Genomic DNA, 52,122 nt, shown 5'->3' with positions numbered 1-52,122 from the left:
CAAGTATCCTAGAGAAAGGGAACTGTAGCGACATGTATGACCGACTGGTAGAAAGGGACGTCCGTACTGGACGCAACAAGAAAGAAATGGGAGGATGACCTGGGGATTGAGATAGGGTGGGGACTCTGGAGCGAAGCACTGCATAGGGTCAACTCCACCTCCATGTGCGCAAGGCTCAGCCTGACGCAACTAAAAGTGGTACATAGAGCCCACTTAACAAGAAACCGTATGAGTAGGTTCTTCCCAGAGGTGGAGGACAGATGTGAACGGTGCCAGAGAGGCCCGGCCAACCACGCCCACATGTTCTGGTCTTGCCCCAGACTTGTGGAGTACTGGACAGCCTTCTTCGAGGCTATGTCCAAAGTGGTGGGGGTGAGGGTGGAGCCATGCCCGATAGTGGCGGTCTTCGGGGTTTCAGACCAGCCAGATCTATTCCTGGGGAGGAGGGCGGACGCCCTCGCCTTTGCCTCCCTGATCGCCCGCCGTAGAACCCTGTTTGGCTGGCGGTCAGCAGCACCACCCAGAGCTGCAGACTGGCTGTCCGACCTCTCGGAATCTCTCCAAATGGAGAAATCAAATTCGCCATCCGAGGGGCAGACGACGGCTTCACAGAACGTGGGAGCCATTCATGCAATTGTTCCGGGACCTGTTTGTGGCCAACGAACAAGAGGAAGAATAGTCGGGTGGCCAAGAATCAGGGGAAAATGGACGGGAATCGGGGGAAGGTAGCCGGGGGAGGGGGAGGGCTACGGGTTCGTTATGGGGGTTTGTTCTCATGGTTTTACGCTCATTTCTTTTTCTTGTTAATTTATTGTTTTTGTATTGGAGGGGAGGGGTTACTGTTTTTCTCCGTTGTGATAAAATTTGTTGTTGAAAACTTGAATAAAAATTATTCCCAAAAAAATATATATAATGAAATCTGCCATATAAACTTATTACACTGTAATTCTGCTGTCTTAACTGTGGTGCCTCAGATAAGCTTTCCCAACTTCTATCTTCTGTGTCATTCTTTCTTTTTTTATAAAAGATTTTATTGAGGTATTTATGATTTTGTAACAATAACAGAAGAAACAGTGTACATACAAATATAAACATGGTGCAAAGGCAGTCTTCCTCCCTCACAGGTCGCATCTTTCTTACACACTAACCTAAGCCCGCCCATACAAAGCCAGAGATCACCTTGTTTACCAGTTTAAAAAAGGCCCATGGAATAAAGATGGGGAGACACTGAAAAACAAACAGGAATCTCTGAGTGTCATTTCACTGTCTGTGCCCTCCCAGCCAGTGATAGCGGGAGCATGTCCCACCTTCGGAAGTCTTCCTTTGTTTGGTCCACCAATCGGGTCAGGTTTAGCTTATGTAGCCGTTCTCATGCCCGTGCAACCTGGAATCCTAGATACCGAAGGCTTCTACCTACCACTCCAACCGGCAACTCCCCCAGTCGCCTGTCCTGCCCCTTGCCTGGATCGCGAACGTCTCACTTTTCCCAATGTTCAATTTATAACCCGAAAACCGGCCAAATTCCCCCAGAGTCCTCATAATTTCTCCCATCCCCTCTAGTGGGCCAAACATACAGGAGCAGGTCATCTGCGTTATAGTAGGACTCTGTGTTCCACCCCTCCCCAAACCAGCCCCTAGAAGCTCTTCGCAATTGACAGCAGCTCTATGGCCAGCGCCATCAGCAGCGAGGAGAGGGGGCATCCCTGCCTCGTCCCCCAGTGCAGCATAAAATAGCCCGATGTCAACCTGTTCATTCCTACACTCGCCACAAGCGCCTGATACAGCAGCCTAACCCAGTCGATGAAGCCCCATCCAAACACAAACCGCCCAGCACCTCCCACAGATAGGTCCATTCCACCCGATCAAATGCCTTCTCGGCGTCCATTGCAACCTCTACGTCCCTACACTGGAGGCATCATGATCACATTCTTCTAATGTTGGCCGCCAACTGCCTGCCCTTAAAAAAACCCGTCTGGTCCTCCCCAATCACATCCGGAATGCAGTCTTCGATCCTCGAGGACAAGATTTTGGCCAACAGTTTGGCGTCAACATTTCATAAGGAAATCGGTCTGTAGGACCTGCATAGCTCCGGGTCCTTATCCCGCTTCAGGATCAATGAGATAGTGGCCTGTGACATCGTCGGGGGAAGCACCCCTCTCCCTTGCCTCATTAAAATGTCCTCAACAGCGATCCCAGTATCCCAGAGCCTTTTATAAAACTCCACTGGGTACCCACCCGGTCCCGGAGCTTTACTCGACTGCATGGTCTTCAGCCCTTCTGCTATTTCTTCAATCCCAATTGGAGCCCCCAGCCCTTCTACCAGTCCTTCCTCCACCTTGGGAACCTCAGCCCCCCTAAGAATTGCCTCATCCCTTCCGGCCCAGCTGGGGTTTCCGACTCATATAGCCTGCTGTAAAACTCCTTGACCGCCCTGTTAACCCCTGCTGAATCTCCGACCAGGTTACCATCTCTGTCCTTCACGTTCTCAATCTCCCTGGCTGCCTCCCCCTTTCTGAGCTGCTGCGCAAGCATTCTGCTGGCCTTCTCTCCATACTCATATATTGCCCCCCTCGCCTTCCTCAGCTTCTCCACCTCCTCCCCTGTAGTTAGCAAGCCAAACTCCCCCTGCCGCCTCCATCGTTCCCTTAACAACCCTGCCTCTGGGGTATCCGCATATATCCTGTCGACCTGAAGTATTTCCCCTATCAGTTGATCCATCTCTGCTCGATCTACCTTCTCCCTGTGGGCCCGTATCAAAATCAGCTCCCTTCTGACCACCGCCTTCAGCGCCTCCCAGACCATTGCTGCCGAGACTTCCCCCGTGTCATTAACTTCAAGATAGTTCTGGATGCATTTCCTCACCCGCCTGGACACCTCCTCATTCGCTAACAATCCGACATCCAATCTCCAATGCGGGCGCTGGCCGCATCCTCCTTATAAACTCTACATCATCCCAGTTTGGCGCGTAAACATTCACGAGTACCACCAGCAGCCCTTCCAGCCTCCTACTAACCATGATGTACCGGCCTCCCACATCCGCAACTATTCTTCCGGCCTCAAACGACACTCGCTTATTAATCAGGATCGCGACCCCTCTAGTTTTAAAGTCCAGCCCCGCATGAAATACCTGCCCGACCCATTCCTTCCTTAGTCAAGTCTGATCGATTACCCGAAGATGCATCTCCTGTAACATTGCCACATCTGCCTTCAATCCCTTCAGGGATCACGGTAGCATGATGGTTAGCATAAATGCTTCACAGCTCCAGGGTCCCAGGTTCGAATCCCGGCTGGGTCACTGTCTGTGTGGAGTCTGCACGTCCTCCCCGTGTGTGCGTGGGTTTCCTCCGGGTGCTCCGGTTTCCTCCCACAGTCCAAAGACGTGCGGGTTAGGTGGATAACAGCCCTCTTCAACAATCATAACATCTGCTCACCCCCATTGCGCTTCCGTGAGCCAGCCCGCCCAGCTAGCTTGGTAGCCCTGCCCATGGCACCAAACATTTTAACACCTATTGTTTCCCTCCCCTCCCCCGCTCAGACACACTATTCAAGAGAAAACATTCCCAGCCCTGTTAACCGAAAGAAACAAAAAAAGAAAAACCTCACATCAAAAATTCACAGCTCCATCCCCCACCAGTACAAATGCAAACTTAGAAAAAAAAATACGCGGCAGCTCCAGGTTCGATACAGAAGGCATTACAAATATAGTGCAAAAACAAAAATGTTTTAATGTGAACATTGCAGCAAAGTTCAAACACCTCAGTCTCCTGCCAGTTCTTTCCTTCTGGCGAAGTCCAATGCTTCCTCGGCGACTCAAAGTAGAAAAGTTGCTCCTCATAGGTGACCCAAAGATGGTCCGGATACAGCAGTCCAAACTTCACCTTCTTGGAAAGGGTCGACTTTACTTGGTTGAATCCCGCTCTTCTCTCGACTATGTCTGCGCTCAGGTCTCGGTAAATGCGCAGGATGCTGTTCTCCCACTTACAGCTCCGTGTCCGCCTGGCCCACCGAAAATACGCTCCTTGTCCAGGTACCTGCGCAATTTCACCACCATCGCCCTCGGGGGATCACCTACACGCGGCATCTTCGCTAGTGCTCTGTGCGCCTTATCCACCTCCAGGGTCAGGTGAACATCCCATCCCCCATGAGCTTCTCGAGCATACCCGCTATATATGCATCTGCATCCGCTCCTTCGGACCCCTCCGGGAGACCAACGATCCTCAAGTTCTGCCAGTGGGACCTATTCTCTAGATCCTCAACCTTCTCCTGGAGCCGTTTCTGCTGGTCTCTCAGCATCCCCATCTCCACCTCCATTGCTGTTTGGTGTTCCTCCTGCTCGGTCAGTGCCTTCTCCACTTTCTGGATCGCCCGATCTTGAGCATCCAATCTCTGTTCCAGCCGAGCAACCGATTCCCTAATTGGGTCCAAGCATTCCTGTTTCTGCTTGGCGAAGCCCTCTTGGATAAACTTCATCCATTGCTCCGTCGACTGCTGGGCCGTTGAACCAGGAATCGCTTTTTCCCGCTGCAGCTTCAGCCCAGGCCTTCACTGTTCGCCTAGTTCTTCCTTTGCGAGCACTCCTGGTCCGCCTATCCATGCACTGGTGTGGGACTCCTCCTTACGATCGCGTCCGCTATCAATTTTCCAAGTAAAATCCGAGAAAGAAAATTGGGGAAAAGGTCCAAAGGTCCGACCCAAGCGGGAGCCACCAAATGTGCGACCAACTGCTTCATGGCCACCACCGGAAGTTCTTCTGTGTCATTTTAAACCTCAGGTATTAGCTGCCCCATAAACTTGAAGATAAAGGTCAGCTGGGCTATGCTCCTGGTCTAATAATCGCCTTCTGACAACATGCATTAAAACTAACCTCTTGGTCACCAAGGGGCTTTGTGGTAAACAAAAAGCCACACCTTAGCATGAGTCAAATTTAGAGGACATTTAGAGAACACCGAAGAGGGAGAAAACTCACCATGCAATGTTTTGGCTTCCAAACACTATCACCTTTTTCAATAAAAATTGACCAAGTAGTGCGAGTGCCATCTGCAAAGCCAGCTTTGTTGCTATCAAGGCTGTGTGCAACTCATCCAGAAACCTAATTTTCTATTGAAAGGAGAACTGGTTTGTTCTCCAGATCAATAGAGTCAGGAAAGCGTACACGTAGATCTTGAGTGAGCCAGTTTGACTTTGTCATAGCCAAACAAGAGCCATCCACGTTTCACTGTCTAGATCCATGGATGAAGAGCAGCCATTTTGATGATGTGCACCAACAAATCTATTCATCCTCACATGCAGTAGACATCTCAGTGTGATCTACAATGAGCAGGAAAGGGATACCAAAGATACAGAACAAATGGCAAGAGAAAGAGAAGAGGTGATGATTGATACATGAAGGAAAAATTGAGGAGGAAGCCAACTATTTTTTTTGCAACTTCACGCAACATCAATCACTACTACCAGCGAAGCCAGAAAAAGGACTGGGAAGATTGTTAAACCCCATCTGTTGTTGGCAGCTTGTGTGTCCTACCATCTTAGCCTCGTCCTCCCCTCCTCAACCAGGTAACACAAATTCCAGAAATCCAGACCTCTCAAACCACCTTCATCCTTGATGGTAACAAACCAAATGCAGTCTTTCCAGATTCTCCTACCAAGTGTAGTATACCCACTCCTCACTAATTACTCTAGCTACCCAAATGTATATGCTTGAAGAGTTCTAATAAACCTATCCTTAAAGCATCTGACATGTGCCTAAACCACAGAATCCCTACTCCTGTTTCTCTCAAATTCTCCTGCTGACACAATCAAGCCCCACAACATGCCTGCAGATCAAGTAGTGCAGCAACTACCTTCCTCCTAGTGCCACAAACCCATTTTGTGCTCCAAATTCTCTAATAGGAATTGGTTCCATGCCCAATGACTCCACCAAAGCTAGAACCCCCCCTTACATTTATCCCATTAGCTCCCTGATAACTCCACCCGCCTAAATCTCAGTAGTCAATGCCACCGCGGCACGTTGTGCCACCTTGTTGTGTAAACTAGACTTCAAATTAAAGTGGGAGGATAAAGAAACTGAATACAAAGTCGGATAGGAACAAATGTGAGAACCACAGTGACGGATACAGAAAGTTACAGAAGAAATTAGGTAGTGACAGGAGAAAAGGATTCAAATACAAAGGCAGTAATTGATGTTCTGAGAAAAGCGCAGTGACAAAGGCAATGACAAAACTAGAGATATAGAAAGAGGCACGGTTGCTGGAAAAAGAGTGGCTTGCACTTATTTGGCACTTTTCATGATCATCAGATGTCTCAAAACATGTTACAGCCAATGAGGTACTTCTGAAGTGCTGTCACTGTTGCAATACGAGAAATATGACAACTAATTAGCACACAGCAAGTTCCCACACTTAGCATTGTGGTCATCTGTTTTGCATAGGATCTATGGCAAAGAAACAGGCCATTCGGACAAGCCGTTCATGCTGGTGCTTATGCTCCGCTGAGCCTCATTTAAATCTACCATCATGACCCTGTACTCCCTTCTCCCTCATCTGCCAGTTCAGCTTCCCCTCGAATATATCTGTACTATTCATTTCAACCACGCCCTGTGATAGTCGGTTTCACATTTTTACCACTCTTTGGATGAAGAGGTCTCTTCTGAGCCAGCGAGGCATGGTGGCACAGTGGTTAGCACTGCTGCTTTACAGTGCCAGGGATCCGGGTTCGATTCCGGCCTTGGGTGACTGCGTGGAGTTTGCACATTCTCCTCATGTCTATGTGGGTGTCCTCTGGGTGCTTTGGTTTCCTCCCACAGTTCAGAGATGTGCAAGTTATGTGAATTGGCCAGGCTAAATTGCCCCTTAGGGTCCAAAAGACTGATGGAGTTACAGGGATAGTGCAGCGCAGTGGGCCTAGGTAGGGTGTTCTTTTCGGACGGTCAATGCAGACTTGATGGATGAATGGCCGCCTTCTGCACTATAGGGATTCTATGATTCAATTAATTCCCTATTGGAGCTCTTCGTGACCATCATGGCCTCTCATTACACTCTTCCCCACAAGGGGAAACATTCTCACTGTATCTACACTATTAAAACAGCGACACTGTGGGTTCAATCACCGCATCGTTAAGGTCCTTCATGAAGGAGCCGCCTTCGCCAGCTCATTCCTTGCCGGAGGTGTGGTGATCCTCAGGTTAAATAACCATAGAACAATAGAATCCCTGCAGTGCAAGAGACCATTCAGCCCACAGAGTCTGTACTGGCCCTCTGAAAGAGTACCCAACCTCGGCCCACTCCCCCGCCCTATCCCCATAACCCCACCTAACCTGGACATCTCTGGACACTAAGGGACAATTGTAGCATGGCCAATCCATCTAACTTGCACATCTTTTTTTTTAAAATTTAGATTAGCCAATTATTTTTTCCAATTAAGGGGCAATTTAGCGTGGCCAATCCACCTACCCTGCACATTTTTGGGTTGTGGGGGCGAAACCCACGCAGACACGGGGAGAATGTGCAAACTCCACACGGACAGTGACCCAGAGCCGGGATCGAACCTGGGACCTCAGCGCCGTGAGGCGGTTGTGCTAACCACTAGGCCACCATGCTGCCCTAACTTGCACATCTTTATGATTGTGGGAGGAAAAGGTGGGTGGCACAGTAGCACAGTGGTTAGCACTGCTGCTTCACAGCTCCAATTCCGAACTCGGTGACTGTGTGGAGTTTGCACTTTCTCCCCGTGTCTGCGTGGGTTTCCTCCGGGTGCTCCGGTTTCCTCCCACAGTCCAAAGATGTTCATGTGAGATGGATTGGCCATGCTAAATTGCCCCTTAGTGACCAAAGGTCAATTGGCTCTACTGGGTTTCGGGGATAGATTGGAGTACGTGGGCTTAAGCAGGGTGCTCTTTCCAAGGGATGGTGCAGACTTGATGGGCCGAATGACCTCCCTCTGCGCTGTAAATTCTATGATCTATGAAACCGGAGCACCGGAGGAAACCCACGTAGACAGGGGAGAAAGTGCAAACTCCACACAGTCATTCAATTTTGAATTGAACCCGGATCCCTGGTGCTGTGAGGCAGCAGTGCTGACCACTGCGTCACCATGTCCCCACCTAACCACCAGTCAGTTCTGTTTCAAAAGGGAGATCAGCCTGTGGTCAAATTTTCACATTTCTACCCACTTCAGTGGATCCAATATCCCCATTTCCTGTGCTCAGTGAGCAACACTCTGGTAGATCTATAAGCATCTTAACTAAAGTATTAAATTTTTTCATGATGACTGTACAGAATTCTCCTCATGAGGATTTTATATCAACTAATGGATGGAAATAAAAATAAAATTCAAGCCTTGCATTTGGAAGATTTTTTCAGATGATCACTGTTACTGCCTGTGTCACAAGGTGAGTGTAATCATTCACAAAGAAACTAGGTTTCTCCAGTTACCACTACTTACTTTTCCAGTCTCAAGTGCTGCTGCAGAAGAACATCTTCATCTAGACATTAGTTTCACTTTCAAAGATCTCAAATGTAATTGTGTCAATTTGAGGCTTTACCGAGTCACTGGGAGAGGAGAACAGGAAGGTGGTGTGATTGAAAAGAAGGGACAGGGACAATGGTGGGGCTGAGAGTTACAGAAAGTGGAGGCGAACAGGCAATGAAGTAGCAATTTTAGGGAGAAAGGAAGGAGGTGGGGGGGGGAAATAAGAGATAAGTGGCAGCACAGAATGGGAAAGGAAATTGAGAAACAACAGAAAGGTTAGGTTACTGAGAGGGCAGCACGGTGGTTAGTACTGCTGCCGACAACGCTGAGGACCCAGGTTCGATCTCGGCCCCGGGTCACTGTCCGTGTGGGGTTTGCACATTCTCCCCATTTCTGCGTGGGTCTCATCCCTACAACTCAAAGATGTGCAGGTTAGGCGGATTGGCCATGCTAAATTGCCCCTTAATTGGAAGAGAATAATTGGGTACTCTTAAGTTTATGAAAAAAAAAGTTATTGAGGGGGAAGGTGGATGAAAGCAAGAAGTAACTGGAATAGGGAGGGGCGATTTAAGGTAAAGATAATCAGGAGGAAGTTGGAGGACACGAATTGTTATGCAACAAAATTAGGGAGAAGCTGCAGATGCTGCCACTGGTGGCTGCCTTCTATACCCCAGTATAGAACCACCCGACAGAAAGATGCAGGAGAAACAGCAACATAAAGATGACAGACAGGAGAAAAACCTGTGCAATATTTAAATTAAATAAAACAGACAAGTGAGATTGTGGTTGTTAGAGGCTAATCATCACAGCCCTGTGTCATTACTTTGGCATAGTGTCCTAGGCCCAACCATCTTCTGCTGTTTCATCACAAAGTCAGAGGTGGGGATGTTCACTGATGATGGCAGTGTTTAGGTCCATTCGCAAAACCATAGATAATAAAGCACTCATTGCTGCTTGCAGCAGGACTCGGGCAACATTCTGGCTTAGGCTGTTAAGTGACAAGTAACATTCACATCACACATGTGCCAGGTAATGACCATCTCTAGCAAATGGGAAGGTAACCCTCCAGCGTCACTGAATCTCCTGTCAACAAGGTCCTGGAGATTACCATTGACCAGAAACTGAACTGGACCAGCCATATAAAAACTGCAGCAACAAGGTCAGGTCAGAGGATGGGAATTCTGCAGCAATCAACTCATCTCCTTACCCTCCAAAGCCTGTCCACAATTGGGGTGGCATGCGGCACAGTGGTTAACACTGCCGCATCACAGCACCAGGGACCCAGGTTCAATTCCAACCTTGGGTGTGTAGGCTGTCTGTGTGGAGTTTGCACATTCTCCCTGTGTCTGCGTGGGTTTCCTCCGGGTGTTCCAGTTTCCGCCCACGATGTGCAGATTAGGTGGATTGCCCATGCTAAATTGCCCCTTTGTGTCCAAAGATTAGGTGGAGTTACGAGGATAGGGCGGAGGAGTGGGCCTGGGTGGGGGGCTCCTTCAGAGGGTCAGTGTAGACTCGATGGGTCAAGCGGCCCCCTTCTGCACTGTAGGGATTCTATTATTCTACAAGGCACAAGTCAGGAGTGTAATGGAATATTCTCCACTTTCCTAGATGAGTGCAGCTCCAACAGCACTCAAGAAGCTCAACACTATCCAAGACAAAGCAGTGTACTTGATTGGCATCGCATCCACCATCTTAAACATTCACTCCTTTGACCAATAGTGCACAGTGGCAGCAGTGTGTACCCATCTGCAAGATGCACTGCAGCAACTCGCAGAGGGTCATTTGACAGCACCTCCCAAACCTACATCCTCTACCACCGAGTGGAGGAAGCAGGTACATAAGAACACCACCACCTGCAAATTTCCCTTCAAGCCTCTCACCACCCTGACTTGGAAAGAGATCACCATTTCTTCACTGTTGCTGGGTCAAAATCCTGGAACTCCCTCCCCAACTGTACTGTAGGGGTATCTAAATTACAGCACGTGGACTGAAGTGGTTTAAGATGGCAGCTCACCACCCCTTCTCAAGGACAGTTGGGGGACAGGCAATGAATGCCAGCCCAGCCAGCGAAGCTCACATTGCATGAACAAATGAAAGATAACAACTGGCTGGCCAGTACAAGGCACATTTGGTGGTAAATAACTATTGGCTGTTAAGCCCTGTAGATAGTGATGCAGAACTCCGTGTAGCCACAATTCCAATCACATAAACGCTATCCAAATTTGTACCTTTGCTTACATTAAGTGGGCCGGTAATGAGGAAGCATTTATTGGGTCAAAAATATTAATCTCAAGGGTCTAAGTATTTGACTTAACAAATCAAACTCCACAAACGAATATTGTGGCACTGAACATAGTACCCAATTATTTTTTTCCCCAACTAAGGGGAATTTAGCGTGGCCAAACCACCTACTCTGCACATCTTTTGGTTGTGGGGGTGAGACCCACACAGACATGGGGAGAATGTGTAAACCCTATATGGGACAGTGACCCAGGGCCAGGATCGAACCCGGGTCCTTGGCGGCGTGAGGTAGCAGTGCTAACCATGCACCACCGTAGCACTGAACAAACTTACTCGAGAACAGAATAAGTAAAATAATAATAATCTTTATTGTCACAAGTAGGCTTACATTCACATTGCAATGAAGTTACTGTGAAAAATCCCCAGTCGCCACAGTCCGGCGCCTGTTCGGTTACACCGAGGGAGAATTTAGATTGTCCAATTCACTTAACAGCATGTCTTTGGGGACTTGGAGGAGGAAACCGGAGCACACAGAGGAAGGGGCACCCAGAGGAAACCCACGCACACACAAGGAAAACGTGCATACTCCGCACTGGTGGGAATCGAACCTGGGTTGCTGACGCTGTGAAGCAACAGACGAAAAGGAAAGTCCTCCATAGATGCAAACAGTCAGAATCCCTTTCCATCCATAACAAAGTAAAATGAAAATAAAACATGCCACAAACCACATGTAGTAGTTAACAGAGCCTTGATCAAGAGGGAGAGTGTGTGCAAACATTTGCATAACGAATCTAATGTCACTTGATTATGGTGATATAATATATATATATATATAACCACTAAACATGAGCAGCAATGTTCACATTCCTTCCCCTCACTCCAGATTTTCCACAAGAGACAGTGGTTCATGGAAGCTCAAGGTGCCATTAGGAAAACCAGGTGATTCTTGTGTTTCATACAACTGAGTGTTTCACTCAGCTACTTCAGAGGGCAGCTAAGGATGTGGGATGGGGTATGGACACCTGATTTCCATCCTTAAAGGCAAACTAACCAGGTGGATTTTTACAAAAATCCAATAATAGCAAATTTTACTTTACTGATGACAGCTTTTGATGTTTCCATGTTTAAAAAAGCAATATTCTCCATCTACAGGGCAGCATGGTAGCACAGTGGGTTAGCCCTGCTGCCTCATGGCGCCACGGTCCCAGGTGCGATCCCGGCTCTGGTTCACCGTCCGTGTGGAGTTTGCACATTCTCCCCGTGCTTGCGTGGGCTTCGCCCCCACAACCCAAAGATGTGCTGGCTTGGTGGATTGGCCACACCAAATTGCCCCATAATTGGAAAAAATAAATTGGGTATTCTAAATTTATATATAATTTTTTTTAAATAAATTTAGATTACCCAATAATTTTTTCTATTAAGGGGCAATTTAGCGTGGCCAATCCACCTACTCTGCACATTTTTGGGTTGTGGGGGCGAAACCCACGCAGACACGGGGAGAATGTGCAAACTCCACACGGACAGTGACCCAGAGCCGGGATCGAACCTGGGACCTCAGCGCCGTGAGGCGGTTGTGCTAACCACTAGGCCACCATGCTGCCCTAAATTTATATATAATTTTTAAAATAGTCTCCATCTACCATGATGGGATTCAAGTCAATTTTTAAATTAATTCATGGATGTGGGTATCTCTGTCTAGGCCAGCATTTGTTACCTGTCCCTAACTGCCCTTGAGAAGGTGGTGGTGAGCCACCTTCTTGAACCATTGCAGTCCATGTGGTGCAAGTACACCCACTGTGCTATTAGGGAGGGGGTTCCAGGATTGACCTAGTGACAGTGAAGGAACAGCCATAAATTTCCAAGTCAGGGTGGTGAGTGACTTAAAGAGCTTGCAGGTGGTGTTCCCATGCATCTGCTGTCCTGGTCATTCTAGATGAGTGAGGCTGTGGGTTTGGAAGGTGTTGCCGAATGACTCTCCACAAGTTGCTGCAGTACATCTTGTACACGCAGCTGTCACTGTGTCGGTGGTGGAGGGATTGGCTATTGAAGGTGGTGGATGTGGTGCCAATCAAGCGGACTGCTTTTGTTGAAGTATTTCAAGGCAGACACGGAGCACTCTTTGATCAATCATTATTAACATGTGCATATGGCGAGCAACACAGTGAAGTTCACCGTATCGCTCCATCTTTGTGCAGTGAAGCAGAAACATTTATAGCTTGATTAACCAATAGAATTAGAGTTGCAGTCTAATCCTTCATTTGCACGTCACACACACCAATAATATCACAGTTAAACTTTCATTTTAGGGCAGCACGGTGGCGCAGTGGGTTAGCACTGCGGCCTCACGGCGCCGAGATCCCAGGTTCGATCCCAGCTCTGGGTCAGTGTGTGTGGAGTTTGTACATTCTCCCCATGTTTGCGTGGGTTTCACCCCTACAACCCAAAAGATGTGCAGGGTAGGTGGATTGGCCACGCTAAATTGCCCCTTAATTGGAAAAAAATGAATTGGATACTCTAGATTTAAAAAATACAACTTTCATTTTAGGCCAATGAAAGGACAGTTATTCTAGCTAACAGTAGACAGGGCAACTGACCAATAGAAGAGTACGGTCTTTCCATCTTGCTTTTACGTAGACATCACCCCTTTGCCTTTGGAGGCTACAGTATCTATCAGAAAAGAGCATTCCTGAGAAAGCGACCGCCATGTCCCATCTCCAGACTTGTGTCATTCACTAAGAAATAGGATATTATGAATTCGATTCTAACTTATGTCCTTCGCTAAGGAGCATGATATTATGGATTTCATACTAACTCATGTCCCTTGCTAAGGAACAGTATAACATGGATTCCACACTTTGTCCTGGATAGTGTTGAGCGTTTTGAGTGTTGTTGGAGCAGCACTTATCCATCACATGGAGGGTACGCCATCACACTCCTGTCTTATGCCTTGTAAATGGCGGGCAGGCTTTGGGGAGCTAGGAGATAAGTTACTCGCTGCAAAATTCCCAGCCTCTGACCAGCCCTTGTAGCCCTAGTATTTATATGGCTCGTCGAATTCAGTATCTCGTCAATGGTAACCCCAGGATGTTGATCATGGGGATTCAGAAATAGGAATGTCACTGAACGTCAAGGATCAATGGTCAGCCTGAGGGTGGTGAATCCGCTGAACACTTTGCGGCAGAAGGCTTTGGAGGCCAAATCACTGACTGTCATTAAGACAGAGATAGATATGTTCTTCATTAATATGGGGATCAAAGGGCAGCACGGTGGCACAGTGGTTAGCATTGCTGCCTACGGCGCTGAGGACCCGGGTTCGAATCCCGGCCCTGGGTCACTGTCTGTGTGGAGTTTGCACGTTCTCCCCGTGTCTGCGTGGGTTTCGCCCCCACAACCCAAAGATGTGCAGGTTAGGTGAATTGGCCACGCTAAATTGCCCCTTAATTGGAAAAAATAATTGGGTACTCTAAATTTTTTTTTTTAAAATATGGGGATCAGGGATTCTGGGGAGAAGGCAGGAGAATGGAGATCAGAAACATATCAGCCATGATTGAATGGTGGAGCAGACTCAATGGGCCGAATGGCCTAATTCCGCTCCCATGTCTTCTGGTTTTATAGATTTTCCCTTGGGAGATCATTGCCTGGCACTCGTGTGCTGCGAATGTTACCTCGCACTGATCAGCCAAAGATTGAACGTGGTCCAGACCTTGTTGCATATGAACACTGACCGTTTCAGTATCTTTTTTTAAAATAAATTTAGAGTACCCAATTCATTTTTCCAATTAAGGGGCAATTTAGCGTGGTCAATCCACCTAGCCTACACATCTTTGGGTTGTGGGGGCGAAAGCCACGCAAACACGGGGAGAATGTGCAAACGCCACACGGACAGTGACCCAGAGCCGGGATCGAACCTGGGACCTCAGCGTCGTGTGGCAGCAGGGCTAACCCACTGCGCCACCGTGCTGCCCGACCATTTCAGTATCTGAGGAGTTGCGAATGGCGAACATTGTGAAATCATCAGTTAACATCCCCACGTAGGACGGCACAGTGGTTAGCACTGCCGCCTGACAGCGCAAAGGACCCGGTTTCGATCCCAGCCCTGGGTCACTATCTGTGTGGAGTTTGCATATTCTCCCCGTGTTTGCATGGGTGTCACCCCCACAACTTAAAGATGTGCAGGGTAGGTGGATTGGCCACACTAAATTGCCCTTAATTGGAAAAAAAAAATTGGATACTCTAAATTAAAAAAAAAGTAAACATCCCCACTTCTGACTTTGTGATGGGAGGAAGGTCATTGATGAAGCAGCTGAAGATAGCTGGGCCTCGGACACTACCCTGAGAAACACCTGCAGTGACGTCCTGGAACTGAGGTGACTGACCTCTAACAACAACAATCATCTTCCTTTGTGCTAGGTATGTCTCCAACCAGCAAAGAGTTTTCCACATGGTTCCCATTGACTCCACATTTGCTGAGGCTCCTTGATGCCACACTCAATCAAATGCTGCCTTGATGTCAACGACAGTAATTCTCGCCTGACCTCTGAAGTTCAGCTCTTTTGTCCATGTTTGGACCAAGGCTGTAGTGAGGTCAGAAGCGGAGACCCTGGTGAAACCGAAACTGTGCGTCAATGAGCAAGCTATTGTGAAGTAAATGCTGCTTAATAGCACTGTTGCTGACCCCCTTCCATTTCTTTACAGGTGTTCAAGAGTAGACTGATGGGGTGGTAATTGGCAGGATGGGTTTTGTTCTGCTTTTTGTGAACAGGAAATACTTGAGCAATTCTCTGGATTACACAGACCTGTTGAATTACAAGTTCAGCAGCATCACCACTACACTGCCATTCATTCGTTCCTGTTCTCTGTGGAACTCTTAAATACAGGTTTGTCACCAGAATTGCCTACATAACATGTGACTGCACATAAATAGTTCACTGACTCGGAAGCACTTTGGGACATCCTGCGGACGAGGTGCTATAAAAATGCAATTTTCTCTTTCACGTGGAGGGTTACAGATTAGTTTACATTCAAACATGAAATGCTGTTCCGACTATAAATGGTGAATCCTTTACTTCCAGAGAATGTGACAAATCTTCAAATTCTAACAGAGACATGCACTCACCTTAAGTCCTTCAATTGTTTGCAGTGTTTCAGCATTTCACACAAGGCTGGCATGTAAGCAACTTTACCCAACAGACCAAGGTTTGCCAGAGACAATGTCTGTAGCTGTTGACACTTCAGTCCAATGCCAATCAGCCCCGACCCAGTAAGGATGCCAGGAAGCTGGGCCAAGGTCAGACTGCGCAAACGAGGCAACTGTCCGATGAGGGCCAGCTCTTCGTCTCTGATTCGCTGTGCTCGGTCACAAGGTGGTTGCAGGTTCCTAATGGCAGGCTCATTTCGAGGCACATTCGAGGTAAAACTGGACCCTATCAGCTCTAGCTCTTCCAAAAATGGAACGTTCTCCAGTAAAGTCCCAAACACCGTTGCTGGCAAATTCGCTGACAGCTGCTCCTGAATATTCTTTGGGTAGGTCGGAACTCCAATTCGAACCTTCTTGCCTAGGCCCCGGCGCACAGATTGCGCCCCCAACGTTGGCACTGTGTGGTTAGGCAGTTTGTCGGCATTTTTGGCACTTTGTACAATGCAACACACAGGGAGTGATAATGACCGCAGTCGTTTCAATCTCGCCAGCAGCAGACACAAGTGCTTTCCGGCCCCCTCAGGGCTGTGGTGGTGAGCTGCAGACAGATTGAGGTGCCTCAGGTTAGTGCAACAGTTCACCAGTGCCTCCACCACATCAAAATCAATGTCATCTTTGGCCTTGCGAAAGACAGAGCAATCCGATAGCAGGCAGTGAACGCAGCCACTGAGGTTCAAGCTAACTAACGACTGGACATTTCTGCCGCCGTTAATTATTTGATGGCTCAACTGGCAGCCAGACAGGATGCAATGGCTAAAGTTCAAATACACAGGGTTGCTCAACGTAATGGTGTGCAGAAGTGAGGAGTGTAGGAGCGAGGATCCGTTCAACCAGGAACGAGGGAGCTGCAATGCTTCCAAGCTAAAGTTTTTGGTCATAAAGTCTAGGAAGTTCCGCGTGGAGCATCCAGTGTCAACAAAAACCCCCGGGACAGATAGGAGAAAGGCACGCAGGTTCTCAGGAGTCCGGATGCTCAGAACAGACAGGTAAAACCTCCCAACTTCCTGGTTAACGTAGCCTGGTGACAACCTTGCATAGAACACCTTGAGGTTTTGATAGTGGGGAATATTGCTTTGTCCAACCATCAGCTGGCCCGAGAGCATTTCACCCTCTCGAGTCCGGTCGGGGATTTCGAAATAAAGCAGCAGCCGCTCCAGGTTGGTACAGCAAGGAACAATACCATAGGAAGGGGTGAATAAAGTCTGCTTGAGTTCAGTTACTTTGCCAAGTGTTGCCTTACATTCACTGCTCAGTTGGCCAACATCAAATCCTTGGCTGACGTCTAAAGCGAGAGAACGCAGGTTAAGGAGTACAGATAGCATCCTGGAGAGACGCAGTGATGTCATGCGGCATCCTGTTAGGTCAAGCTTCAGGATGTTTTTACACTTTGCCACTTGATCGATAGTGGAGCCAGACAACCAGTAGCAGCCACTCAGTTTCAGCCGCTGAATGTCACTCGCTATTTCTTTCAGCAGGGAGGTCACCTTTGCGTCACTTTCCTGGAAACAGAACAAAAATTTGTTCAAGGCTCTGAAAGCAAAATGCAATTGAAGAAAACGCTCAGTTTATAATAAATATGAGCAATGTATCTACAATGCTGCAACTGAGCCAAAATAATGCCTATGTCCATTTGCCCATTGGTTGTAGAATTGTGCTCAATCCTTTCTTGCCTTCACCAAACGGTCAACTTCCAGCCATTTGGCTGCTTCACACCTTAGAATGGACTCCCCAGCCGGAACAAAACTTACCAATCAACATTAAGGTTCAGTTCTCCCCGTGTTTGCATGATGTCCAGGCTAGGTGGATTGGCCCTTAAATGGAAAAAAATTATTGGGGACTCTAAATTTTATTTTTTTTTAAACATTCAGGCTCAGTAAATGTGGCTGAGGTCTAAATCCCTAGACAATAGCTCAGATATCAAGCAGTTACTGTTCTGCACCTTAGTTTATGAATGTGAAAGCAAGTGGAGCAGGGATAAGGCTCCCACTCCTGGTTACTACGCAGAGATCCTTAATTGTAAAGCATAAATACTGAGTGAGATCAGAATTATGACGCTCTTCACAACTGAAGCTCATTCACAATCAGTGTGTTCACACATAAAGACGATACCCGGCAAATTACTGGAGTTTGACGTGAAAACCCAACTTAAAATGGTCTGGTCTGTTTTCAATAGGTCAATTTTGGCAAAAGTTATTTCTGTTCAAGGAAGATATCTCTTCACTGTTAAAAATACACAGCAATTCACAGTTTCTGACGTAATTCTCAAGATGGGGGTTCAGGTTGCCCGGGAGTGGGGGGGCTCCGCAGGTACAACATTTCTAGTTTGGTGTGGGAGAGTGAAAGCTGATCTGGCAAGGTGGGATGGTCTCCCTCTGTCACTGGCAGCTCGGGTACAAGCAGTTAAAATGAATGGGTTGCCTCGATTTCTGATTATTTTCTAATGCCTGCCGATTTTCCTGTCAAAGGCTTTTTTCAGGGAGATTGAGGGAAGCATTACCTCGTTCATATGGGGAGGGAAAGTGGCCAGAGTTAGAAATGTGCTGCTACAGAGGGGAAGGCAGGGGGTTTGGGTTCTCCGAACCTGATGTATTATTACTGGACGGCGAATGTGGAGAAGGTGCGGAGCTGGGTCAGAGGGGTTGAATCCTAGTGGGTCAGAACGGAAGAGAGTTTGTGCAGGGGTCGAGTTTGAAGGCACCAGCAACAGCACCGCTCCCGATAGCCCTGGGAAAATACTCGGAGTCCGGTAATAATAGCTTCATTGAGAATTTGGAGGCAGATTCGCCAACACTTCGGGTTGGGGGCAGGGTCAAGGGAAATGCCGATTCGGGGGAACCACAGATTTGAGCCAGGTAAGTGGGATGGAAATGGGAGGAGAAGGGGATTAAGGCACTAAAAGATTTGTTTCTTGGGGGTCGGTTTGCAGGATTGAAAGAGCTGGAGGCAAAGTATGGGCTGGAGCAGAGGTAAATGTTTATATACATGCAGGTTTGAGACTTTGCCAGAAAGGAGATACAGAGCTTCCCATTTGTCGTGAGAAATAGGTGTTTATAAATGGGTGTGTTATGTAAGTATCTGTAGTGAGAGTACCTTTAAGAAATGGGTATTTATTACAGCAGTGATGTCAGAGAGTGGGTGGAGCTGGGCAGTGTCAGCTTTTAACTTTCGCTTTAGGCTTTTTGCTGCAGGGTGGGTTTGGTTTCATTTTAGTTTTGGAGAAGTTGAAATCACAGCAGGATGTATATGAATCTCTGCAAGCTCATGAATGTTCATTTGGGATTTTCAACATGGAAACTGCTCTCAATAGTGAATTTAAACCTCATCTTTGTGTTAAAAGGAAAGTAAGGATTACTTTGGGGTTGTATTTGAATTGATGGTTGCTAACATGTTCACTGTGGTAGGCCGAGGGCGAGGGGGTATTCCTTTTTCTCCCACGTCCATAGAGTGTACTCCAGAATCGATTTCTTCGTGTTGAGCAGGGGGCTGATCCCGAGGGTACGGGAAGCTGAGTACTCGGCCATTGCGATCTCTGATCATGCACCACATTGGGTGGATGTGGAAATGGGGGAGGCGCGGGACCAGCGCCCGCTGTGGCGGCTGGATGTGGGGCTGTTAGCGGACGACGAGGTGTGTAAAAGGGTCCGGAAGAGCATTGAGAGCTATCTGGACTGGAATGACACGGGTGAGGTGCGGGTGGGGACGGTCTGGGAGGCCCTGAAGGCAGTGATCAGGGGAGAGCTGATCTCCATAAGGGCACACAGAGAAAGAAAGGAGAGGCAGGAGAGGGAGAGGCTGGTGGGGGAGCTATGGCAGTGGATAGGAGATATGCGGAGGCACCAGAGGAGGGGCTGCTGGGGAGAACGGCGCAGCCTGCAGGTCAAGTTTGACCTGCTGACCACCAGGAAGGCAGAGACGCAGTGGAGAAGGGCGCAGGGGCCGCGGTCTATGAGTATGGGGAAAAGGCGAGCAGGATGCTGGCACACCAGCTTCGCCAAACGAGATGCGGCTAGGGAGATTGGGGGAGGTGAAGGAGAGGGGCGGGAAGGTAGTGCAGAAGGGGCCAAGAAGTGACGGGGTCTTCAGGGATTTTTACAAGGAGTTGTATCGGTCTGAGCCGCCGACGAGGAGAGGGGGAATGGAGGACTTCCTAAACAAATTGAGGTTCCCAAGGGTCCAGGAGGGGCTGGTAGAAGGGCTGGGGGCGCCAATAGGGCTAGAGGAGCTTGTCAAGGGAATAGATCAGATGCAAGCGGGGAAGGCGCCGGGGCCAGATGGGTTCCCGGTGGAATTCTATAAGAAAAATGTGGGACTTGGTGGGACCGGTACTGGTACGAGCCTTTAATGAGGCGCGAGGAGGGGGGGGGTTCTGCCCCCGACAATGTCGCAGGCTCTGATCTCCCTGATATTGAAGCGGGATAAGATCCCGAGCAGTGCGGGTCCTACAGGCCTATCTCGCTTCTGAACGTGGATGCCAAGTTGCTGGCAAAGATCCTGGCAGCTAGAATAGAGGATTGTCTGCCAGGGGTAATCCATGAGGACCAGACGGGGTTCGTGAAGGGGCGGCAGCTCAACACGAACGTGCGGAGATTGCTGAATGTAATTATGATGCCGGCAGTGGAGGGGGAGGCTGAGATAGTGGTAGCGCTGGACGCGGAGAAGGCATTCGATAGGGTGGAGTGGGAGTACCTGTGGGAGACGTTGGAACGGTTTGGGTTTGGGGAAGGGTTTATTAAGTGGGTGAAGTTGCTCTACTTGGCCCCGACGGCGAGTGTAGTGACAAACGGGAGGAGGTCGGAGTATTTCGGGCTCCACCGAGGGACCAGGCAGGGATGTCCCCTATCCCCCTTACTTTTCGCACTGGCGATTGAACCGTTGGCGATGGCACTGAGGGGTTCAGGGGGGTGGAGAGGACTGACTAGGGGAGGGGAGGAACATCGGGTATCGCTGTATGCGGATGATCTACTGCTGTACGTGGCAGACCCAGAAGGGGGAATGCCGGAGATAATAGAACTATTAGCAGAGTTTGGGGACTTTTCGGGGGTACAAACTAAATTTGGGCAAAAGCGAGGGTTTTGTGATACACCCGGGGGACAGGGAGAGGGAATGGGGAGACTCCCTTCAAGCGAGCAGTGAAGAGCTTTAGGTACTTAGGGGTGCAGGGTGGCAAGGAACTGGGGGACCCTCCACAAGTTGAACTTTTTCCAGGCTGGTGGAACAGATGGAGGAGGAATTTAAGAGGTGGGACATGGTGCCGCTGTCGCTGGCGGGGAGGGTGCAGTCAATCAAAATGACGGTCCTCCCAAGGTTCTTGTTTTATTTCAGTGCTTGCCCATCTTCCTCCCTAGGGCCTTCTTCAAAAAGGTGACGAGTAGCATCATGAGCTACGTGTGGGCGCACGGACCCCAAGGGTGAGGAGGGTCTTTTTGGAGCGGTTGTAGGGGCAGTGGAGGGCTGGCACTACCCAATCTCTCGGGGATTACTGGGCGGCAAACGTGTCGATGGTGCGCAAGTGGATGATGGAAGGGGAGGGGGCAGCTTGGAAACGAATGGAGAGGGAGTCCTGGTGGCAACACAAGCCTGGGGGCCCTAGTAACGGCACCATGGCCGCTCCCCCCACGAGGTACACCACGAGCCCGGTGGTGGCGGCCACCCTCAAGATATGGGGGCAGTGGAGGCGGACACAGGGGGGAAATGGGAGGTCTGTTGGCGGCGCCAATAAGAGGGAACCATAGATTCATCCCGGGGAACATCGACGGGGGATTTCAGAGCTGGTACAGGGTGGGCATACGGCAGCTGAAGGACCTGTTTATAGAGGGGAGGTTTGCGAGCCTGGGAGGGCTGGAGGAGAAGTTTGAGCTCCCCCCCCGGGAAACATGTTCAGATATTTACAAGTGAAGGCATTTGCTAGGCGGCAGGTGGAGGGGTTCCCCCTGCTCCCCAGTAAGGGGGCGAGTGATAGGGTGCTCTCGGGGGTCTGGGTCGGAGGGGGGAGGATATCGGACATCTACAAGATAATGCAGGAGGCGGAGGAGGAAACATCAGGGGAGGAGCTGAAAGCCAAGTGGGAAGGGGAGCTGGGAGAGCAGATAGAAGACGGGACGTGGGCTGATGCACTGGAGAAGGTCAATTCTTCCTCCTCGTGTGGCGAGGCTGAGCCTCATTCAATTTAAGGTGCTGCATAGAGCTCACATGGACGGGGACAAGGATGAGCCGGTTCTTTGGGGGTGAGGACAGGTGTGTCAGATGTCTGGGAAGCCCAGCGAACCATGTGCATATGTTCTGGGCATGTCCGGTGCTGGAAGGGTTCTGGAAGGGGGTGGCAAGGACGGTGTCGAAGGTGGTGGGGTCCAGGGTCAAACCAGGATGGGGGCTTGCGATCTTTGGGGGCGGGGTAGAACGGGGGGTACAGGAGGCTAGGGAGGCCGGAATACTGGCCTTTGCGTCCCTAGTGGCTCGACGAAGGATATTAATTCAATGGAAGGACGCAAGGCCTCCAAGCGTTGAAACTTGGATTAACGATATGGCTAGCTATATTCAGCTAGAAAGGATCAAATTTGCCCTGAGAGGGTCGGTACAGGGATTCTCCAGGCGGTGGCAACCTTTCCTTGACTTTTTAGATCAGAGATAGGCGTTCGGGGTCGTGGCAGCAGCAACCCGGGGGAGGGGAGGGGGGGGGGCAGCAATGGTCGTGGGGGGACATGCACGACTGTAACGCGGGCAAGTCTGCTCGCTGCTCATGTCTGAAACTGTAGGCTGCCTTGTTTGTTAAGTTGTTGCTGGGGGGGGGGGGGGGGGGGGGGGGGAGGACTGGTGCGCGCGAGAGGGCGGGCGAGGGAGGGATATTTGCCTAGAGGGATTGTGTTGTAAATAATTTAAAAATTAGTAGGGGTAAATGTCTGTATGGAAACTCTTTCAATAAAAATTATTTTAAAAAAAAAACATGTTCACTGTATGTTTTAAAAAGGTTAACTTGAGTCCATAAACATGAGAATAAACATTGTTTTGCTTTAACAAAATACTTATCTATTTCTGCTGTACCACACCTGTATAGTGGGCCGTGTGCTCCCCATACGCAATCTAGTAAAAGTTGTGGTCAGATGAACTCCATGATACACTTTGGAATTCTCTTAACCCTAGCCCATAACACACTGCTGGAGGAGGTGCTGACGACAGGGGGGCTGGAGAAGGGGGTAGTGTCGGCGGTTTACGGAGCTATTTTGGAAGAATAGAAGGCACCACTGGAAGGGATCAAAGCAAAGTGGGAGGAAGAGTTGGGAGAGGATATGGTGGAGGGGTTCTCATGTGAGGTGCTCCGGAGGGTGAACACCTCCACTTTATGCACGAGTTTGGGGCTGATATAGCTGAAGGCGGTATATAAAGCACAGCTCACAAGGGCAAGGGTGAGCCGATTCTTTGAAGGGGTAGAAGCTGTATGTGAACTTTGCAGGGGAGCCCCCACAAATCACGTTCATATGGGCCTCACGGTAGCATGGTGGTTAGCATCAATGCTTCACAGCTCCAGGGTCCCAGGTTCGATTCCCGGCTGGGTCACTGTCCTGTGGGAGTCTGCACCTTCCTCCCCGTGTGTGCGTGGGTTTCCTCGGGGCTCCGGTTTCCTCCCACAAGTCCAAGATGTGCGGGTTACGGTGGATTGGCCATGCTAAATTGCCCGTAGTGTAAGGTTAATGGGGGGATTGTTGGGTTATGGGTATGCGGGTTACGTGGGTTTAAGTGGGGTGATCATTGTTCGGCACAACATCGAGGGCCGAAGGGCCTGTTCTGTGCTGTACTGTTCTATGTTCTATGTTTTGGTCCTGTCCAAAGCTGGAGGATTACTGGAATGAGGGTTTTAGGGTAATCTCTAAAGTGGTGCATGTGAAACTGGACCCGGGACCTCGGGAGGCCCTATTCGCAGTGTCGGACCAGCCGGGGTTGTAACCGGCGCGGCGGCAGATGTTGTATCTTCGCCTTCATTGCTCGCCCAAAGGCTGATCCTGTTGGGATGAAGAGCAGCCTCTCCACCCTGTGCCCTGGTGTGGAGGGGGGACCTGTTGCAAATCTTGACACTTGAGAAGGTTAAGTTTGAACTGAGTGGAAGGATGGAGGGATTCCACAATTCATGGGCATTATTCATTCTGCACTTTCAAGAACTGGATAACATCGAACATTAGCTGGGGGGTGTGGTTGGGAAAGGGGGACTGTGTGTTAATGGTGACTATGGATGATTGCTGATTCCTTTTTTGTCATTTGTTTATGTGAACATGCGGGCTGATGTTTGGGGTTTGGTGGAGGATGGGATGGTTGTTATTGATATGGGGATTGACATATTCATTATTGATTACTGTTTACTGTTGGTGTGTGTAAATGTGGGAGAAAATGTAAAAAAGGAGAATAATTTTTTTTTTTTTAAAGTGTGAAGAATAATTGTGGAGGGATGCTTTAAATGTTAAACTGGGAATCTTTCCTGTAGTCAAGAGTACAAGTTACCAACTGAAATAGTGTTTAGTTAATGTCGCTTTTAGTTTGTGTTGGTTAAAAGTCTTAAAGCTTGAAATCAGGTCGTACAATTCCCTTAAGTTGGCCACTGGGAATTCAAATTTCCTTTTCAGAATTTAATCGGTCTCTTTGGGGGTCGTAACAATACACAAGACAAAGTAAAACCTGATGTAAAATAACTACTGCTGTTCTTGAGAGTTAAGTCTGGTTTCAACCGAGGGTGAACCATTTGCCTTCAATTCACCGATTTGTTCAGCAGGCTTATTCTAGTGCCCTCCAGTGGTTACTTTCATCTTTGAACTCAATTTTCATCATTTCCAATTGCATAGTGCTACTGGTCTGGTACACAAAACAAAAAGAAAACCTTCCTGGCGGGGTTTCTGACTGACCTTTAAGTGCATGTTGTGTTTCATGCATTGGTCTTTTTCAACCTGTTAGTTTCAGGCCTACTATATTTTAATTTGATAGTTTTTAATATATCACTCATTAGTTTTAGTCTTGGCGGTATGGTGGTTAGCACTGCTGCCTCACACTGCCGAGGACCCGGGTTCGATCCCGGCCCTGGGTCACTCCATGTGGAGTTTGCACATTCTCCCCGTGTCTGTGTGGGATTCACACCCAGAGCCCGAAGACCAAAGATGTGCAGGGTAGGTGGATTGGCCACACTAAATTACCCCTTGATGGGAAAACAAATAGTTTTAGTCTTTCCTTTATACACTAAGCATTTTGAAGTAAATATCTCATTTCTCCTCTCCACTTAGTCAGTATTCCACAATAGAATCATAGTTCAGTACAGAAAGCCATTCTGCCCATCAAGTCTGTACTGGTCCTTTTGAACAGCAATCCAGTTAATCCCGATTTTCCCTCTCTTTCCACATAGCCCCACTTTATTTTTTCCAATTTACATTTTAAGTCTAACACTGAACCTGCAATTACCACCCTTGCAGGCAGTGCATGTCAATTCTTTCTGAACTAGTTCCTCATCCCACCTCTAGTTCGGTTGCCAACCACCTTATATCAGCATACTGTGATCATCAAGCCTTCAATCATTGGAAAGTCTCCCTTTATTATACAGAGTTCAAATTGTCATAGTCCAGCGACACCTTTCCTTCCTCTTCCTGGATTATGTTTTCAAGGGCACCAGCAAGCTGCTCAGGGTCTGCAAACTAGTCAACTGGATGCATGCTGAGCTTGAGCCTGTCCCTCAGCTGGTGGCTGTACACTTGCAGTGTCCAGCAGAGGACAGTGAACAGTTGCTGCAGAAAGAAAGTTAAAATATTCTCTTCCGAACCCAGGTCACTGCCGAGGACAATTGAAGCTCCCCCTTGTGGACCGCAACTAATTTAGCAGAGGTCTGGGATTGAACCCGCAATCTTCCACTGCAACCTATCCCACGCTCTCACAAAATCTTAGTTTAGATCGATTTGAAAACCCTTTACATTTGAGACAGATGCTGAACTTCTGTGCCACTGTCAATTTTGGGCTGATTATATTCTTATGACACTTCCTGGGAGGTGTTATTACATTAAATGCACAGTATAAATCCAGGGCTGGTTTAGCACAGTGGGCTAAGCAGCTGACTTGTAATGCAGAACAATGCCAGCAGCGCGGTTCAATTCCCGTACCGGCCTCCGCGAACAGGCACCGGAATGTGGCGACTAGGGGCTTTTCACAGTAACTTCACTGAAGCCTACTTGTGACAATAAGCGATTATAATTATTATGAGTTGATGTTGAAATACATAATGGAATGCTGGGCCTCTACTCCATAGTCCAGTAAATTTGTCATTGTAATATTGAATCATATCTTAGAATAACCTCAGATTAACGAATTTAGCAGTAGCAGTGTTAGCTGCACTATCAGCCATGTCTGGTTTACAGGGGAAAAGAAAAATAACTGCTATGGTACCCACTACTTTTAGAAAAAAATTTAAAGTACCCAATTATCGTTTTCTAATTAAGGGGCAATTTAGTGTGGCCAACCCACCTACTCTGCACATCTTTGGGTTCTGGGGATGAAACCCACGCAGACATGGGGAGAATGTGCAAACCCCACACAGACAGTGACCCGGGGCCACCGGTCCTTGGAGCCGTGAGGCAGCAGTGCTAACCACTGCGCCACCGTGCCGCCCTATGGTATCCACTTCTAATCGCTATCCAGTGAACATTGGTGATTGGGCGTACATGTAGTTCTTTCTACTTTGTAGGATGAACTTGATAGCAAATGGAGCACCGGATCTCTAATATTGGACAGGACAGAGTTAGGATCCCCTTCCCCAGGCAGATATATTCAATGTCAAGGTGCACATGGATTATGGGCATTGCCATGCCCAGTTGAAGAACATTTGAATAACAATCAATAAAGAAATAACTGCAAAAATTTGCTGGCCGAAGCAAAACGGTCACCATGGCATCAAAAGAATTCACAGAGTTTGCTCAAGCTTTCTCCATGTATGGTAGAGCGTTAGTCCACAAAGGCAGTCTTATAAAGAATGTACACTGAAAACCTTGGATGATTCAAGGAAAGGTGGATTGTTAAGTCATTCTCACACTACTCAGACATTAGTCAGACCACTTGCTTCAACGATTACTCATTTTGCAAAACTCGACGGTAGAACAGTCACTGTCTATGCCTGCGAGATGTCATTACCACGTACAAGCACACATACACCCCATTGGATTAATAGTGACTTTAGAGGTTTGATTACTGGTGTATTAAACTTGAATAATCCACACCCATTGGCAGAACAATCTTAAATTTATGTCTCAATTTATAGATTAAACAATGATGTGAAAGCATGGGTCAGTACTGTTGTACAATCAAAATTAACTATCAACTTTAATCTCCCATGTTATTAATTTTTTTTTTTTTAAATCACACAATAATCAACATTTTATGGTTTAGATCATTTGAACCGAGCAGTCATTTCTATTTCATTCGAATGAATGAACAAAGTTCAAGGGGACAATTGTTTGAATCATGGAACTGTAAAGAGTACATGGAGGAAAACTATGCACTGAAATGATTTGGAGGCCCTTTTTTTAAGTGCTTGAAAGTTGCTTGAGCATGTGAGTGTAATGGTCAAGCCTTCTTCTATCTTTATTTGATGTCCAGCCAGGTCCTTTTCAGTTGACCGAGACTATTAGCAGAAAGAGCAGGGAACCCAGGCACACCACCATGCCACCCCACCCAGAATCACAGAAAAATAGAGTGCAAAAAAGGCCCTTCGGCCCATCAAATCTCCACCGAAGCATGAAAGGCACCTGATCTGCCAATCCTAATCCCATTTGCCAGAACTTGACCCATAGCCTCGAATGTTAAGACGTACCAAGTGCTCATCCAGGTACTTTTTAAAGGATGTCAGGCAACTCGCCTCTACCACCTTACCAGACAGTGCGTTCCAGACCATCACCACCCTCTGGGTAAAAAAGGTTTTCCTCAAATACCCCTTGAACCTCCGGCCATCACTTTGAACTTATGTCCCCTCGTACAGGGAGGCAGTCACACCCAAGGTACAGGACAAGAGTAGCTGGGTTACAGTAAGGGGAAGGAAAACAAACAGGCACACAGTGCAGGGATCCCTCGTGGCAGTTCCCCTTCAAAACAAGTATACCGTTTTGGATGCTGTTGGGGGCGGGGATGTCCTGCCGGGGGAAGGCCCTAGTGGCCAGGTCTCTGGCATGAGCCTGGCCCTGTGGCTCAGAAGGGAAGGAGGGAGAAGAGAAAAGCAATAGTGATAGGAGACTCAATGGTTAGGGGAATGGATAGGAGATTCTGCGGTCGCGATCAAGACTCCTGGAAGGTATGTTGCCTCCCAGGTGTCAGGGCCAGGGATGTCTCAGGTCGAGTCTACAGGATGCTTAAGGGAAGGGTGAGCAACCAGAAGTCGTGGTGCACATAGGTACCAACGCCATAGCTAAGAAAAGAGATGACGATCTAAAATGTGATTTTAGGGAGTTAGGTTGGAAGCTAAAGAGCAAGACAAGAAGAGTAGTGATCACAGGATTGCTACCGGTGCCACATGCAAGTGAGGCAAGGAACAGAGAGCGAGTGCAGATGAACACGTGGCTACAGAGCTGGTGCAGGAGGGAAGGCTTCAGATATGTGGATCATTGGGATACCTTCTGGGGAAGGTGGGACCTGTACATGAAGGACGGGTTGCACCTAAACTGGAGGGGCACCAATATCCTGGGTGGGAGGTTTGCTTAAGCTCTTCGGGAGGGTTTAAACTAGTTTGGCAGGGGGATGGGAACCAGAGCTATGGATCAGAGGATAGGGTAGCTGCTGAACAGGCAGCAAGTCTTTGAGAAAGGATAGACAGTTGATGGGGCAAAGTTGCACTTGGTGGAATGGGTTAAAGTGTGTCTATTTCAATGCAAGTGTCAGGAATAAGAGAGATGAATTTAGAGCATGGATCAGTACTTGGAACTACAATGTTGTGGCCATTACGGAGACATGGATTCCACAGGGGTAGGAATGTTTGTTCGATGTTTCGGGATTTAGATGTTTTCAGAAGAATAGGTAGGGAGGTAAAAGAGGGGGAGTGGCACTGTTAATTAGGGAGTGCACCACAGTTGCAGAAAAGGAGGCAGTTCTGCTGCTCGATTTGCCTACTGAGTCCATATGGGTGGAAGGCAGAAACAAGAAAGAAGCAGTCACTTTATTGGGAGTTTTCTATAGACCCCCCAATAGCAGCAGAGAGATAGAGGAACAGATTGGGCAACAGATCTTGGAAAAGTGCAGAAGTAACAGAGTTGTTGTCATGGGTGACTTCAACTTCCCTAATATTGACTGGAACTTCCTTAGTGCAAATGGCTTGGATGGAGCAGATTTTGTCAGGTGTGTACAGGAAAGATTCCTGACTCAGTATGTAGATAGGCCAACTAGGGGGAGGCCATATTGGGACTTGGTGCTCGGCAACGAACCAGGCTAGGTGTCAGATGTCTCGGTGGGAGAGCATTTTGGTGACAGTGACCACAACTCCTTGACCTTTACCATAGTCATGGAGAGGGGTAGAAACACACAGTATGGCAAAGTTTTTAATTCGGGGAGGGGAAATTATACTGCTACTAGACAGGAGCTGAGGAGCATAAAGTGGGAACAATTGTTCTTGGGTAAATGCACAACAGTAGGGATGGTTTAGGAGCACTTGCTGCGTGTGCTGAATATTTTTGTCCCACTGAGACGAGGAAGAAATGGTAAGGTGAAGGAGCCTTGGATGACAAGAGAAGTGGAGCTCCGAGTCAAGAGGAAGAAGGAAGACAGAGGAAAGAAGACAGCTTACGTAAAGTTGAGGAAGCAAGGATTTGACTCGGCTCGAGAGGGTTACAAGGTAGTCAGGAAGGAACTCAAAGGGCGGCACGTGGCACAGTGGTTAGCATTGCTGCCTACGGCGCTGAGGACCCGGGTTCTAATCCCGGCCCTGGGTCACTGTCCGTGTGGGGTTTGCACATTCTCCCAGTGTCTGCATGGGTTTCACCCCCACAACCCAAAGATGTGCAGATTAGGTGAATTGGCCACGCTAAATTGCCCCTTAATTGGAAAAATAATAATTGGGTACCCTAAATTTAAAAAAAAGGAAGGAACTCAAATGGACTGAGGAGAGCCAGAAGGGGGCATGAAAAAGCCCTGGCAGGAAGGATTAGGGAAAAACCCCAATGCATTCTACACTTATGTGAGAAATAAGAGGATGATCAGAGTGAGAGTAGGGCTGATCAGGGATAGTGGAGGGAACATGTGCCTAGATTCTGAGGAGATGGGGGGAGGTCCTAAATGAATACTTTGCTTCAGTATTCACTAGAGAGAACGACTTTGTTGCCCATGAGAATAGTGTGAACCAGGTTAATAGACTCAAACAGGTTGATATTAAGAAGGAGATGCGCTGGAAATTTTGAAAAGCATCAGGATACGTCCCCTGGGCCTGACGGGATATACCCAAGATTACTCTGGGAAGCGAGGGAGGAGATTGCTGCGCAATTGGCGAGTAGTACCGGATGATTGGAGGGAGGCGAATGTTGTTCCCCTGTTCAAGAAAAGGAATAGGGAAATCCCTGGGAATTACAGACCCATCAGTCTTACGTCTGTGGTGAGCAAAATATTGGAAAGGATTCTGAGAAATAGGATTTATGATTATTTAGAAAAACATAGTTTGACTAAAGATAGTCAGCATGGTTTTGTGAGGGGCAGGTCATGCCTCACAAGCCTCATTGAATTCTTTGAGGATGTGACAAGACACATTGATGGCCGGGCAGTGGATACGGTGTATATGGATTTCAGTAAGGCATTTGATAAGGTTCCCCATGGTAGGCTCATTCAGAAAGTTAGGGGGCATGGGATACAGGGTAATTTGACTGTCTGGATACAGGATTGGCTGGCCAAAAGAAGACAGCGAGTGGTAGTGGATGGAAAGTATTCCGTATGGAGGGCGGTGACCAGTGGTGTCCTGCAAGGATCTGTTCTGGGGCCTCTGCTCTTTGTGGTTTTTATAAATGACTTGGAAGAGGAAGTGGAAGGGTGGGTCAGTTAAGTTTGCCGATGACACGAAGGTTGGGGGAGTTGCAGTTAATGTTGAGGCTTATTGCAGGTTACAATAGGACATTGACAGGATGCAGAGCTGGGCTGAGAAGTGGCAGATGTAGTTCAACCTTGATAAATGTGAAGTGATTCATTTTGGAAGGTCGAATTTAAATGCTGAATACAGGGTTAAAGGCAGGATTCTTGGAAGTGTGGAGGAACAGAGGGATCTTGGGGTCCACATACATAGATCCCTCAGGTTGATAGGGTTGTTAAGAAGGCAGCACGATGGCGTAGTGAGTAGCACTGCTGCCTCACGGCGCTGAGGTCCCAGGTTCGATCCTGGCTCTGGTCACTGTCTGTGTGGAGTTTGCACGTTCTCCCAATGTTTGCCTGGGTTTCGCCCCCACAACTCAAAGATGTGTAGGGTAGATGGACTGACAATGCTAAATTGTTCCTTAATTGGAAAAAATGAATTGGCCACACTAAATTTATTTTTTAAAAGGCGTATGGTGTGTTGGCTTTCATTAACAGGGGGATTGAGTTTAAGAGCCGTGCGGTTTTGCTGCAGCTTTATAAAACTCTAGTTAGACCACACTCGGAATAGGGTGACCAGTTCTGGTCGCCTCATTATAGGAAGGATAGAATAGAATAGAACAGTACAGCACAGAACAGGCCCTTCGGCCCTCGATGTTGTGCCGAGCAATGATCACCCTACTTAAACCCACGTAACCCATATACCCGTAACCCAACAATCCCCCATGTGGATGCTTGGGAGAGGGTAGAGAGGAGATTTACCAGGATGCTCCCTGGACTGGAGGGCATGTCTTATGAAGCAAGATTGAGGGAGCTAGGGCTTTTCTCATTGGAGCAAAGAAGGCAGAGAGGTGACTTGATAGAGGTGTAAAAGGTGATGAGAGGCATGGATAGAGTGGATAGCCAGAGACTTTTCCCCAGGGTGGAAATGGCTGTCATAAGGGGACATAATTTTATGGTGATTGGAGGAAGGTATAGGGGAGATATCAGAGGTAGGTTCTTTACAGAGAGTGGTGGGTGCGTGGAATACACTGCCAGCAGAAGTGGTGGAGTCAGAGTCATTAGGGACATTTAAGCGACTCTTAGACAGTCACATGGACAGCAGCAAATTGAAAGGGTGTAGGTTAAGTTGATCTTAGATTAGGATAAATGGTCGGCACAACACCGTGGGCTGAAGGGCCTGTACTGTGCTGTGCTGTTCTATGTTCCCGACCCTTCAATTAAGGGGAACAGCTGTTCCTATCCATCCTGTCTTGTGCACCTCGATCAGGTCACCCTCAGTCTTCTCTGCTCCAGTGAAAATAACCCAAGCCTATCCAACTCTCTTCATAACTAAAATGTTCCATCCCAGGCAACATCCTGGTGAAACACCTTTGCACCCACTCCAGTGCAATCACATCCTTCCTATAATGTGGCGACCAGAACTGCACACAGTACTCCAGCTCTGGCCTCACCAATGTTCTATAAAACTCCAACATGACTTCCTTGCTTTTGTAATCTATGCCACGATTGATAATGCAGAGAGAGAGGGTAACTCCAGGTTAAAGAGGTGTGAATTGTCCCAAGCCAGTTCAGTCGGTAGGCCTCTGCAAGTCCAGGCTTGTTGGTGGGGGCCGAATGTAATGCGACATGAATCCCAGATCCCGGTTGAGTCCGCATTCATGCGTGCGGAACTTAGCTATAAGTTTTTGCTCAGCAATTTTGCGTTGTCGCGTCTCCTGAAGGCCTCCTTGTAGAATGCTGACCCGGAGATCAGAGGCTGAATGTCCTTGACTGCTGAAGTGTTCCCAACTGGAAGGGAACAGTCCTGCCTGTTGATAGTCGCACCGATGCCCGTTTATTCGTTGTCGCAGTGTCTGCATGGTCTCGCCAATGTACCACGCTTCGGGACATCCTTTCTGCAGCGTATGAGGTAGACTACATTGGTCGAGTCGCACGAGTATGCGCCGCGTACCTGGTGGGTGTTGTTTCCACGTGTAATGGTGGTGTCCATGTCGATGATCTGGCATGTCTTGCATTGATAAGCCAAGTGTACCATATGCCTTTTTTCCCCACCCTATTAGCCTGTCCTTCTGCCTTCAGAGATCTACTTACAAACAAGCAAAAGTCTCTTTGTTCCTCATGTTATGGCCAGGGTTTAGAGAACCCCAAAGTGTATCATGGAGTTCACCTGACCCACAACTTTTAATAGATTGTGGTATGGGGAGCACACGACCCACTCGACAGGTGTGGTACAGCAGAAATGGAAATTTTTTTTTAAAAGCAAAATAATGTTTATTCTATGAACTCAAGTTAACCTTTTTAGAACATGCAGTGAACATTGTAGCAACCATCAATTCAAATACAACCCCCCAAAGAATACAACACTAAGTAATCCTTTAAGCTTTCCATAAGACTTAAAATACCTTTTACCAGAAGCACATCAGGTTAAAGTCACCACAGTTATTAGTTTTAAATCACCAGGATCGATTTACAGTCTTTAGATTACACAGAGAGCCTCTAATACACCTTCTGGCTGTGACTGCAGCTATCCAACTCTGAAAATGAAACTAAAATACACCCTGCAGCAAACAGCCTACAACTAAAGTAAAAAGCTGACAGACAGCCCAGCTCCACCTACTCTGACATCACTGCAGTAATAAACACTCATTTCTTAAAGGTACTCTCACTACAGATACTTACATAACACACCCATTTATAAACACCCATTTCTTAAAAAGATACTCTCACATGACACCTCCCCCCCCCCCCTGAAGAAAAACCCATCAACTTCAAGATGGTTTCATTTTTCACCTTTTCACTAACCTTTAAGAAATGCACACAGTAAATATACTTTTTCGTTTTAAAAAAAAACATCTGCAAACAGGTATGATAATATAGTCCTTTTTTTTTGTTCTTCTTCCTCCAAATGAAATCCTTCTCGATTGACAGTCTCTTTGAACAATAAGGTCTCTGCACAATCCGTCCATTCCTCTATGCCTCGACACATCTCTTCAAAGTCAGACACTTTAGTTCAATCTGATCAGAGTCCCTGGTAATTCTCCAACACAGGAGCATTGGTTATCACAGTTTTCAGGCAGTCAAATGCCTGTTGAAACTCTGCTGTCCACTGAAATTTTTGATGTTTCTTCAGCAAGTCCATCAGTGGAGCAACCACGCTACAAAAGTTTTTCACCAATGATCGATCAAATCCGCTCATGCCAAGAAATCGCATTATTTCCCTTCATCTCGAGGGTATTGGAAACTCAAAGAAAAGTGGCTTGAGCTTTTCCAAATTCACTTTTGGCTAGGTTTAATCACAAAACCCGCCTCCTGAAGTCGATCGAATAACTCCATCAGATGTTTTAAATGTTCTTTCCATGTCTGGCTGAAAATTAACAAATTGCCGATGTATACCGCACAATTGGGCAATCCTGAAACAACTTTGTTAGTTAACCGTTGAAATTTGGCTGCGGCGTTTTTCATGCCAAATGGCATAACTTTGAATTGGAGTCACAAAAGCTGAAATCTCCTTCGCCCTTTCGGATAAAGGTACTTGCCAGTAACCTTTAAGTAAATGCAGTTTGGAAATAAAAACAGATTGTCCCACTTTCTCAATGCAATTCTCCGACCGTGGGATAGGATAAGAGTCCATTCTTGTAACTGCATTATCTTTTCTATAGTTCACACACAACTGTTGGATGTCGTCTGGTTTTGGTACCATCACTAAGGGTGAGTTCTATTGGCTGCAACCCACTTCAATTATGCCATTTTTAAGCATACTCTCAATCTCTTTGTTAACCTGTGCCAATAGCTTTTTGATTGGAACAGCATTTCCCACATCTACATCATGTACAGCCATTTTAGTACTTCCCAATTTATCTCCAAAAACTTGTCCATGTGATATCAATAACTCTTTCAGGTCAGTTTGTTTTTCCTCTGGAAGGTAACTCAACAATTTATCCCAATTATTTTCCCCTTTTTAATAAATAATTTTATTGAGGCATTTTGGCATAGTAAACAGCAACAGTGTGCAAAGAACAATCAACATAGTGCAAAAACCAGCTCCCCACCCACAAGGACCCACCTAACCTAATTTTCTCCTGACCGAGGAAGCTCGCCATGTCCGATTGCCAGGCCTCCGATTTCGGGAGCTTGAGTCCCTCCATGCCAGCAGAATGCGTTGCCTCCATCCGCCCCCAAACCGACCCTGCACCCACTTCCTTATCACAGCTATGTTGGCCGCCCAGTACTAATTACTAAAGTTTGGCAGTGCCAGTCCCCCTTCCCCTCGGTTCCTTTGGAGCATCACCCTCTTAACCCGTGGGGACTTTCCCGCCCTCACAAATCCCATAATCATTTTATTGCCTTTCTCAAAAAAGGACCGCGGAACAAAAATGGGAAGACACTGGAATAAGAACAGGAATTTCGGGAGGATCGTCATTTTAACTGTCTGCACTCTCCTCGCTAATGTCAGTGGGAGCGCATCCCACCTCCGGAACTTGACCCTCATTTGCTCCACCAACCAGGATAAGTTCAACTTGTGCAACCGACCCCAGTCTCACGCCACCTGTATCCTTAAGTATCTGAAACTGTCCCCTACCAACCTAAATGGCAGCCCCCTCAGCCGACGCTCCTGGCCCCTCGCCTGGACTACAAACAACTCGCTCTTTGCCATGTTCAGTTTATACCCCGAGAACCGGCTGAATTCCCTCAAGATTCCTATGATTTCACCCACCCAGCCACTGGATCCATGATGTATAAGAGCAGGTCGTTGGCGTATAACGAGACTCTGTACACCCCCCCCCCCCCATACCAGCCCCTTCCAACCCCTAGAAGCTCTCAGGGAAATTGCCAGCGGCTCTATTGCTCGTGCAAACAGCAGTGGGGAGAGGGGGTACCCATGCCTTGTCCCTCGGTACAGTCTAAAATAGTCAGATGTCGTCCTATTCGTCTTTACACTAGCTTCCGGAGCCTGGAACAGCAGCTTAACCCAGTCGACAACGCCCTCCCTGAACCCAAATCGTCCCAACACCTCCCAGAAATAGTCCCACTCAACCCAGTCAAAAGCCTTCTTGGCATCCATTGCCACATTTACCTTTACCTCCCTACTCTCCGGGGGCATCATGATCACATTTAGAAGCCTTCTTAGGTTGGCCACCAACTGCCTGTCCTTGACGAACCCGGTTTGGTCTTCCATAATAACGCCCGGCATACAGTCCTCAATCCCAGCAGCCAAGAGCTTGGCCAGTAATTTTGCATCTACATTGAGCAGAGAGATCGGCCTATAGGACCCACATGCCTCCGGGTCTTCGTCCCGTTTCAGTATCAGGGAGATGGTGGCCTGTGACATTGTCGGGGGTAAAACCCCTCTGTCTCCGAGGTATACAGCATTCTACTGGCTTTCTCCCCATGCTCGTAGATCGCGCCCCTCACCTTCCTAAGCTGCTCCACTGCCTTACCTGTGGACAATACCCCAAACTCCGTCTGTAGCCTTCGTCGTTCCCTTAATAGCTCTGCCCTCAGGGTCTCCCCATATCTCCTGTCTATCTGTAAGATCTCCTTTGCCAGTCGGTCCGATTCTGCCCTGTCCGTATTGCTCGAATCAAGATCAGCTCCCCTCTCACCACTGCCTTCAGCGTCTCCCAAACCACTGCAGCTGAGACTTCCCCTGTGTCATTGACCTGCAGGTAGTTTTGCATACATTTCCTCACTCTCTCACACACCACCACGTCCACCAACAGACCAACCTCTAGCCTCCATTGAGGGTGCTGAAAGCTTTCCTTACAGACCTGCAGATCAACCTAATGTGGAGCATGGTCCGAAACAGAGATCGCCGAATATTCTTCATCCGTCACCCCCGCCAGCAAATCCCTGCTCATGATGAAAAAATCAACTCTGGAATACACGTTATGAACATGTGAATAGAACGAAAACTCCTTCCCCGTCGGCCGACTAGCCCTCCATGGGTCAATCCCCCCCCCATTTGCTCCATGAACCCCCTCAGTTCCTTTGCCATTGCCTGCACCCTCCCCGTTTTTGAGCACGACCGGTCCAGGCCGGGGTCAAGGACTGTGTTAAAATCACCTCCCATAATCAGCCTGTGCGAGTCCAGGTCAGGTATCTTCCCCAGCAGTCTCTTGATAAAATCCACATCATCCCAGTTTCGGGCATATACATTGACCAAAACTACCTACACCCCCTCGAGCTTGCCACTCACCAGGACAAATCTACCTCCTCCATCCAAAATTGTGCTACCCACCTCGAATTGCACCCGTTTGTTAACCAAAATCGCGACCCCTCTGGTCTTAGTATCCAGTCCCGAGTGGAAGACCTGGCTGATCCAGCCCTTCCTGAATCTGACCTGGTCAGCTACTTTCCAATGAGTCGGCTGTCGCATAATTACGTCCGCCTTCAGCGCCCTCAGATGCGCGAACACACGTGCCCTCTTTACCGGCCCGTTTAATCCTCTAACATTCCAGGTGATCTGCCTGGTTGGGGGGCACCCCTTCGCCGATCAGCCATCTCCTTTCTTGGGCCCGCCCCTAGTCCGTGTCGCGCCTTCCCTAGCCCACCTCCTGGCAGCCCCCACGTCCGACTACCTCCATGTTACCAAACCCAAGTCCCTCCCTCGTCATCAGGTCAACAACCCCCCTTTCCACGCCCCCCCCCCCCAGCAACAACACGCTGGAAACTATCCCCTGCCATAAACTAGCTATATGCACACCCCCCACCTAGCCTCCGTGTAGACCAGCTCACCCAGCTAGCCTGGTGACTCCGGCGCCAATACATCTCCCACCTATTGTTCCCTCTGACCCATTTCCCCCCCCCCCCCCCGCCGCCCATCGACACCACTTCCCCAAACCAGCCATTCTCAAGCAATTGCTCTGAAAATAAAAAACAAGGAACAAAGAAAACCCCGACACTAGTGCAATTCAAGTGATACAAAGTAAGTAATAGGCTCTTCCAACCCCCACCATAACACAAAAAGCCCCCAGCACCCAATACCATAACTTCCCTCTTGAATCTTGAATACAGAAGAAAGAAACAAGCAAGAGAAACGTATAAACATCACTCAATAACTTTTTAACTTAAGTCCAAAAGTCCTCAGTTCGGCTACAGCCCTTCTATCTTGGCGAAGTCCATCGCGTCCTCGGGCACCTCAAAATAATGGTGCTGTCCCTCGTGCGTGACCCAAAGGTGTGCCATGTATAGCAGCCTAAACTTCACCTGCTTCTTAAAATCTTTGACTTGCCTGTCCTTCTGGCCACCTCCACGCTCAGGTCCTGGTAGATGCGCAAGACACTACTGTTCCAATTGCAGCTCCGCATGCGCTTGGCCCACTCTAGCACCCACTCCTTGTCCAGGAACCTATGGAACCTGACGACCATCGCTCAGGGAGGGCCCCCCCGCTTGTGGCTGCCTCGCCAGCGCTCTGTGCGCCCTGTCCACCTCCAATAGGCGAGAGAAGACATAATTCCCCAACAGCTTCTGGAACATGTCTGCCACATATGCGACAGCATCCACTCCCTCAGCCCCCTCCGGGAGACCAACGATTCTTAATTCTGCCGACGGGACCTATTTTCCAGGTCCTCCACCTTCTCCAGAAGCCTTTTTTGTTGGTTTTTCAGCCTCTCCACCTCCGCCACCGTGATTCTCCTGCTCCTCCAGCACCTTCTCCAAGTTTTGGATCATCCGATCCGGGGCATCCAGCCTGTGCTCCAGGCGCTCAACTGATTTTTGGATCAGGTCTAAACTGTCCCGTTTCAGTGCGGTGAAGCCCTCTTGGATGACCTTCAATAGATGGTGCGTTGTTGGCTGGGCTGTCTGCACCGGAGTCCGGACATCGGCCATATTGTCCTCAGCAGCAGCTTCCACACTGCCCTCGTTTGCCCACTTCTTCAACTGTTTACGATTCTTTCTGCTTCTTAATTCCATACACCTACATCTGGAGTCAGTGCGTGAGTGCCTATGCCTTCAGATCCAGAGCTCAAAAGCACAAAAAAGGCTGGGGGAAACGTCCAAAACTCCGACCGGAGCGAGAGCCACCAAATGTGCGACTTACTCCCTCATAGCCATCACTGGAAGCTAATTTATCCCAATTTTTAAGAACATCTTCGTTTTCCAATTTAATTTGAGGTATGTCAAATTCACAGTCATCTGGATTTGGTTTGTCACTTTGAGTTAGAATCATGAAAACCTCCTCCTTTGTCTCTCCTTCCCTTTCAAAGTGCCTTTTAAGCATATTCACATGACACACTCGGTGAGTCTTCCTTCTATCTGGGGTTTTTACCACATAATTCACCTCACTTAATTTCCTTTCAATTTGATACGGTCCACAAAACCTTGCTTTTAAAGGTTCACCTACCACTGGTAACAACACTAAAATTTTATTCCCACTGGCAAAACTACGAACTTTGGATTTCTTGTCCACTACCCATTTCATCACATTTTATGCAACTTTTAAATGTTGTCCAGCCAATTCACCTGCTCTATTTAATCTTTCCCTAAAATTTGACACGCAATCCAACAATGTAACCTCCGATTTCTCACTCACCAATTTTTCCTTAATTAATTTAAGTGATCCTCTTACCTCATGACCAAAAATTAGTTCAAAAGGACTAAATTTGGTTGACTCATTAGGTGCATCCCTAATTGCAAACAGTACGAATAGAATTCCTTTATCCCAATCCTCTGGATAATCTTGACAATAAGCCCTCAACATTGCCTTTAATGTTTGATGCCACCTTTCTAATGCTCCCTGCGATTCTGGATGGAATGCCATTGATTTAAATTGTTTTATTCCTAAGCTATCCATAACTTCTTTGAATAGCCTTGAGGTAAAATCGATCCTTGATCCGATTGTATTTATGTGGGTAGTGGGTAGTCCTTATCTAGTAAAGAATTTAAGTCCTCCACAATCTTTTTAGCTGTAATATTACGTACTGGAATGGCCTCTGGAAACCTAGTAGACACATCCATTATAGTCAGAAGATATCGATTTCCACTTTTTGTTTCAGGAAGCGGACCTACGCAATCGATTAGGACCCGTGTAAAAGGTTCCTCAAATGCTGGAATGGGTATTAAGGGAGCTGGTTTGATCACTGCTAGAGGTTTCCTTATCACTTGACATGTGTGACATGATTGACAAAATTTACCTACATGTTATGTAGTCCATGCCAATAAAAAAATTTTTGGATTTTAGCTTGAGTTTTCCTTATTCCCAAATGACCTGCCACTGGTACCTCATGTGCAATTCGCAACACCTCCTTTCTATACCCTACCAGCAATACTACTTGATGAGCATCTGCCCATTTTCATCCGCCTGCATATGTAAAGGTCTCCATTTTCTCATCAAGATATCACTTTTACGGTAATACTCTGGTATACACTCAGATTCCTCTTCAGTGTATGCTTTCTGATACATCCATTTTATTTCTACATCTTTCTGTTGTAACTCCGCCAATTTTCCTGAACTAAAAATATCCGCCTCATCCTCTACCTGTTCTTGCTCTTTTTCAACCATCTGATCAAAAATTGTTTCTGACAATTGCACTTCAATGTCATCTTCACTCTTTGATTTCTCCTCGTCTTAACCTGTGACTTTGCGACCTTGTCACTACACAATCCGAAAAAATCCCAGGATATTCATCCTTCAGTTGTCTGATTTTCCACTGACTTATCAACCACAGTAGGCATCACTCCCACCTGCGATCCAGCTATATTATTACCCAGGATAAATTGTATTCCTGGACAAGATAGTTTCTCTATTACTCCTACTACCACTTCACCACTCTTCACTGGACTTTCCAACCGTACCTTATATAATTGAACACTACTCCTCTCACCCTGAATTCCACATATTACCACTTTTTCTGGCAACATTCTTCCCAAACTACGTAACTCCTCATCTCTTACCATTAAAGATTGACTAGCTCCCGTATCTCTTAAAATTGTGACTTCTTTACCTGCTCCTCCTGATACACGAGTAAACTTTACCCACACAAGTAAATTCTTTTAAAAGATCTGGCACCTTCTTATCAATCACCTCTTGATCAGGCTGTACAATCTTTTGCACTTCCTTCGCTTCACTTGGCCTTTCCTTTACTACTTTAACAAACCCCACTGTCTTATCCCTATTTTACCACATCAGCCTTCCCAGTGCTTTTCTTCAACCACCAACACTGTGACTTTACATGGCCTAGTTTATTACAGTGAAAACATTTGAAATTATTCATCTCTTTTCCACCCTCCTGGATTTCTTTTTTAATCTAAGGTACACTCGCCTTATTATCTCCCATCAGATCACCTTTACCACTTCAATATTTCTCATGTCCCCAGTTTCTATCCCTCACAGACGGAAACTGATGTCGGAAACTAAGCTTTGATTTATCAACTAATTCATAATCATCTGCCATTTCTGCTGCTAACCTCGAAGTTTTAACCCTCTGCTCTTCCACATGAGTTCTCACTACATCAGGAATTGAACTTTTAATCTCCTCCAAAAGCATAATTTCTCTGAGCTTCATACATTTGGTCTATTTTAAAAGCCCTTATCCACCTATCAAAATTACTCTGTTTGATCATTTCAAACTCCATGTATGTTTGACCAAATTATTTCCTTAAATTTCTAAACCTTTGTCCGTGGCTTCAGGCACTAGTCATATGCACCCAAAATGGATTTTTTCACCTCCTCATACGTCTCAGATACCTCCTCCGGTAGTGATGCAAACACTTCACTAGCCCCATCTCCCAGCTTTGTTTGAATCAGTAATACCCAAATGTCCTGTGGCCATTTAATTTGTTTAGCTACCTTCTCAAATGAAATGAAAAAGGCTTCTACCTCCTTCTCGTCAAACCTTGGCAATGCTTGGACTATTTGAATAGATTCCCACCAAGCCTCCGACTTTGACGCTCTTTCTCACTATCCTCATCACTATCATCCAACTGTACGTTTCCCTTTACGTCTGCCAATTTTAACTGACTGTCATGTTTCATGGCCATTTTCTGAAGTTCAAACTCTCTATCTTTTTCCCTGATCTGTTTCTCCCTTTCTCTTTCTTTTTGTTCTGCTAGGGTTATTCTTCCTGTTTTTCTTTCTTCTACCTCATTTTCCTCTCTCTCCCTCTCTCTTTCGCATTCAAGCTGCTTTAATTCTTTCTCATGTTCCATTTGTTTAATTTGTAACTGAATTTTTGCCATTTCCAATTAGTCAAACTGTATCTCAGGTAACTTTAAATACTTAGCCACCGCCATAATTACCTCATCTTTTCGCATTTTGTCAGGTAATATTAACTGCAATGTTTTTGCCAAATCTAACAGTCTGCGTTTAGTCTCTGTCCGTAAGGTACTGTGTATGACCGTGTCCACCCCCAAAAAACTTCAGAGCCTCTGAAAGAGCCATTGTCCACAACACACTCCCCATTTAAACTAGAATACCACACCTGATAAGCAACCACAATATGCTCACTCCTCACTGTCTTTAAGTTCATCAAGCCAGTCCAATTAATACACTTTTATCCCAGACGAGCTCCCAATTTGTTCTGGGTAGGGTTTAAGAGAACCCCAAGTGTATCATGGAGTTCACCTGACCCACAACTTTTAATAGATTGTGGTATGGGGAGCACACGGGCCCACTCTGCATGTGTGCTAGAACAGAAATGGAAAAGTTTTTTTTAAAGCAAAATAATGTTTATTCTATGAACTCAGTTAACCTTTTAAAAACATACAGTGCACATCTTAGCAACCATTAATTCAAATGCAACCCCCAAAGAACGCAACACTAAGTAATCCTTTATGCTTTCCTTTTATCGTCCATAAGACTTAAAACACCTTTTACCAGAAGCACATCAGTTTAAAGTCACTACTGTCATTAGTTTTAAATCACCAGGATCGATTTACAGTCTTTAGATTACAGAGAGAGCCTCTAATACACGTTCTGGCTGTGACTGCAGCTATCAAGCTCTGAAAACGAAACTAAAACATAACAATAGGGATTCAGACCAAAACATTTATAATTCTGAATTCACCAAATGATCAAGAGATAGTCTTTTCATGGCAGAGAGAACAGCAGTACAGCTGCTTTGTCTGACTTTAGCTCCAACACTGAAAACGAAACTAAAACCCACCCTGCAGCAAATAACCTAAAACAAAAGGAAAAAGCTGACAGACAGCCCAGCTCCACCCACTCTCTGACATCACTGCAGTAATAAACACCCATTTCTTAATAATAAAAACCCATCTCTTAAACGTACACTCACATGACACTCAGGATTTCCCAATGTGGTGCCATTCATTGAATATTTCCTTGTTAAATTGCTCTTTCCAAAGTGTAACACCTCATACTTCTCAGGATTAAATTCCATCTGCCACTTTTCTGCCCATTTGGCCAGCCCGTCTATAGCTTCCTGTCACCCAAGACTCTCAGCCTCACTGTTAACCACTTGGCCTATCTTTGTGTCATCCGCAAACTGACTGATCCTACCTCCCACATAGTCATTCAGTCATTTATGTAAATGACAAATAGTAGGGGACCCAGCACAGATCTCAGTGGCACACCACTGAACATTGGCTTCCAATCACTAAAGCAGCCGTCTATAATCACCCTCAGTTTCCTACAGCTCAGCCAGCTTTGAATCCACCTTATCAAGTTCCCCTGTATCTCAACTGCAGTTGCCTTCTTTATAAGTCTCTCATGTAGGACCATGTCAAATGCTTTGCTGAAATCCATGTAAACTACATCTACTACACCAGCCTCGTCGACACACTTGGCCACATGCTCAAAAAATTCAATCAAATTTGTTAGGCATGACCTCCCTCTGACAAAGCTATGCTGACTATTCCTGATCAAACTTTGCCTCGCCAAGTGGAGATAGATTCTCTCCTTCAAAATTTTCTCTATTAGTTTCCCCAGCACTCGCTTGAGACTCACTGGCCTGTAGTTCCCTGGCTTATCCCTACAACCCTTCTTAAATAGTGGGACCACATTCACGGTTCTCCAGTCCTCTGGCACCTCTCCCGTGGCCAGAGAAGAATTAAAAATTTGGATTTACATGGCAGTTACACAGTAAGCAATGTGCTTGCTATTGAGTTGCCAGGGGAACAAAAGATTTTAAATTTTCTTCCAACACATTTGGCAAGAATCACTTATTTTGTTGTTGCTATGATTCTGTTAATAGTAAGGCAAAGCTGGTAGCTAAATGGGATTGCGCAATACCAATCTGTGCTTTGTTGGTTTTAAAGCCAACTGTTGTATGATTTAATCAAAGAGTTAAGACATAGAGATAAGGCTCCTTAGAATTAACAGCTAAGTTTAAAGATTAGGGTCGCACAAAGCACAGTGGATATTTATTTGAAAAATAAATTCAAAGGAGGAATTGTAGATATAGAAAAACAAGGTTTGGCTGCAAAAGATAGAATTGGGCTCAAATACAGATTTGTAATCAGAGTGAATTGAATGAAGGACCTCAATTCTACCTAGCTTGGACAATAGGACTGAATAATCATTGAAACGTTTGGTTGGGAGCTGCCAGCTCCCATTTTATTTTTTCTGTTCCTGGAGTTTAAGGCCACTGCCAGGATGAATTGATATTTATGTTGTCTCCTCCTTGTTTGGTGGTAGGAATGACACGGAATGTAAACAAGGTGGGAAACCGGTTAAAGGATTCCCAGAGCCCACATTCAGGTTCTCTCCGCACAGACTGCCTGATGCTGAATATTTCCGGCATGTTTCCTGTTTTGTGTTTCAGAAGGGGATCAGACCCGGGCTGTTGCCCACTGTCACAGCCTGACTCTGCCCAGCTGGGAGCAGCAGCTCGGTGTGTGTGGCTTTCTGAGGGCGGAGGAGGGAGAGCCGGGGGGGGGGGGGGTGGACGGGCCGAGTGGCGGGCCCGCTGATGGTTTACCTGGTACTCCTTGTGCAGAGTGACAGAGCTGACCAGGCTCTTGTCCACACTCAGAGCCGCCAACTTTCGGCTCACTTTCCTGACGTTCAGCAGGAGGTCGCAGCTGGGCACGAAGCTCAGGATGGTCAACAGGATCTCATCCGAGAACTCGGTCAGGTTGAGGGACTGGGATTGGCTTTGATCCTGATCCTGGTGCTGCTGCTCGGGCTGCTGCTCCGGCTCCTCCCCGCTCTCCATCTCCTCCTGCCTGCTCTCAGTGAACGGCTGGCTCGGCACTTCCGAGCGGCAGGCGGGCGCGTCCGCACCCAAACAACTCAATTAAAAAAATAACCAATATTGAATTGTAAAAGCCTTTGAATTTAAAATAAAAGATTGGGACGGCCTTCACCGCCGCTCACTCTGGCTCCCCACCGAGAAACTAACGGCGCTGCTCCGGAACTTCACTCCGGCTCATGACCCCGACTTCCGCCCCGCGCGGCGACCTCAACTTCTGCCCCGCGCGGCGACCTCAACTTCCGCCTCCCATCCCCCCACCCCAACAACAGAGTGAGGGGCCAATGGCAGTATGAAAGGAAAAGGTCATTCAACCCATCCAAACCGTGTCTCCTTTATTTAAAAAATTGGGAGGAAGAGACTGGTTGCAATGTGTGGTGGCATCAGAGGAGAAGGATTTTACAAAAGTGCTCCTCCCCCAAACTCATAATGTATCATAGAATCCCTACAGTGCAGAAGGAGGCCATTCGGCCTATCAGGTCTATACCCATCCTCTGGAAGTGCACCCTGTTACTTTCTGGTGCTTGGCTGTTAGGAATGATGCACAATAGAATGTCTAGTTCTTGACTAGATGAAGTGTTTTATTATAAAGTAAATGCATGATTAAGATAACTATGAAAAATATTAATACTGAAAAATTATCCTCGAGTTACTGCAAATATTCCCATCCACTAACACGACTATCTCCAGACTCCTCAAGGTACAGAGTCACGTGGTGGATTTACACTGTCCCCTGCTGGTTGGAGGTCATTTACATCATTATGTATGTGATTGCTTATGCATATCATCACATCCCCTGGAATAGTAATCCAGAGATCCAGGTTCAAATCCCGCCATGACAGCTGGTGAAATTTGAATTCAATAAAAATCTAATGTTGCAACCATTGTTGCTTGTCATAAAAACCCATCTGGTTCACAAATGTCCTTTAAGGAATTGAATCTGCCATCCTTACCCGGTCTGGCCTTCATGTGACTCCAGATCCACAGCAATGTGGTTCACTCTTAAATGCCCTCAGGGATGGGCAATAAATACTGGTCCAGCCAGTGACACCCACTGAATGAATGAATTAAAAAAAACATTCATGACTTTGTTTCACAACACAATATGATATGCATAATTTTGTAGAACATTTAACTATTTACAGTCTAGGTCCCAGGTTCGATTCCCACTTGGGTGACTGTCTGTGCGGAGTCTGCACGTTCTTCCCATGCCTGTCTGGGTTTCCGCCGTGTGCTCCGCTTTCCTCCCACAGTCCAAAGATGTGCATGTTACGTGGATTGCTCTTAGTGTTCAAAAAAGGTTAGCACAGTAAGAAGTCTTACAGCACCAGGTTAAAGTCCAACAGGTCTGTTTCGAATCACTAGCTTTCAGAGGAAGGAACAGTGCTCCAAAAGCTAGTGATTTGAAACAAACCTGTTGGACTTTAACCTGATGTTGTAGGACTTCTTACTATGCTCACCCTAGTCCAACACCGGCATCTCCACATCAAAAAAGGTTAGGTAGATTACTGGGTTACATAAGAACATAAGAACTAGGAGCAGGTGTAGGCCATCTGGCCCCTCGAGCCTGCTCCGCCATTCAATGAGATCATGGCTGATCTTTTGTGGACTCAGCTCCACTTTCCGGCCCGAACACCATAACCCTTAATCCCTTTATTCTTCAAAAAACTATCTATCTTTACCTTAAAAACATTTAATGAAGGAGCCTCAACTGCTTCACTGGGCAAGGAATTCCATAGATTCACAACCCTTTGGGTGAAGAAGTTCCTCCTAAACTCAGTCCTAAATCTACTTCCCCTTCCCCTAGTTCTGCTTTCACCCGCCAGTGGAAACAACCTGCCCGCATCTATCCTATCTATTCCCTTCATAATTTTAAATGTTTCTATAAGATCCCCCCTCATCCTTCTAAATTCCAATGAGTACAGTCCCAGTCTACTCAACCTCTCCTCATAATCCAACCCCTTCAGCTCTGGGATTAACCTAGTGAATCTCCTCTGCACACCCTCCAGTGCCAGTATGTCCTTTCTCAAGAGCCAGCCCGGACTTTCAAACGAGCGCGAGAGGGAGAGCCAGCCGGTACCGATCCTATTTTTCTTTTAATATAAGGCGGGAACCGGAAGTACGACCCGCGGACTTCTGGGAAGGTTTTCTTTTTTCTCCCCCTAGCCAATAAATTCTGGTGGAGAGGAAACCCGAGGCACTACACGTATAGTGTCTCTCACCCGCCCTCCTCCTCTAACCTAATAATAAGACCCATTGGTGTGAGCAGGTAAGTGCTATATTATATTATTATTTTTTATTTATTTTATATTTGTTAACCAGAACTTGATTGGAACTTAGAGGGATGGCAGGGAAGGCAGTGCAATGTTCCTCCTGCAGGATGCTTGAGGTGAGGTATGCCGTTAGTGTCCCTGCTGATTTTACCTGCAGGAAGTGCAGCCATCTCCAGCTCCTCCAAGACCGAGTTAGGGAACTGGAGCTGGAGTTGGATGAACTTCGGATCATTCGGGAGGCAGAGGGGGTCATAGATAGGAGCTTCAGGGAAGTAGTTACACCAAAGACTGGAGATAGATGGGTAACTGTAAGAGGGACTGGGAAGAAGCAGTCAGTGCAGGGACCCCCTGCGGTCGTTCCCCTGAGTAACAAGTATACCGTTTTGGATACTTGTGGGGGGGGGGACTTACCAGGGGTAAGCCATGGGGTACGGGCCTCTGGCACAGAGTCTGTCCCTGTTGCTCAGAAGGGAAGGGGGGAGAGGAGCAGAGCATTAGTAATTGGGGACTCAATAGTCAGGGGCACAGATAGGAGATTTTGTGGGAGCGAGAGAGACTCACATTTGGTATGTTGCCTCCCAGGTGCAAGGGTACGTGATGTCTCGGATCGTGTTTTCCGGGTCCTTAAGGGGGAGGGGGAGCAGCCCCAAGTCGTAGTCCACATTGGCACTAACGACATAGGTAGGAAACGGGACAAGGATGTCAGGCAGGCCTTTAGGGAGTTGGGATGGAAGCTCAGAGCGAGAACAAACAGAGTTGTTATCTCTGGGTTGTTGCCCGTGCCACGTGATAGTGAGATGAGGAATAGGGAGAGAGAGCAATTAAACACGTGGATACAGGGATGGTGCAGGCGGGAGGGATTCAGATTTCTGGATAACGGGCTCTTTCTCGGGAAGGTGGGACCTCTAAAGACAGGATGGTCTACATCTGAACCTGAGGGGCACCAATATCCTGGGGGGGAGATTTGTTAGTGCTCTTTGGGGGGGTTTAAACTAATTCAGCAGGGGCATGGGAACCTGGATTGTAGTTTTGGGGTACAGGAGATTGAGAGTATAGAGGTCAGGAGCACAGATTTGACTTCGCAGGAGGGTGCCAGTGTTCAGGTAGGTGGTTTGAAGTGTGTCTACTTCAATGCCAGGAGTATACGAAATAAGGTTGTGGAACTGGCAGCATGGGTTGGTACCTGGGACTTCGATGTTGTGGCCATTTCAGAGACATGGATAGAGCAGGGTCAGGAATGGTTGTTGCAGGTTCCGGGGTTTAGGTGTTTTAGTAAGCTCAGAGAAGGGGGCAAAAGAGGGGGAGGTGTGGCGCTGCTAGTCAAGGACAGTATTACAGTGGCGGAAAGGATGCTAGATGGGGACTCTTCTTCCGAGGTAGTATGGGCTGAGGTTAGAAACAGGAAAGGAGAGGTCACCCTGTTGGGAGTTTTCTATAGGCCACCTAATAGTTCTAGGGATGTAGAGGAAAGGATGGCGAAGATGATTCTTTCGAAAAGAGCGAAAGTAACAGGGTAGTTGTTACGGGAGACTTTAACTTTCCAAATATTGACTGGAAAAGATATAGTTCGAGTACATTAGATGGGTCGTTCTTTGTACAATGTGTGCAGGAGGGTTTCCTGACACAATATGTTGACAGGCCAACAAGAGGCGAGGCCACATTGGATTTGGTTTTGGGTAATGAACCAGGCCAGGTGTTAGATCTGGAGGTAGGTGAGCACTTTGGAGACAGTGACCACAATTCGGTGACCTTTACGTTAGTGATAGAAAGGGATAAGTATACCCCACAGGGCAAGAGTTATAGCTGGGGGAAGGGCAATTATGATGCCATTAGACAGGGCAGCACGGTGGCGCAGTGGGTTAGCCCTGCTGCCTCACGGCGCCGAGGTCCCAGGTTCGATCCCGGCTCTGGGTCACTGTCCGTGTGGAGTTTGCACATTCTCCCCGTGTTTGCGTGGGTTTCGCCCCCACAACCCAAAGATGTGCAGGCTAGGTGGATTGGCCATGCTAAACTGCCCCTTAATTGGAAAAAATGAATTGGGTACTCTAAAATTTTTTTTTTTTTTTAAATGATGCCATTAGACATGACTTAGGATGTGTAGATTGGAGAAGTAGGCTGCAAGGGTTGGGCACACTGGATATGTGGAGCTTGTTCAAGGAACAGCTATTGCATGTTCTTGATAAGTACGTACCAGTCAGGCAGGGAGGAAGGGGTCGAGCGAGGGAACCGTGGTTTACCAAAGAAGTGAAATCTCTTGTTAAGAGGAAGAAGGAGGCCTATGTGAAGATGAGGCGTGAAGTTTCAGTTGGGGCACTTGATAGTTACAAGGAAGCGAGGAAGGATCTAAAGAGAGAGCTAAGACGAGCAAGGAGGGGACATGAGAAGCCTTTGGCAGGTAGGATCAAGGAAAACCCAAAAGCTTTCTTTTTTTTTTAAATAATTTTTATTGAAGAGATTTTTTTTACATGAGAATATTTACCCCCCCTAACCATAGACTATTACACACTATTCCCTCTTAACAGATATCCCCCCCCCCGCCCAACCCCCCGCGCGTGCTGTCCCTCCCCCCCCTCCCCCCCCCAAAAAACAAACAAAGCAACAATTAACATCAAACATGAACTGCGAACAAATTTGTCCGCATTACAACCTTAAATAACCCACAACCCCCGTTGTTGCCACCCCCCCCCCCCCCCCCGGGTTGCTGCTGCTGCGACCTCTGCACCCTATCTTTGGCCAAAAAGTCGAGGAAGGGCTGCCACCGCCTGAAGAACCCTTGTACCGACCCTCTCAGGGCGAATTTGACCCTTTCCAACTGGATAAAGCTTGCCATGTCATTAATCCAAGTTTCCACGCTTGGAGGCCTCGCGTCCTTCCACTGTATCAGTATCCTTCTTCGCGCAACTAAGGACGCAAAGGCCAGTATTCCGGCCTCTCTCGCCTCCTGTACCCCCGGCTCCACCCCAACCCCAAAGATCGCTAGCCCCCATCCTGGTTTGACCCTGGATCCCACCACCCTCGACACCGTCCTTGCCACCCCCTTCCAGAACTCCTCCAGTGCCGGACATGCCCAAAACATATGGACATGGTTCGCTGGACTTCCCGAACACCTGACACATCTGTCCTCACCCCCAAAGAACCGACTCATCCTTGTCCCCGTCATATGGGCTCTATGTAGCACCTTAAATTGAATGAGGCTAAGCCTCGCACACGAGGAGGAAGAATTAACCCTCTCCAGGGCATCAGCCCATGTCCCATCCTCTATCTGCTCTCCCAGCTCCCCCTCCCACTTGTCTTTCAGCTCCTCTACTGATGCCTCCTCAGCCTCCTGCATTACTTTGTATATGTCCGATATCCTCCCCCCTCCGACCCAGACCCCCGATAGCACCCTATCGCTCGCCCCCCTGCTGGGGAGCAAGGGGAACCCTTCCACCTGGCGGCTAGCAAATGCCTTCACCTGCAAATGTCGAAACATGTTTCCCGGGGGGAGCCCGAATTTCTCCTCCAGCTCTCTCAGGCTCGCAAACCTCCCATCTACAAACAGATCCTTCAGCTGCCTGATGCCCACCCTGTGCCAGCTCTGAAATCCCCCGTCCATGTTCCCCGGGATGAATCTATGGTTCCCTCTTAACGGTGCCTCCATCAGACCTCCCACTTCCCCCCTGTGTCGCCTCCACTGCCCCCAGATCTTGAGGGTGGCCGCCACCACCGGGCTCGTGGTGTACCTCGTGGGAGGGAGCGGCCATGGCGCCGTTACTAGGGCCCCCAGGCTTATGTTGCCACAGGACGCCCTCTCCATTCGTTTCCAAGCTGCCCCCTCCCCTTCCATCATCCACTTGCGCACCATCGACACATTAGCCGCCCAGTAATACCCCGAAAGGTTGGGTAATGCCAGCCCCCCACTCTCCCTACTCCGCTCCAAGAAGACCCTCCTCACCCTTGGGGTGCCATGCGCCCACACATAGCTCATGATGCTGCTCGTCACCTTTTTGAGAAAGGCCCTAGGGAGGAAGATGGGCAAGCACTGAAATAAAAACAAAAACCTTGGGAGGACCGTCATTTTAACGGACTGCACTCTACCCGCCAGCGACAGCGGCACCATGTCCCACCTTTTAAATTCCTCCTCCATCTGTTCCACCAGCCTAGTGAAGTTCAACTTGTGGAGAGTCCCCCAGTTCCTAGCCACCTGCACCCCTAAATATCTAAAACTCTTTCCTGCTCTCTTCAACGGGAGTCTCCCGATTCCCTCTTCCTGGTCCCCTGGGTGTATCACAAATACCTCACTCTTACCCAAGTTAAGCTTGTACCCCGAAAAGTCCCCGAATTCTGCTAGCAGTTCCATCACCTCCGGCATTCCCCCTACTGGGTCTGCCACATATAGCAGCAGGTCGTCCGCGTATAGCGATACCCGGTGCTCCTCCCCGCCCCTTGTCAGCCCTCTCCACCCCCCTGAGCCCCTCAGTGCCATCGCCAACGGTTCAATTGCCAGTGCGAAGAGCAGGGGGGACAAGGGGCACCCCTGTCTGGTCCCCCGGTGGAGCCCAAAATACTCCGATCTCCTACCATTCGTCACTACACTTGCCGTCGGGGCCGAATAGAGCAGCTTCACCCATTTAATAAATCCCTCCCCAAATCCAAACCGTTCCAGCGTCTCCCACAGGTACTTCCACTCCACCCTATCAAATGCTTTCTCCGCGTCCAATGCCACCACTATCTCCGCCTCCCCCTCCACTGCCGGCATCATGAT

General features: G+C 47.7%; 1 protein-coding gene across 1 annotated transcript; it reads right to left on the bottom strand.

Moving 5' to 3' along the window:
- Positions 1 to 15,438: 15,438 nt before the first annotated feature.
- On the bottom strand, positions 15,439 to 45,283 carry fbxl18 (F-box and leucine-rich repeat protein 18). The gene is made up of 2 exons (XM_038820681.1): positions 44,833 to 45,283; positions 15,439 to 17,403 (listed from the first exon to the last, which is right to left on the bottom strand). The coding sequence occupies exons 1-2, from the start codon at positions 45,067 to 45,069 to the stop codon at positions 15,820 to 15,822; spliced, it is 1,821 nt and encodes a 606-aa protein (XP_038676609.1). The 5' UTR covers positions 45,070 to 45,283; the 3' UTR covers positions 15,439 to 15,819.
- Positions 45,284 to 52,122: the final 6,839 nt, after the last annotated feature.

The sequence above is a fragment of the Scyliorhinus canicula genome, chromosome 15, assembly GCF_902713615.1.
Source record: "Scyliorhinus canicula chromosome 15, sScyCan1.1, whole genome shotgun sequence".
Classification (NCBI taxonomy): Eukaryota; Metazoa; Chordata; class Chondrichthyes; order Carcharhiniformes; family Scyliorhinidae; genus Scyliorhinus; species Scyliorhinus canicula.
Note: the sequence above shows the minus strand (reverse complement) of the source record. Positions and strands in the feature narration are given on the sequence as shown.

What these genes read in the sequence shown, in the direction of transcription:
- fbxl18 (XM_038820681.1), bottom strand. Translation starts at nt 45,069, where the DNA reads ATGGAGAGCGGGGAGGAGCCGGAGCAGCAGCCCGAGCAGCAGCACCAG. An exon ending in CTCTGCACAAGGAGTACCAG is followed by an intron (nt 17,404 to 44,832) that starts GTAAACCATCAG and finishes TTCTGTTTCCAG; the next exon opens with GAAAGTGACGCAAAGGTGAC.